This window comes from Panthera leo, chromosome C1, assembly GCF_018350215.1.
Source record: "Panthera leo isolate Ple1 chromosome C1, P.leo_Ple1_pat1.1, whole genome shotgun sequence".
NCBI classification, from domain to species: domain Eukaryota; kingdom Metazoa; phylum Chordata; class Mammalia; order Carnivora; family Felidae; genus Panthera; species Panthera leo.
Window position 1 is genome coordinate 146,102,667 of NC_056686.1, and position 72,089 is coordinate 146,174,755.

The 72,089-nt window shown below is 39.4% G+C and overlaps 2 protein-coding genes across 3 annotated transcripts; one reads left to right on the top strand and one right to left on the bottom strand.

Annotated features, from left to right (window-relative positions):
- The first annotated feature begins 6,198 nt into the window (after positions 1–6,198).
- GALNT5 (polypeptide N-acetylgalactosaminyltransferase 5) lies at positions 6,199–47,337 on the top strand. Its single transcript, XM_042952542.1, has 10 exons — positions 6,199–7,649; positions 20,770–20,936; positions 22,449–22,568; positions 30,585–30,720; positions 31,306–31,425; positions 33,654–33,771; positions 34,774–35,097; positions 40,074–40,154; positions 43,247–43,408; positions 46,597–47,337. Exons 1-10 carry the CDS (start codon positions 6,199–6,201, stop codon positions 46,735–46,737), a joined length of 2,820 nt encoding a protein of 939 aa, XP_042808476.1. The 3' UTR covers positions 46,738–47,337.
- Positions 47,338–53,104: 5,767 nt separating this feature from the next.
- On the bottom strand, positions 53,105–61,158 carry ERMN (ermin). 2 transcript variants are annotated; one of them, XM_042952543.1, is made up of 4 exons: positions 60,734–61,158; positions 59,903–60,224; positions 59,139–59,231; positions 53,105–56,163 (listed from the first exon to the last, which is right to left on the bottom strand). In XM_042952543.1, exons 1-4 carry the CDS (start codon positions 60,785–60,787, stop codon positions 55,646–55,648), a joined length of 987 nt encoding a protein of 328 aa, XP_042808477.1. In that variant the 5' UTR covers positions 60,788–61,158; the 3' UTR covers positions 53,105–55,645. The 2 variants fall into 2 exon arrangements, with proteins under 2 accessions (XP_042808477.1, XP_042808478.1); XM_042952544.1 differs by having other exon boundaries at positions 59,903–60,229.
- Positions 61,159–72,089: the final 10,931 nt, after the last annotated feature.

Here is a 72,089-nt window from a genome sequence, read left to right on the forward strand (position 1 = left end):
GAATATTACAACAGCTCTCCTTCTCTGGGCCTTAGACACTGAGGCCATTTCTTAACCAGCTTTCAAACATTCTAAAGAAGGAGACATATACCAATGCTTAAATGGCTGCCAGAATTTATAGTCAATTGTCTTCTTTGGAGGAACTGGTCCAAATGGAATGAGATTCTGATTTGTATTTTCAGTCTACCCATGGATTTTGCAATAACTCCAGCCTTAAATTATAATTCAATCTACTCTCTTTTTTTGTGTGTGGATTTTGTTCACAGGATGGTGATATCCTGTTAAACGCAATTTCTCTTTATCTCCAAAAAAAAGAAAAAAAAAAAGAATTTTGAAGGAAAAAACATAACCATATTAAAACAAGAAAGCAAAATGATTTGTAACATATACGTGGCATTCTTACTTGAATTTCCCAAATGAATAATAATTTCATCCCATATTGTCTTTAAGTAGAATCCATAAATTTATATATAACTTCAAATTCAGTGATGCATCCATAGATTATCATTATTCTCTGTAAAATATATGTCTAAATATATTTTTTTAAAGCCGTTGTAATTAGAGGTAAGCAGTTGAGTAAAAATCATAAAAGAAAGATGTTAAGTAATTGGAATTTACTTATATAGTCAAGAGCTATTCAAATACCCTGAGAAAGTAATTTTACTGCAAAGCCAGAGAACTAGAACTCTTGCTTCTCAGATTCTATATTTCCACTGGAGAAGTTTAAGGACAGAAATAAAAAACATGTTTATTAATCTCTACCGATTAACAATGAAGATGATTCAAAGATATTTGCCATGGAAGTAGAATAAAGGTTCAGGTCCCACACTATACACAGCGCTGTCCTGCTGAACAGTCCATGAACTCGTCTGGGAGAACCGAGTGGCAGGAACTCAGTAAATTTTCAAATTTGGTTGCTGTTAATGTAATTATTTTGACAGCAACCAAGTAAAGGACAACCCTCTTCCTACCGATATACCCATTTCACAGAAGAAAAAAATTATTATTTTTTTTTACTACACAGGTGGAGTCAGAATGAAAATTAGAACAGTGCCTCCAAAAGCCTCCCAAGGACTACTTGATAACTCAAGGTTTATAGACCGATATCCACTCCAACAAAGTGTGTGCAGATTCTTGAGAAATTTGATCAGTTAAAGCTACCATTTGGGATGACAGCTAGAAGTATCTTACATAGCCAACCCAGCCATATATGTTTTCTGCTGGTAATATGGACATTAATACAGCTAAAACAAGAAACAAAAACAAACGAACAAACAAACAAATAGCACCTTTTACCTATTTGAAAGGTCATCTGTTGGATAGTGTGTGTATTCACTTCTAGTAAGTGTAGAATTTCTTAATTTCTTTATTTTCTATTTCTTTGTCTTTACACTTTTGTCATTCATATGAACATCAGGTGTCCACACAAGAGAGGAAAAAGAGGAGAGATGTATAGCTGTCGGGGGTCACAGAAATTATTGCTAGGTTCCTGAAGATCCATAGTGTTGGGTTTGTAATGTAGTTTAAAACCAACTTCTGTCATCCTAACAGATTCTTATAGACTCACTGGTGGGGGGGGGGGGGGATGGGGAAGAGGCTGAAAGAGGCCTGTAGAGGAGCTTTTTCATGTGTGACGTACCCATAATTATGTCTATTAATAATCAAGTCTGGGGCGCCTGGGTGGCTCGGTCGGTTAAGCGTCCGACTTCGGCTAAGGTCATGATCTCGCGGTCCGTGAGTTCGAGCCCCGCGTCGGGCTCTGTGCTGACAGCTCAGAGCCTGGAGCCTGTTTCAGATTCTGTTGTCTCCCTCTCTCTGACCCTCCCCCATTCATGCTCGCTCTCTCTCTGTCTCAAAAATAAATAAACGTTAAAAAAAATTAAAAAAAAAAATCAAGTCAGTACTTTAAACCAAGTCTATCAATCCACTCCTTCTATTACAGGGGACTGGGTCAATGCTTCCTTCCTTTCTTATGTACTCTTCACATTTTATTCTGTATTTTATATCAGCTGGAACTCAAGACTAAGGCAGAGTTAATACAGAACTTTAAGTAGATAAGCCAACACTCTCCTTTAATTTTCTTAACAATTTTCTCTCCTGTTGCAAGTGCTTTATGTTTTGATTTGTATGGACAAACCAGAGACAGAGAGACAGAGGGAGAAAGAAATCATTGTTCTTTGAGCAAATGAATATCGAAGACTCAGGATATTTTTCGAGCAGTGTTTTACAACTGTCAAGATGAAGTAAGGATGTAATAAGTGTTGACTTTTCTACCATGAGTGTGATTAATTCCAGATGCCGTTTGAGGTGGAGATGTTGTTGGACAAGACTTACATCTTGGATATTAAAATATTTCAAAGACTCCTATTTTCATATTTAAAGCAATATTGTAACATAAACCACATATCCACGATATGAGAAATAATTTCTCACTTTATTTTGGAACTTGGATCCCAATTAGTTACACCATGTTTTATGTTGAAGGTATTCTATTTCAGTGGAGTTTTAAAGCCATTAGGGGCAGAAACAATGTTACCAACTTCAAAGTTTTGGGTCTGTAGTGAGTTCTCGGTGAGCAATGGTTCACTGAACCCAAAATAAAGGAAATAAGAATAGCAAGGAAAAATAAAATACTCAACTATACTTCTTGTCCTATTGCCAAAATCATGTTAGTCATCAGACTTCTTATCTGATTTTCAAGGAGAGGGTGCGTTCAGTCTCCCACATGCACCCCCCCACTGCTATCACACAAAAGATCAGCAACCAGATTAGAGACAGTGACTATCATTCAACAGAAAAAGAATTTTAAATGTTTTCTCTAATCTTTACATTCACCTGCAAGGCAAAACTCGTTTTCTTCTTCTTCTTCTTCTTCTTCTTCTTCTTCTTCTTCTTCTTCTTTAATGGAAGAGTAAACACACAAAATTAACTAACTTACAAGATTATACAGCGAGAGAAGCAGTGCTCTGTGGCATTTAGCCACGTGGACTGTTGTGCCACACAGTCATTTATTCGAGATCCCAATCCTCCTTTTCCACTTCAAGTTCTTTGACCTCTCTAAGCTGTGTTTCTGTGATAAAAAAAAAAAAAAGTGATAGTTCTTTCTTTATTAATGTTTTTAATGTTTGTTCATTTTTGAAAGAGGAGAGACAGAGTGCAATCAGGGGAGGAGCAGAGAGAGGGAGGCACAGAAACCAAAGCAGGCTCCAAGCTCTGAGCTATCAGCACAGAGCCCAATGCAAAGCTCGGACTCACAAACCATGAGATCATGACCTGAGCCAGAGTTGGATGCTTAACGGAATGACTCACCCAGGCACCCCAACAAAGTGATAGTTCTAACTGTATCTTCCCGACTGCGTTGTTTGGAAATTAAGTGAGATGCTCAATGGAAAGAGACTAGTAAAGTGTTTGGAACATATTGGGTACACACGCATGCACTCAGGCATGCTCAAGCCAAAGCCTGTGTTTCCAATCATGCTTGTTCTCAGAAATTTATTTCCCATCAGGTATTATACGTCTCTTCACTTCTGTGATTCTGTTAATTTTTTTAACGTTTTTTTTTAATTATTATTTATTTTTGAGACAAAGAGAGACAAAGCATGAACGGGGGAGGGTCAGAGAGAGGGAGACACAGAATCCGAAACAGGCTCCAGGCTCTGAGCTGTCAGCACGGAGCCCGACGTGGGGCTCGAACCCACAGACCGCGAGATCACGACCTGAGCCGAAGTCGGCCGCTCAACCGACTGAGCCACCCAGGCGCCCCTGTGATTCTGTTAATTTATCTGCCTTTCACCATCCAACTAATATTTCTTTTCTCAGACCACAATATGAGCCAAAATAACTATATTGTCATTCATCTCTCAACGTTAAGGAAAATTTCTTCAAAAATTATCATGCAGCCCCAAACTAAGCGAGGTCCCCATAGAATCCAGTATATTATTCTCTCATATTATTTATTATGTACCATAGATGTGCCTACCTGTCCACGTCCACGTCCAGTGTGAGATCCCAGACAAGCACTATGCCCTTTACTTAATATCCCTCAACACCCAACACAGGCCCTGAGTCATAAAACATAATAAATATTGGAAAGGTGGATGAATCACAGCAGGGAGGAAATGGCTGAGGTACCAAGGCTGTCATCCATGTGGACATCCCAAATCTGAGTGAGCAGCTGCTGAATAAAAAGGAGAGTTGGGGATTCAAGAAACATCTTACTGTAGCTGCACTTATCTAGTTCTCTGCTTCGGGGCAAGGTGCTAATTTAAAGACCAAATGCTACAGCAATGCGTAAGTATGGAGAATTCAGAATTTGTCCTTCTTGGGGTGCCTGGATGACTCAGTGGGTTAAGTGTCCAACTCGATTTCAGATCAGGTCATGATTTCACAGTTCATGAGATTGAGCCCTGTGTTGGGCTCTGTGTTGACAGCACAGAGTCTGCTTGGGATTCTCTCTCCCTCTCTCTCTGCCCCTCCCTCCCAGTCTCTCTCTCCCTCTCTCCCTCTCTCTCTCTCAATAAATAAATTTTTAAAACCTTAAAAAATAATAATTTGTCCTTCTTCCCTTTCCAAGTCTTTGGGAGCCTAAATTTATCTCAAAGCAAAGAGTCTATACCCCTCCTGACACTAGAGTAGTAAGTGGTAACACCAGCCACCGATCACTCAAAGCTCATGGGAGAACAGTGCTTCTGGGAAATTCTTCTCAAACTTTATGGACAATGTTTATAGCAGGTGATGTTAAAACGCAGTTTTACTCTGTTTGGGAGGGAATTTCCCAAAAACTATGAGCAGCTTTCCAGAACCACAAAAATAAGAGGTATTTTATTCTAGACCAGCGTGTCTCAGCTTTGGCTGTACATTATAAAGACCTGGGAAGCTTCTTAAAAACACAAGACCAGACCAGCTGCCATTATTGTCGCCACCCCCATCAGTCCATCAAAATCTGGGGGGACATCTTTAGAATGATTCTTTAAAAAATTTTTTTTAACATTTATTCATTTTTGAGAGAGAGAGAGACAGAACATGAGCGGGGAAGGGGCGGAGAGACAGGGAGACACAGAATCCGAAGCAGGCTCCGGGCTCTGAGATGTCAGCACAGAGCCCAATGTGGGGCTCAAACCCACCAACCGTGAGACCATGACCTGAGCCGAAGTCGGGCGCTCAACCGAATGAGCCACCCAAGCGCCCCTTTAGAATGATTCTTACGCAAAGCCTGGGTGGGGTCTACCAGGGCTATTCCAACTCCGATCCCACCGCTGGTCCAATCTGCAAAGCTCTCGATCCTGATCCGTGACAAGATGAGTACTGAAACCCAGAGTAAGTATGCGTTTAGCAGCTTTTACAGCAATGCGACAAGTCACCTTTATGTCTGGTGAACTTAATAATAAAAATCAATGGAGCCAATTTAAAGATCCGTTGACTTATAAAGAAACATTCTGAGACCCACTTGAGAAAAACTTCTGAATAATTAAACATCCACCTCTGGCACGGAGATTATGGCACCTTCTTTAAGCTGTTAACGTCTCAAAGCTGAACCACTAAGGTCAGTGATTATTTGCTGGGGCAAATCATTCAGAGACCTGGGAACAACAGGGTTAATGAGCAGGCATGGGGTAGGTGGGGTTACAAACCAGGAACACATGCCCTCCAAGTTTTCTTTCCCTTTAATTGCCCTGAAAACACACATACACACACACACACACACACACACACTCACCGAACACGGAAGGTGCGAGCTGAATGAAGTTTTCTGGGTAACGGCTTGAAATGTTTTCCTTATGAGAAGTGGTGTTGAGTTACAGCGTGCAGACGGCGAGCTGGGAGGAGAGAGTGGCCGTCCCAGCCCGGCCCCCACCTTTTCTCGGGCTTATACGAAGGTGGATGTGGGCTCAGGGAGACAAGTGATATGTTGAATTGTCTGGTGGCTGCAGTCAACTGTTCCCAGGGTGACCTGAGGGCAGTGTTTAGCACAGTGTAGCCAGGGGCCAGCCAAGCAGGCAGCGATGCTCTGCTGTGAAATGCCACGCAGGCAGAGACTGACAAGCACTAGGAGCTGAGCTTTCCCCCTTGGACTGCTGTTTCCTGCTGTTTTCAGGGGAGGGAGTGCTTTCTGGCCACGCTGCTGCTACTTGAGCTCTCTCTCCACTCAAGGTAAGCAGGCTCAAAGGGAGGGAAGGCTGCAAGGGGAGCCTTTGCACCATGAACAAGATTCGAAAGTTTTTCCGAGGAAGTGGGCGAGTCCTGGCATTTATATTTGTTGCTTCTGTCATCTGGCTGCTCTTTGACATGGCAGCTCTCCGCCTGTCATTCAGCGAGATCAACACTCGGGTCCTCAAGGAAGACATCGTCAGGAGGGAGAGGATGGGATTCAGAGTTCAGCCAGACCAGATGAAGATCCTTTACAGTAGCATGAAAGAAATGAAGCCCCCACTGAGGGGACATGGGAAGGGCGTGTGGGGCAAAGAGAACTTTAGAAAAACTGAGAAGAGTATGGTCAAGGTTGAGGATGAGTTGGACCAAAACCAGAGGGAAAGAAAAACGCCGAACGCCCTGGGAAGGGGCAAGGTTGGCCCTTTGTGGCATCCTGCATATTTCCAGAGCCTTCCAGTGACTTTCACCAAGCAGAAGACAGAGAAGCAGGACCTCGAGCCTGAAGCCTACTCTCGCCACATGGCAAAGCAAGGGGGCACTCGGGGGGCTCAGAAAACCCCGTTCACAGCAGCAAGAGAAACTCAATTGGTAGAAATATCTGTACATGCACGACCTGTCAGTATAAACCAGGAGACCCTGAAGAGTCATAGTCTCAGCAGTGACACATCAAAACAAGCAGCCGAGAGAAACCCAAATGTGACCATTGGGCCTAATACTGACAGATCAAAGCAGCAATCACAGGCAGTAGCAAATGAGAGGGCACACCCTGCCGGCCCACTCGTGCCAAAACCCAGGGAAGCCGTAGCCTTAAATAAAACTGAGACTCAGAGCAAAGAACTAGACTCAAATAAACACAAAGCCAACAAGAACCTTCCCTTTTCCAAGTTGGTTGCCAATTCAAATCGCTCAAAGAAGCAATATATTAATGAAACACAGTTGGGGGGCTTGCCAAAGGACGATCGAGCCAAAGTGGCTGGTGGGAAGAAATTCAATTTCTCTGAAAGCCACGTTGTGATTATAACCAAGGAGGAGGAGCTAAGGACAGACTCCAAGGAGGCCCCCAATCCTAAAAACAAAACTGTACTCCCCCTTGTATTGGGTGAAAGCCAAGGGAAACACATTTCCAGGAATAGAAGTGAGGCATCTCTCTCTCCACTTGCTCTACAGAGAGCGACAGTATCTCAAACCCATCAAGCCTTAGCTGAGGGGCCAGAGCGAGCAAGAGTCAACTTGACTGCCAAGGCCCAACCTGCAGAAGTCGACCAAAACCATACAAAAGCCTTTTTACCTGAAGAACATGGAATGCACCATGTGTTAAGAATTGACCTGACACTTTCTCCAAGGGACCCGAAAGCTCCAGGCCAATTTGGACGTCCTGTAGTTGTCCCCCGGGGCAAAGAGAAGGAGGCGGAAAGACGATGGAAGGAAGGAAACTTCAATGTCTACCTCAGTGATTTGATTCCAGTGGACAGAGCCATCGAAGACACAAGACCTGCTGGGTAAGATCCGTTTCTCTTCTCTTTCCTCGACCCAAAGTATTTTGGCTCTTATGTAGAGAATATATATTTCTAGACAATTTTGCATGAGTCTCGGTCACCTAGAGAATTAAAGCAACATGAATCATTAGACACAGTCCAAATAGTCTACCATCCACAGAGAGAATAATTCTGATATACCACACCCGCGGTGTCCTCTCTCTACACTTAACTTCTCTGAGACTTTGGCTCCCACCTCTGTTAGCTCATGTTCCATTCCTTCCTGCTACTGAAAACCTATTAGACTTATTAGATGAACTTAATTCCTAATAAGGTATCTATGAATGATAGAGCTTAAAATGCAATTCCATTAAAATAGTGACAACGAAGTGAATTCCCAATTTCAGAACTTATACATGATTAGCGGGTTTGTCAGGAATGTATTTGGGAAATGAGCATAGAGAAGGTGCCTTCCAGGCCTCCCTGGAATTATTTCTTAACCAGGAGAATTCTGCCTAACCGTGACTAATGATCACCAGAATAGCAAGTGAAGAAATGACTTTACTCCCTAAAACTTAATATCCTTTGTAGGTGGGATGATAGACATTTTGGGAGTTCATTTCTACAGGAAAAATAATGTCGGAAAAAGTCAATTGGTCAATAACTTACAACACCTGCAGGGTGTACGAGTGCCTATTCCCAACCACTTAAATGTTTAGAATTTCACCATTTACAAAGAGCCTGCATACCCATCACGTGAACTTCATAAGAGACCTAGAAAGGAGCCGGCAGTTGTTATGGGTTCAAGGTAATAGAGGACACTCAGAAATCATAGCACTTCCCCAGGATAGCACAACTCTGAAGCTTCCCGATGAGGCTTTGCCAACCAATTCTTCAATGAACTAAATTCCTCTAACTACATCAACGGGAGGTGGATCAAATCACAAAATATCTCCTCTGATTCAAACGCATTTTGGTTCCTGGTCCCTTTTGGCCCATTCATAAATGAAAGTACGTTGTAGGCGTATGTTCGCTCTCCATCAATACCGTTAATACAGTTAACTGATACTACAGATCCATGAATGCCTGGATATGCAATCCCTGAGCCACAGAATGTTTGCCTAAAGGTCGGAATTAGGGAACGTCAAGACTCAGACTTAGCACCAGTGGTATGTAAACAGTGGTCTTGTTTATCCTCAGTGGAAAACTCTTGTTTATGACCGAGATAGTCAGCGTTCCTAGGAGGAAGGCAGACAGAGATGTGCCTGTCATGTTAGTAAGAGGAGCCTCTTCAGCTAAGGGAAGCCCTTGTCAGCTCTCTGAGCAACTGGCAAGTAGCTTTCAGCCAAGCACCAACGCCTGCTGAGACCAAGCACTGTGCCCCCCCCCCAACGTCCCTCACCCTGGGGGGCTCACAACCTGGAGGAGAACACAAACATGCCCAACCTAAACATGGTAAAAGTGAAGCCCTGGGAAGTTATATTGTCCGTGGGCAGAGAGCAGTAAATTTAAAGAAGTTATTAAAATCCGTTCCCGAAATTATGCTGTGCTCTTTATCGCTTATCTCTTGCCGATTACCGCCCCCCCAACTCCCCGCCCCCCCCGCCCAAAAGGATCCTAAAAATTATGTTGGACCAGCTCTGATCTGAAATCCTGGATATCACATATCACACATTTATTTTATGTATGCACACATAAATTTGCCAGCTTTGAACACGAAATGCCAGAGAGGGAAGCAATAGGCAAAGCGGCTTCAGTTTTACCTCCCTACCGTGGTCTGGCAGACTGCTATGGAGCATGGGGAAGAGTCAGGCAGCGCCCAGGAGCACGGACCCCAGTTCCCAACCAGAGAAAGGGCAATCGTGTGAGGGCCAACAGCAAGTAATAATGATGTTATCAGCCATGCGGTTTATTGAGGGCTCAGTGGTGCCCAGCACCTCGTAGCTTCTGCAAATTGGTCTGTGGCAGATGAAGTTCGTGGAAACGTCATAGTCAGGCTCTGTCTTCTGAAGGAGGCTGTCCCAACTGGGGAGGAACTGACACGTAGGCTTGACAGGATGAGTCAGGCAGCATGTGGCCAGGCCCCCTCCCTCTTGTCACACAACCCACCTTGGCTAAACATAGGCGCTCTCGGCCAGCTGCCTCCCTCGTGCTCTATGCCAGCAGGGTGGAGGGGACGGTGTAGCCACAAGGGATCCTAGGTATAGGGCCCACCGGACTATTTACAGCCCTTGTGTGCCGCTCTTCCTTGAAAGAGGATACATTATTTTGCTTTTCTTTTACCCAAACACCCTGCCTACAAATATATGCAAATTATGTATTCATATGGATACAGTTGGAAGAAAATACAAATGAAAACCATTTGACTCATCAGGCTGCCGTGATCTGTGGCCTTCTGACTTCGAATTTATTTATTTTCAGCCTTGCCCAAAAAGTTTGTGAAATGGTTTATAAGAATGCACACAAGAAGAGTTTTGGAGCTAATGCATTTTAAAGTCAGTGTGAGGGGGAAATTGTTATAGAATATAGCAAGAAAATATGTGTGTGTGTATGAGAGAGACAGAGACCGACACAGAGAGAGATCTGTTAAGAACACAGGTGGACAGGAGGGCTTGCCTTAAAAGTAGCTACAGTAGCCCCCCACTAAAACCCTTCAATGTTAACAATTCTGGGGGATATCTTCCCCACTGTTCTTGATATTTCCAAAAATCCACTGCTATGGAATGATTAACACAATAATTGGCATATCATAACTGCCTACTGAATGCACACTGAACCAAGAGAAAGGGGTAAAGACCATAGATTTGCTAGTATGTTCATTTGGATTCAATTCCCCTGAGTAAAGATATTAACCAGTTACCAGCTAATAACTTCTTCAGGATGATTTAACTGATATGCTAGGAGGGACGACGTTGGCCCTGACAGAGACAGGAGACAGGCAGGATGCCCAGGACGCTTTCACCTGCTCTAGTTCCAAAATCAAACTCTCTTCTCCAAAACTGCCCTGCCCTCCTTTTCTCCTGAGTCCCAGAGAACCATTTCTAAGCTGTTGAGATGCAGTCGTGGCTTTTTCCAAAAGCCCAAGGGCTCCTGTCTGTCATCAGCATTATTCTCACTCTCCTTTTCAGTGCCAACCAAGTCTCTATCCCTTGCAGTGTGGCTATAGCTTTCTGCATGTGACATTCTCTCTTCTGTGGGCCCTTAGCATTAAGAAAGTATCTCATTACCCTTGCCTGCCTATGATGCTCGTACCATCTACTGATGTTCCTTTTCACTGGCGCCTTCTCCCAGACCCCCACCTTGCAGACCTTAGTCTGACATCACTTTTCTCCTGCACACCTTAGTCTGACATCGCTCAAAATCCAACTGTAGTTTATCTCCTCCTAGACCATAAATCGACTCCGACCTCTAAATTCCAATGACCTTTAATGTGCTCACATTTACTGAACCACTCCTTGTTGTGTGCTCTTTCTTCACTGGAGCCTCGAGAATCTGTTTTGTCTTCTCACTGACAGTGTAAGCTTCTGAAGGAAACTCTGTCTCTTCCTTCATTTTCTACCCCCTTAGCATCGAGCAACATGGTTTTAAAAGGTATGTTTCTCAGAAACGATTTTTGAAAATTGGTCCTATCTTAAAACCGTAAATGAGAGGTAGCTATTCAACTACAGTACGCAAAACGTCTTTTTATAAATTAACAATGACTACCTAATTTTTCATTTTGAATATATAGACTATGTTAGTATCTGGTTTAAGGTAAATACATCCTGTTCTAACACTATGATCTATCCGTTGATCTATTTTATCTATTCATTATTCTTTAGTTCATAGTTTCGTTGTTTGGTTTCTCATTTCAATGTTTTGACTTTCAAGGGAGGAAAAAAAATCTCATTTTATTGACAATGATGCTTTATGTCAGTAAGTAAAGTACAATTTCATTTTTTGCCCAGAAGTTTTGCCTGTAAAATACTCTTCAAATAAAAAATTGTTGATAGTCATTTTAGAGTTCCACATGTAACTTTTTTTTCTTTATAAAAAGCTAATCCTTACTGTTCTTGCTCTTAGTTACTGAAGTTTGTTTCAGTCAGCAACAATCAATACACACAGATTTTGCTAAAACGTGGCTCTGTCCATGGAAAGTGTAGGGCCATGCTACAGAGAGAAGTCTGTCTTCTGGCCTGCAGCTATATAGTTAGGATGAAAGTCCAAAAATGAACTTATTTTCAGAGTGCACTTCCGGAATCTGTTTTAGAGGAAAATGACTCAAGAAGGTTTTTGCTGCCAGCATTTGGTTTTTAAAGTACAATAAGAATTACAGCATGCTGTTCTACGACTGCTGCGTCGTCATGAGGTTACTCGATTGCTTAATTTAATGCTTTGCTTTTCCTACAGAACTCTGGCAAGCCCCTCTATAAAGCAATTAAAACCAGTCTTTACTCTCTTAGCCCAGTCCTGGGATTGTCAACCAATAATTTGATTCCTTCCTACACAGCTACGGAGAGTTTTCTTTTGGCTCATACGAAAAGCAAACGATAGCACCGGGCGTTTGCCACAAACCAGTCTAAATTACTGAGGGGAAAGAAAAACCTTTCTAGAACCCTAATTTCCACCCCTTCCTCCCCTCTCAATCCTACTGAGGTCAAAAACCATAACTAATAAATTACTGGAGGAAGAGGAACGATCGGGAGGGAAAAAAAAATAAAAACTGACCACACATCTTTCCAAGGATTGGGCTCCTACAAGTTCATCAGGCTGGGAAAAAAAGAGAAACTTTAAAGTTAAATAAAGTTCAAATGCTTTATTTTTACATAGGATAGATATTTTAATTGATGAAATGAGACCACTCTTGTGACGAACAGTGATCAGGGAATATTATCTAGAATTGACTGGTGATGCTGTAGGATCTCCCTGGAAAATGAAACAGGAGTGGGAAAGAAAAATCTGACAAGGTGATTTAAAAGGGTTATTTCTGGTGCTTTGGAGTGTGTGTGTGTGTGTGTGTGTGCACGTGTATGCTCATTTGTGTGCCTTTGCGTGTTTGTATGTGCTATTTCATGCAGAGAGCAGGAAATAAAAAGCAAAAATTGCTTAAAAGGTACAGACTAGACCATAGCGTGACAAAGGTTAAATGGGGCCAAAAGATGACACAGGACATTTCCATCCTCTCCTTTATCACACCCTCCCCATCACGCAAGAGTAATAAGGAGAAAGATGATCAGAGGACCTAAAACACATTTCTGCTACTAGCTCAGAGAGAAGGAAACAGCTAAACCATGCCTCATTAATGTAAAACTGAGAAAACTGTTGCAGCAGATCGGGGACTTTTTCTCCCAAACACTGCCAGAGACTTAGAAATATTTCTGGGAGAGAATAATTAGTAAATGCAGGAATCCGAAACTATTTACATGTCTCTTTTACACATCTAATCCATGTGCCTAATATAACCTAATTTTATCAAACTCTTGCTGCTCTTGTCTCAGAAAATAAGTGCCTGTTGGGCTGTTCTGGGAGATCCATTCAGAGCAGAGCCTCTCAAGAATGAAACGTTGTTCACTCGAGGGTCAGAAAGTTGGGGGAAAATGACAGTGTTTAGAAGCTCTATTTTGTTGTTTGCTCTCAAAGTGAAAGAGGCTTTGCAGAGTCCCCTCTATGTTTAAAAAAAATCTCTGTTATTCCAAATGAAAGTATCTTCCAAATGGGCTCCACTTCTAAAATGTTATGTGTGGACACGTGTGAGAAGGAGCAGTATTTACGAGGGCCTTTCTGACTTGCCTCCTCTTATCTGATCCTTAAGACCATTCTCCAAGGCAGGTGCTATCATCGTCCCAGCTCTGCCGATGGAGAAACAGGACCTAGAAGAGGCACCTGAGATCTGAGACGGCAGCAGATAATTCCCCAGGGGCAGTCCCTTTCCTTTATGTTCTGGGCAGTGATGTGCGTGCGTGCGTGTGTGTGTGTGTGTGTGTGTAGATTTTCTAAATGTGTGTGTGTGCATGCTTTTATTCTAACCAATCCTCACAGCAGCGCTATGAAAGATATCCTCCCTCTCGTATGATTTACAGATGAGAAAAATGAGGCTGAGGCTCTAAAGGAACAAATGATATATCTCCTGTCCCTGCAAGCCAACAGCCGAGCTGAGATTCAAAAGAAAATTTCCTGACAGCTAATTCTAGTGGTCTTTCCATAAAGATACAGCTCCTCCTTCTTTTGCTTCCTTATAATCCTATAACTTTGACAGAAATAAAGACATCTCTATTTCTCTTCCTTACACGTGGGTCAGAGGTATAAGAAGGGAATTAGTTTTGCATGTCAGGTACCTCTTCAGAGAGAAAACTTGTAGGAAATTATTTTCTGCACAGCACTAAGCAAAGGTGAGTCCAACACTGCCAACAACCTCAACAGTGAACATCCCTAGGCTCCCGCTATGTGATCTGACATCTGAACATGGCCCCTGCCTCCAAGGTGCATACAGCAAAACGTTATGTGGGAGCACTGGGTAGTCCTGGAGTAAGGAAGAGAGAAGCCAAACCCGGCCTGAGAGAGGACAGAGGTGTTTGAAATGCGACCTGAAGGGGTAGGAAGTTGGAGAAGTGGGGGAAAGATATTTTTAAAAAATGATCCATTAAGAAACTGAGGGAAATCTGACATGGGGTGGGAGAGGGCCGTGGAAATGAGACCACAGAAGATCAGCCAAATCCAGATCACTCAGGATCTTGTTAAGGTTCTTCTAAGGGCCAGCAAGAAAAGGTGGGAGGGGTTAAAGCCATAGTAATAGGAATTTAATTTCCCTTTTCTGAAGGGTCTCATGACCCAGAAGGAATCACTTATGGGTGAATGAGGCTAACGCGGTATAGAGAATCACAGGACGTGAGTACTGGATGAAGCTTCGAAGTCCATCTAATCCAGTCCCTTATGTGACAGAGAAGTCTGAGAAGGGAAGTGACTTGCTCAAGGTCACACACCATAGGAGAGACAGAGATACCTACCCCCAAGGTGCCCTGACCTCCACCCAGAGCTGTTTCTGCCACATTACCCCACCCCCGCTCTTCGCCCTTTCATCCCAGTCTCACTCTGACAGCTGCCTGCTCAAAATAGACTATTGTTAAAGTGGTTCATGTGGATCCTGAGTCCAGTGGCTTTGATGGATATACGGTTACTTCAGGAGCCACAGCCTCAGCTGGCGAAAGCCTTTGGAGTAGAGGTGGTGAGCGTGACTGAAATCTTATAAATTAGTTGGGCAATTCTGACCGAATGCCAAGGTAGTCTACCCTAGAAAGAACAAAACATATAAAAGTAAACTTTTTATGTAACTATGCCCTGTGGTCAGGGAGAGGAAAAGAAGCCCCAATACAGCTAAGTTCTCATAGAAAAGAATAGAATACTGGACAGAGCTCCTCAGCTGAATGCCCGATTCTCCTTCTGATCCTCCCGAAGATAGCAGAGCTTGGGGAGTGAAGGCCCCTGAAGGCTCACCTCCAGGCACTAGTTGAATTGCAAATCAAAGTTGAGAAACATTCTCCTCGACCTTCTGTTCAAACCTGAGAAGACTGAGACTTGACCCACATAGTGCATTTTGATGGTTTTGGAATAAAATGAAAAATTCATAAAAATAAGAGAATGTTATCGTTCCCCCCATCTTATGATTTGAAACCTTCTTTATTGGAGAGACTACATTCAAATCAGGTGAGTGGCTGAGCATTCAGCCTCACAAGCCAAGAAGGCAAAACGCATCACTGTTCTGAGTCTCTTGATAAACGATGAGCCCTTGATAGAGCTGAATTAAAGGTTGGCCTGAGAAAAGGTCAATATACCCAGTCAAAATGGGTGTGTTTGCATTGTAGGTAATCACAGGTCCTCACGCGGGTTTTGACTATGGAACTTACACGGTATTTTTATATCCATTATCACATCAAATCTTCTCAGACATTCTGTGATGCAGGCACTGTGATCTTCACCCTAAAAGTGAAGAAACTGGGGGTCCGCACAGTTACACTACTTACTGATGGTCACGCAGTCAATAAGTGTCAGAAAGGAATCAAAACTCGGTCCCTCGTCATCTTTCCCAAGTCTAGACAAAGTCCAGAAAGCTGTCCCACGACGGTACTCCCCATTTGTACTAAGTACTTAGATTGGCTGCCATAATGTGAGTCTAGGCTTCCCCCAAACAATACAGATTGGGTTCATTTTTAGGTGCAGCATGAAATCTGTGGACTCTAAACACCTAATTTGTGTAACGGATGAGCATACGGAAGAAAGATGTGACTCCCTAACCTCAAAAAACATTACCAACCCAGAAATATCTTGCATTTAAATAAGGCTTGACTTGGGCTTCAGCGCCTCCCTTCAGTACAGCAGAAAGGTTTCCAACAGGCACACTGGAAGAAAGGAAATTTGTTTTAGTTGGGTCAGTTTTGAAATAGTTTTTACAGACTGCAGAAACTAGATGACTGTACATAAGAAAGGGAGCCTGCTGGTTTTTCTGGACACCTGGAAACACGTTTAACCTGCTGAGTTGTGCAGGAAACCAGGTACCTATAAATGCTAGAGTGCCCTGATATCCCAGCCACCTGAAGCAAGGCACGCTCTGCAACTTTGTACTTCAAACCTCTTTCACCTCCTTCTGTGCCCCTTTTCCCCATCCTTTCATGCTCCCCCTTTTTCCAGGCACCAGTATGGCCTGTGCAATATTACCTTCTTTGAATGGATTCCGTCCATGCATCTGGAATATGTATCTGTCAATAATTGGCACAGGTCCTACTTATTTCTTAGGAAACTGGCATCTAGTAGAATCCTTCAGGACCCACCCATGTGGATGCCTAATGGTGAAACTAAGGAACCATGATAGGATAGGGTAAATGGAAGCTCAGATATTTGGCCAGGGGAGACGCTTTCCCTGAATCTTCCAAATCTCTGAGAGCTGTTTCTACCTCCAGTTTCAAACTGTCTAGCATTATGACACATCTTAGAACTTCCTTCTAAAAGAGACATAAAAAAATCTACTGATTTATTATCCAAGAAGATTCATCCGTTAGCCTGCTTGTTTACCTCCCCAATGTATTCTCATTTGTAGCTAGATTTTCTAATGTCACCCAAATTTTAACAATGAAGAAACTCTCAGGACTTCCCAGTGGAGGCTTATTGGTTCAGATGGCCCAGGCAGAACTTGGGCAGCTGACCCTTCCTTTTTAGAATTTTTTTTTTTTCTCAGCACCAAATGTTATAAGGAACGTTTAAGTGTGAAACACATTTTACATCCACTTGTGTTATAAAATTAGAAATGAGGAAGTCACAGGAAGTCACCGACGTCTTCTGTAGGCTTCCTTTCGCTCAGGCTATTACACTCCTCTTAGCTTTACTTCCTCTCTCCCAGCCTAGAGCCCACAATGGCACATCTATCTATTTTATACCAGTATCCTCAAAATCCGCTACCACTTTTCTACCTCATTTTCTCTGATGACCTCTGGATTTGGATTAATTCAGCAATTTGCTTTTATCTTCTCCTACCCCGGGGGCTGACCGACCCTGGTGGAGCAAATCGCACCGGGTATTTTCACTAGAGGTTTGAAATCTCCCAATTCAGGAGTATACTCAACGCTCCTCAAAAATCCTTTTAGGTGTAGTTAGCCAGGACTCCTTCCCTTTATCCATAGTGTCTCAATATTCTCTCTTCTTCTCAACACCCTACCCTATTACATTAACAAATAACCCTTTCTCCAACATGAGCTACAAATTCTTTCAACTTCTCATCCCATGTGCATAAACTCATCTATATACATTACCACGTTTTTTCTTCCTAGCTCAGAGAAAAATACCTCTTCTTCCACCATTAATCTTTTGATTTAAGCTCCATGCCATCTCCGTTTTTTTCCATCCATCCATTTAATGTATATTTATCAAATATTAATTACGTGCAACTATGCTACAAGCTTGTGGCGTTGTAGTAAGCAGGAAATTCTAGATGCAGAAGATATGAAATAAAATCAATAAATTAATGCTGTGGCCTCCAAACCTGTGAAACCACATGTTTCTGTTGTTTTAAGCCAGAAGGTTCATCATGGGCAGTCACAGGAAACTAAGAGTTCGGAATCAAAACGTGGGTTGCTGCTATAATAAATACCTAAAACTGTGAAAGTGTCATCCATTTACTTTGAAGAAAATTGCTGGCAGAAACAGACGTCAGCGATGCTGCAGGTGAGGGCTTAGAAGGAAGTGAGGAGCACAGAAAAGAAAGTTTCTGTCCTCTTTAAGAATACATACATTTGGGGGGCCTGGGTGGCTCAGTTGGTTGCGAGTCCAACTTTGGCTCAGGTCATGATCTCGCGGTTCGTGGGTTCGAGCCCCACGTCAGGCTCTGTGCTGACAGCTCAGAGCCTGGAGCCTGCTTTGAATTCTGTGTCTCCCTCTCTCTCTGCTCCTCCCCTGCTCACGCTCTGTCTCTCTGTCTCTCTCAAAATAAATAAACATTTTAAAAATGCTTTAAGAATACATATATTGTCTTGAACAGAATGTTGGTAAAAAGATGACCTTTCTAAGTGCCTTTTGTGAGGGTTCAGAAGGAAATGCAGAACACATTAGTGTGAACTGGAGGGAAGATGATCTTTGCAAGATAGTGGCAGAAACCTTGGCTAAATTGTGTCCTACAGCTGTGTGGAAAGAAGAATGTGTAAGTCATGAACTTGGATATTTAGCTGAGGAAAATTCCAAGCCAAGCGTTGAAGGTGTGGCCTGGTGTTTCTGTTCATAGTAAAATGTGAGAAGAAAGATAAATTGAGGAAGAAACTGAGAAGCAGATTTTTTTTCTTGTAATTTGTTACAGCAGCCACAGGAAACTAATATAGCCCTTAGTGAAGTCAAGAATATCTCATATTATTCAGAAATGCCAATCTGTGGATCTTTAGTGTAGGATAAGATTAGTTTAGGCTGCCTGTTAATTAATGTTAACATTAAATACCTGATCACTAGATCACGATACCTGATCAAAACGTGTTTGTTTGTTTTATTTTATGTCACTTCAACATTCAGGTCATGCTCCTATCAGCACTCAGTTGATTTTTTTTTAAAGATTATCCACCAAAAATAAGTAAAATAAATCCACTTTCTCTTAGAACTCAAGTTCCCAAACTGGCCTATTAATTAACAACTCGTGAGTTGTCCTTTTGTTTGTAGATTTTTATTTATACTGATTGTTTTTTAAGACATATATTCTCAGAGCCTACCGCTGAATTGATTTTGGGGATATGGAGATTGGGTATTTATGTTTTCATGAGGCTCTTGTAGGTCACTATAATAACCATCCACTTTAGGGAACCATTGGAATTACAGACCAAAGCTGGATTTGCCTACCTTTTCTTAAGTATCTGCTGAGTGTCAGGTATATACTAGGAGAGTTTTATATAATATTTGCAATGAATCCTACAATAAGTGGATTCTTAATCTCTGCTTGGAGGTTCTTAATCTCTGGCAAACTGAGGTTTGAAGAAGTTGTACAATTTATCTAAGCCAGTAATTAGGGGAACTGATATTTGACCACTTATCTATCTGCTGCCAAAACCCATGCTCGTAGTACAGAAAAATCAGCATAACGCAGTGAAATGAAGACCATTCGTTCGCATTTCCTTATATATCTTTTCCAGGTGAATCATGCTGAGTAAGTAATCTAACTTCTCAAGCGTCAGTTTGCTGTATTTAGAGAAGAGGTTAATAATATGGATCACAACCAGTTGTTACAATTATCTGCATAATAGTACTTTATTAAGTATGATGGGTAAATGGTGGATGCATGCAAATATGGTTTTACTATGGTTTTTACTCTTATCTATTTCTTCTTTACAGACTAAGCAAAGTGTAGTTATATTATCTGGCAGAAGTGTCTACTCCCACAAAATGATACATAGACTGCCAGCTTCTTTTATTCTCGAGAACTGAAGGCTTCCTGAATGGCTATTTCTAGAGCCAGACTGCAGCAGAGTTTGAGTCCCAACTGTGTCATTCACTAACAGTCCAATCGTGAACTAGCCTCGCCATGATTTCAATTATTCACCCGTAAAAGGGGGAAGAGATCCTGTTGGTTTAAATTGAAATGATACAGAGTGCCCATAATATTTATTTATGATCATCATAATTTAATTATGACATTACTAACAGTAGCCGTGTTAGAAGGATGGTGAATATTCTTTGTGAGGTTCTGCTGGGCACCCTCCTGAGAAGTGTAGCACAGGCAGGGGATGGAAGAAACCAGCAGTGAGGCAGTGGGCACTGCAGGGCAAGGTAAAAAACCAAGACTAATTACAACCTACCTGAATACCAACTCCCACTGGAGCCTTATCCTCCTCTCTATGCCAGCAAAATTATTTCAACTGTGGTTACTCTGTAGCACAGAGAGTCTCAGCAAGCAACCCCTAAGTAGATAGGGAAGATGAAGAGTTTAATTATATATCTCCATATATCTCCATACATGCATTCACGTGCAGAGTGAGAAAAAGAATATTTCCTTTGGCACTTGGCAGGAGGCCAGTTGGAAGGGCAATCATAAGCTACTTGGTAACATTAATTATGTCGGAGTGTTCTCTTGTGGTATATGGTCTGATTAGCATAGCGGTGGCTACCATTTGGTGAATTCCTGTGCCAGGAACTGTGCTAGAAAATTTATGTGCATTCTTTCTAGACCGTAAAACTCTATTGAATAAGAACTTTCACCTAATTTTAAAGATGAAGGAACTGAGATATAGAGATATTAAGTACGGTATCAAAGGATAAAGATCTGAGAAATATTGGTGCTGAGATTCAAAATAGTGTCTAACCAATACAGCCTATCTCCTGTCCACTACAACGAGATGCCTCCACAGGAACTTCTCATGGCTTGCGTTGCTTTTATAGCAACTACTGTTACTGGTTATTCTTCCTCTGCTTGTTTATTTTATTTATACCCTTCCTCAAGAAAGATACATGAAAAAATTATCACTGATATATGTAGTAGATGACGGATGGATGGATGAACAGATATATAGAAAAACAGATAGACATACCCACAGATAAACAGAGCATGTGAGTCTATGTGTACATACATACAATTGTACTCTGTGACTTTTAAAACCATCTCATGGCTCTTGTTAGCACATCACTGTGCCCTGCTTGTGTCCTGGCCCAGGTGTGCAGAGCAGCTAGTTCACAATAACCTCCCGACCACCAGTGTCATCATGTGCTTTGTGGATGAAGTGTGGTCCACTCTGCTGAGGTCTGTTCATAGTGTACTTAATCGCTCTCCTCCGCACCTCATCAAGGAGATTCTTCTGGTGGATGACTTCAGCACCAAAGGTAAGAAAAACACTCCTGAAAATTAAACTTTCGTATATATGTAACAAGTCAGAGTTAGACTCCGTGGAAAACAAAGATATGGACGGTCTGTGGTTTCTTCCTCAAGAGCAAAGCACATTACATGTTAAGTGTTGAGAAGACAAATTGTCTATAGGACCAAACAGATGAAGCTTCAACAGAGTGCAAAGGCAGAATCCACCATGGTGCAGAAGAAGTGAAGAATCTCTCTATTGGGGTTATCACATGATTTGTGTACGTAAGTGGCCCTTTTCCACCTGAGGTCCCCTTCCCACCACACCACAAATTTCCAAAATGCGACCCACTTCAGAAAACTTTAGCGAATAGCAAAGAGAGGACAACCCTAATAGAACAACGTAGCTTTGATCATGACCACAATGACATGGGCCAGTTTCATCAGCCTCAGAGTGCCTACCAGAATCACACTGAGGTCCAGGAGCAGGGAAAATCCATGAGAAAAAACTGGTTGAAAACTTTGAGAAGGGGCCTTGAGAACATACAAAGAAATAGTATCTAGTCACCAAGCAAATGATAGTCTTCTGTATGAATGGCAGGTCCAGATTTGGAGGGACCTAAAGCTTAGATGGTTTCAGGGTCCTCTTTAAGAAAAAAATCCCATAAGGGTGCCTGGATGGCTCAGTCAGTTAAGAATCCGGCTCAGGTCATGATCTCGTGGTTCATGAATTCGAGCCCTGCGTAAGCTCTGTGCTAACAGCTTACAGCCTGAAGCCTGCTTAGGATTCTGTGTCTCCCTCTCTCTCTGCCCGTCCCCTGCTTGCTCTCTCCCTCTCTCACATAAATAAACATTAAAAAAAAGAAAGAAGAAAAAGTCCCACAAAATTAGTAGGAAAGTGAGCAGCAGAAGTAGTTTTGGAAGCCATTCCTACCTAGGATATCTGTCAATAGCTTAATTACACATAGAAGTGATTGCAAGTCATATAAATATACCCCATAGAACCCCAACAGCATTCTTTTACATGGATTCCTCTTTGGCCACCCAACAAGACAAAAGAGGTATGATGGAGAGGGCATCATAGTCGGGAAGTGACAGTGGACTTAACCAATTGCAGTTGCAATATCTTTCTTTCACAAGTTTTTCAATTTGCATACAATGTTTATTTAGCCTTCTGCCTGGGTCTTGGCTTGGCTTGGTTTGTAAGCTGGGATGTTCGTACAGAAACCTGAGCTTATTTTATTTCAAGGCAAATTTGCCCTGTCCTGACAAATACTCAGAGAAGGTGAGCCCTCCTCTGTAACTTGGCAACCCTGAAAAGGATTTGAGATTTAAGAAACAGATAGCTTAGAGAATTGAATACAGACAAAAACCTATCCAAGAAAATGACATCAGAAAATAAAATCATGGCCCAAGGAATAAAATTTATCGACGATAGTAAATATCAGAGTTTCTAGAATTTGATGTTAAGGAGGCACTGCTAGTATTATCCAGATCTAGTTACTCAAAGTGTTTCCTTATCTATTCTTGCTGTGATATAGACTACCTAAAAGATAATCTGGATAAATACATGTCTCAGTTTCCAAAAGTTCGAATTCTTCGCCTCAAAGAGAGACACGGCTTAATAAGAGCCAGGCTGGCAGGAGCACAGAATGCAACAGGTAAGAAGCTGTTAATTTTGTATTTTGGCTATATTTTTGTTTTAGTTTCTTTCTTTTTTTTTTTTTTTTCAAATATACAGCAAATTTGAAATAATACTGCAGGGAACAACCATAATGCCATCATCATTCCACCAATATTTAGTTTTTTGCAATATGTGCTTTCTCTCTCTCTCTCTCTCTCTCTCTCTCACACACACACACACACACACACACACATACACACGTTTGTTTACACACAATTTTTTTTTCTCAACTTTTGAATTTACAGACATCATGACCCTACAACTCTGTGTACCTTAATAGGCATCTCTGAAAAAATAGAGACATTCTATTAGATAAGCACACTTTCATATCTGAATATCGTCTGGTTTATGCTCTTTTCAGACTCCCTTATTGCTCCTGAAATGTTTTTAATAGTTGCTTTTGTCTTTCGAAATTTGAGATCTAATTAAGTTTCATGCACTGCATTTGGTTATTTACTCTTCTTGGTTTCTCAATCTAGAGTAGAAAACACCCTACTTATCACTGACTTGTGTTTTTTTCAGTGTCCAGGCCATTTGTTCTGAACATCTGACCACATTCCGAAATTTCCTCACTGTTTCCTCATGTTACAATCAGGCTAAACATTTCTGGCGTGCATACTGGATAGAATTCTACTCTGTAGGTGGTAGGACTTGCGTACTGCTTATGGCTTCAAATTAAGAGACACATGATGTCAAGTTGTCCAACTGTTGGTGATGGTAAATTTGAGCACTTAGTTAAAATGTTGACAGTCAGATTTTTCTTTGGGGAGTAAGAAGCAATTTGTGGGGTAATACTTTGATCCACATGAATACTCTGTTTTCCCTACATTTTACCCAATGGTTTTGCACCCATTGATGATCATTGCTTGGATCATTTATTGCACTGAGGGCTGTTCATCTCTTCTGCCTTCCCTCCCTCTTCTTTTTCTCCCACCCTTCCCCTCTCTCCCTCCCTCCTCTTTCCCTCTTATAGGGAAATCCCCACTATTAATTTATGCTTTCAAAAATTCAATTTGTATGTTATCAGCTTCCTTCCTTCCTTCCTTCCTTCCTTCCTTCCTTCCTTCTTTCCTTTATTTATTTGTGGTACTCAAATTGTCCCAAATTTGATCACTAGGAGCCCCCTCAAGCCTAAGCTGTCTTGGCCTGATCCTATCTGTATTTGAGGACTTAGAATTGTTTACTTCTCTCTTCCCTGACCTGTGTCTGCTCTTCTGATAGCAATTTCTACCTTCCCAAGAGCAATATGCTCTTTTCTTCACCTCTTTTTAGTGTGTGGGTGTTGGGGAGTGAAAGGGAGGAGGCAAATCTTTTCTCTCATGAGTACTTTAACATTAATGCCAAACATATAGGTTCATTTTCACATCCTGCTGTGGAAAGACCTGTACACCATGATAATAGCTGAACTTACATACCAGGTTCCATTCTAAACATTTTCTGGACTAATTGATTTGATCTTCACAATAACTCTAGGAGGTAGGTACAAGTACTTTCCTCATTTTACAGATGAAGATATAAAGGCACAGTGAGGTTATGACTTGCCCAAGTTCTCCCAGCTAGTAAGTGATACAGCAGGATTGGAACCCAGAAAACTCCAAATCCTCAGTCTTACCTACTACATTTTGCTGCCTCTAGACATTTAGATATCACTCTCCTCTGTAAGCCATGGCATTGCAAATTTCCACCAGCTTGTATTTAAGCATGTTCTAATGTAAATTATCTACTCACCTGAGTTACACCACCTTGTAACTAGACCACAAATCTGGAACTTTTCATATCCCACTGGTTTGCTAACAAATTTCTTTGGCCTGTAATGGAAATTTTAAACTAACTACAAACACATCACACTAAAATTAACATTGCAGGGACAGATAAGATTCTTAATGATAGGCTGCATTTGAAAAATTAAGTAAAAATGCATGTTTGACTTCTTTTGGGAAGTAATTACCCACAAATGATTCAAAACTAGGAAGTGAGGAAATAGTCCAAACTGACAAGTTTGGGGCTAAGATCTGGATAAGGAACATCCCCAGGCAAGTGGGACAAGAAGTACAATGTCCTGATGTAGAAATATGTTCTGTCTATTTAAGCTAAAGAAGGAAGTTTATTATGGTTGATGGGTGCCGACCATAAAGAGAGTGGTATGAGATTCATTTGGGGGGCAAGGCAAAGGCAGGCTTTTGCAAAGTTTTATGAGTCATCTGAGGAGTGTAGGCATTATTCTTGGTATAATATGAAGCCAATGAAGTACATTAAACAGGTGAATAAAATTGTCTGACTTAATTTAAAGCTCACTTTGGCTGCCTTGTAGAGAACGGGTATTAGGGAAATGTGAGAAGAAGTAGGGAGACCATTTAGGAGGCTATTACAGTTGTCCAGGCACCAGGGAGGTACTAGGACAGAAGAAGGGAGTGGTCAGAGTAAGAATATATTGTGGATAAGGAGCCCACAGGGCTTGTCATCAAGTAAGATATAAAGAGAGTAATAATGAAACGAGTCAAAAAATAAAACAAAACAAAAACAAAAAAACCCTAGGACTGGAATCAGAGCAACTTGGTGGATTTTCCTCATAACCAGAGGAACAGATTTGGGATTGCAGTTGAGTTCCAATTTTGTTCATGTAAATTTGAGATGAAAATGAGATATCCATGTAGAGAAAGCTGACAAGTGCAGAACCAGAAATGCAATGCTTATAAAAACTTCTCTCTGCCTTGCATGGAGCACGACACATGCTGGAGATGATCTCCGCAATAGTCCATACTGTTAGACAACACAGGAAGCCTCTTTAGATGGGGTGCAATGAACTTGGTCAAAACAATTGCCTACTTGGCCTGTTCAAGTACTTATGGTTACAGCCATCAAATCATTCTTTGAATTTAGTAAATCCAAATGTAATAATGTAAATTTGGCTCTTTGTCCCTAATACTCTCAAGTACATTAGCTCAATTCTAGTCTGGTAACTCTTAAAACTATTTTGACCATAACCCATGTTAAGAAATAAATTTTGCATCAGAACCTACTGCATACCTATGTTACACATATAACTACAATAGACATTTCATGAAATAACATGTGCAACAAATTCTAGTATCTTCTCTTTTTGTTTTATTTGTTTTTTAGATTCTGGCCAATCCCACTATGTTGTGGTAGTGACTTGTTAAGGGGTCCCAAATTTACTTTGGAAAGGCCAGCTAGGTGCATCTTAATTGCTTGTCACTGTCTAATGAAGAGTTGCTTCTAAACTATCTTAGAAGAAGTAGAAAGGTATGTTTCAATGGGATTAGTAATGGCTTTGTCCAAGGATATATCCAAGGGCCCTGAAGTGTACTTGAGTCCTGTGAAAAATTCAAGGGGATTCAGAATCCTGTACCAGCTTTAGATGAGGAAATAATTCAAGGACTATTCAGGGTCTGGACTGAGCAAGGCTGGTCAACCTGGTGAGTTCTCCCAGACTCCCCTCTGGGCATTCCCTAGCCATCACAAATAGAGCATTAGTAGGAGACACCCTGGACCTGAACAGTCTTTGTAATCAGAGATCAGCAAAGATATCAGGGCAGAAAATGTTTCTAGACTGCCTCAGCCAAACAAAGAGATGAAGGACCAGAATCTGAATCCAAAATCTGACAGACCTTAATAGCTATGATTTCCTAAAGATTTACCCTTTAGGATTCAGAGAAAAGGAAGGGGAAACCACAGGCAAGGAAGGATGAGATCAAAGATCCAAGGACCTTCAAAAATTGGTCAAGTGGCCCTGTTTTGGTCCCAGGGTATTATTAGACTCTCTGAAAGTACATAGTACAAAATATTAAGGGAAAAACAGTAACTCTCTGACAACTGGCAATGTTCACTACATATTCGGTTTTCAGGGCACGATACGTCCTTCATCTGGATCTGATTCAGGCAAAAAGATCAGGTCCAGGTCCAATCAGTTATTTCCTGAGAATGAGGAGTTAGAGAGGCCAAACAGGATTTAAAAACTTGAAGGGTATGCCACGGTCAATGGATCTCTAGGGAAAATGTTCTATATGAAGCCGCAGAAGTAAAAAGAGACACAGTGATTGAGGTGCAAGTGTATAAGCCAACCTCCAGGATCTCATGCTAGTATTGAACGAAAGAGCAAGTTACTGCCCTGCCAAGAAGAGTCTGCAGTCAAGAAGGTTCAGTAGTACACTCCAGAGAGTCAGAATAGAGATCAGATTCTCATTTCCTTTATAACAATGGCATTTAGGAAATATTTGACATTGCTATGAGCATTCCAAAGAATCAGTTGGCTAACTTTAAGTATGTGGACTAAAGTGGCATCTAATTCCTGGACAACCCTGAGGTCTCCTGAAAAGCAACAGTCCTTCCGTAAATTTCAACAACTTGTTTTTTGCTGCAGGTAAAACAGATGGTTTCCTTAGCATCATTTATAAATTATTATGAAAATTTAAACAGCCAGACAGGTTCACATTCCTCAAGGAACCCTACACACAGCAAACCAACACTAACTGGTGCTGGCACCAATATCCCAAGCTCGTTAGCTAAACATATATGGGAGCCCATACTCAACAAGAAGCCAAAGCTTTAGGCACATTAAGCATCTCTGGGCTGGTCAAAAAGTAAATAAATAAGTAAGTTACAATCAAATCCATCTGCAAACAATCCAGCATTGCTGGGACCTACTCTTAGGAAACAGAAAAACCTGCCAGTTGGCCATCAAGATAAGATTATTTTGAGCTCTTGCTTAAATACTCATTGACAAACAGTAACAATACTAGCCATTTATAAGGAATTTAGGTATTAAGTAGATCTTAGAAGTAGCTCTATTAGGTAAAGCTCAGAAAGGTTAAGTGACTTACCCAGTGTGGCTAAGGAAAGCAGAGCTGTGTGACCTCAGTCCTACGTCTATTTCACCGTGACTCTCCAGGATAGGAATAGTGTGTGAAATGTCCCCAGACCATATCCACCACAAGTGGAAATCCTAACCAGAGTCAGCAACATAGACAGATCCCTGGTCTAGTTCCTGAGATCTTATTTTAAGTTAAAAAGTGTCTGAAAATGGAGCAATGACATTCACGCATAGGAGGATCCTCTTCTTGCCCAAAATAAAACAGTATAAAATTCCAGTCTATGTTTTGGGCAGAGGCTGCTTCCTTTGGGTCCTGGCAACAAGTGAATGAAAATCTGTATGGGGATCTGGGCCAGGTGGGAAGTGAATGTAGGGTTGGGGACCCATCTAGCTACCACCAAGGACTGAGAAAGTCAATCCAGACTTTTTGACCCTATAAGCGTATCCTGAGGATAGGAACAGGCAGTCTAGTAGAGACTGCTCTTTGGTTTAAATGGACCAGCAGTAGCAGTGATAAGAGGTAAAAACAGAGAAAGAGGCAAACCATAAGAGACTCTTAAGTACAGAGAACAAAGGGTTTGCTGGAGGAGAGATGGGAGGGGGGGATGGGCTAAATGGGTGATGGGCATTAAGGAGGGCAGCTGTTGGGATAAGCACTGGGGTGTTATATGTAAGTAATGAACCACTGGGTTCTATTCCCAAAACCAATACTGCATTGTTTGTTAACTACCTTGACTTTAAATTAAAAAAAATAATAAGTAGTAAGAGAAAGGGACTGTCTTCTGCACCTGTTATATATACCAACCAAGTAGGACCTTAGCAGACCATGCTTACATACCTTACACACTAGATGGCCCCTGTGAACCTTCACACACAGGGAGCGGGCTGTGCAAGGGGACACCCTTAGGAGATAATGATCTTTCATTATCCAACGAGCCATAATCTCTGAAAATAAGACTCCCCCAGCATGATCAGGAGTTATAACCTTTGTGTCCCAACAATTGAAGATGAGCAGGGACGGAGACTTTGGTCTAGCACAACCCACTTCTGCCTAAAGAGACTTCTCAAGAACATTCCTCACCAACATTTTGGCTAAGTTCGGTTTCTTCACCCTCTTTCAAAAATTCCATTGTTGATCAGTTAATTGATAAAATATTGAACCATTAATTAAGAGGTTGGTTACAGTTTTTAGTGGATCATGATCTATCATCCAGGTATCTAATTTCACCTTGTTCTTTGCCTGCTATTGTCTTCTGCCTTTACTTCAAGCCTTCAAGGTCTAATAGCTTTTCCTCTCTCTGGCCATTTTTTCTTTCTTTTTTTAGGCACACGGGCAATGGAATAAACTATTTTCTAATATCAGGCTGCCACTTGGCTGTGCAAACTTGGAAAAGTTTAAGTTCTTTGTTTCTCTTCAAAAGGAATAAAACTTAGACCTCCATCTCATTTCCGAAGTGGGAATAAAAATTAGACTTATACTTCAGGGTTGTTGCATGAATTAAACAAGACGCCATGTAGAATGCTTAGAACCATTGTCTGGGATAGAAAAAAACACTTAATTGAAAATAACTGATGTTATTACTGGTTAGTAAAGAGCTAAGGGGTGGGGGGAGGGGGGGAGCAGCCAGGTATTAGAGTGGTCAGTTCAAACAAGACAAAATGAAAGTAACGCTCAAGTCTTTAATCATTTCCTCCAATAATGTAAGTAAGAAGTGTAAGTAAGAATTGAAACAGAAGAAAAGTGCTGACTCCCTCAATGTTCCATTCTTCCCTGTAGAGAAATGGACTGATGGATTGAGCAGATGTGAGGATCGTCTTACTGCCTAAAGGAGCCCAGAACAAAAGACTCCTCCTGTTTTATAGCCCTGGGGGCTAGGGTGAGAGAAAAGAGAGGGGTAGGAGTGGGAAAGTACCGAATGCTGGCTGAATCAGAGTGGAGGCAAATGTGCTGGAGATCTACCCATCTCCCACATGGTGAAGCCGGGTTCCTGGCCTGAAGTGGTCCTCAGAGTGGAGGAAAATGCAAGAATGTGGACTGGAAACACAGCTTTGCTGAGGGCATGTCCACTGAGTGGGAGGGAGGGCCTGAGCTCTTGACTGCAATTCCCTTCAGAGGCTGGGGTGCGCTGGCTGCAGACCATGTCTGGTGTGAGAGGGCGGCCTCCCGCCACGAGGCCTGCCAGAGAAGCTTCTGTGATTGCCTCTGGTCAGGCCTGAAAGGATACATAGGATTTCGGTCATAGTTCAGATTCCTCAGGTTATTATTAATCTTAGACGCACACACACATACACACACACACACATAATCCACCTGCATAAATCATTTGGAACAATGTAGATGCTACTTAGAATTTTATTGAGATGAAAGTATTGCTGCACACAACGAATAGGAGAACAAGGATTTTTAATGAGTATTTTTTAGCCTCCAAGTTTCTCTTTCTTTTCTCTTTCTCCTGCCACGCTCGTATTTTTTATTGTGGTAAAATACGGGTGACATAAAATTTACCGTCTCAGTTGTATTTCTTCAGTGCACAGTCCAGTGCTCTGAAGTATATTCACACGGTTGTACAACCCATCTCTAGAATGCTTTTCAGCTTATAAAACTAAAACTCTCTACCCATTAACCTATTCCCTATTCTTCCTCCCACCCCTGTAGCCCTTCCACACTGCCTTCTAGCCTTGCTGATTCCTCCCCTTTTGCCTGGTTGCACCCCTATTATGCAAAATGGTATTTCCCCTTTCTGATGCCAACCTTGGATTATCAAACTCTGCCTGGTCTTCTGAAAAACAAAGCTCAGTTTTCCACAGACCCCCCCCCCACCCCCACCCCAGGGTAATGGGACCCACCCTCCTTAGAAGAGACAAAGCAGCCACCTTTTTAATACTAAGGATTCCCTTCAAAGTCTTGGCTACCCATTCAAAGTGGCTTATCAATTTTTTTTTTTTTTGCAAACAAAAATGATGCTTCCAGAAACAAAATTTCTTTTATTTCATGATAGAATGAAAATATAGGGACCAGGAATTCGGTGATAATTCCAGCCTTTACAATGTACTGCCTTTGCAATCACCTTTCTGGAGCAATCTCCAAGACCTTTGAACACAACAAACACACACTCAGTATATTGCTTTTTTCAAATGAACTTTCTTTTTCTGGCTCTCTAGGTGATGTGTTGACATTCTTAGATTCTCACGTGGAATGTAACGTCGGTTGGTTGGAACCTCTTCTGGAAAGAGTTTATTTAAGTAGAAAGAAGGTAGCCTGTCCAGTAATCGAAGTCATCAATGATAAAGATATGAGGTAATATTGTCATATTCCACAAGATACTTCTAAGTGACTCATTAACTAACAGCAGCAGAAAGTACTGGTCATATTCCTAGGCTGCACACTTTTACAAATCTGAGAAATACACAGTTAACCCAATTACATAAATGGAAACACATAATAGATATATCGAGATCAGAGAACGTCAATCCAATTGTTTACTTGATCATCAAAATGATTAACCCTTAATACCAAGAATTCCTAATACCCATTGTCCAGTTCTTTCCTCTTTCTATTCAGCTGTGCCCCAAAATATTTATCTCCCTTAAGATTCATTCATCTTTTTTGTGGGAAATATACATATGCTCCTAATTTTTTCCCTCAACAATATCCAGAACATTATTAAAAGAAAAGTAGAAGTTAAAAACAAGCAATCTGGCCAATTAGTCACTAATGCAAGTTGTACTCATAAATTCTCTTGAAATGTTATAAAAAGTTTGTGATAATCTCGAGTCATTTGTGTAAGCACTTGCTTCATTCATTTTAACAAGACATGGTGTCAGGTTGATCAAGTATATGTGTATGATCTCAAGCAGCATTTGTGTTCTTTTCCTGGATTAGTTACATGACAGTGGACAACTTTCAAAGAGGCATCTTCGTATGGCCCATGAACTTTGGTTGGAAAACAATTCCTCCAGATGTTGTTGCAAAAAACAGAATTAAAGAAACTGATATAATACGGTAAGCATGTGAGATTTAAGATTAGGAGGCAATCGTGTATCTTTTTGCAAAGGCATGGGAACCAATCCCAGGAAACAAGTATTTCCTGTCGTTCTATAGACCATCAAGAATTATGGTTTTAACCAATAGATGATCAAAAGCAAGCAAAGTTTCCCTAAGAAATTAGTTTCCCACTACCAAAACTCATTTTTTAAATGGTCAATTACACCCTATTCAGCCCTGAATCCAGAGAAATTTGCTAACACTATTCCTTCTTCCTGGGATTTACAACCTAAGAAGTATAAACTAGTTGAATATGCTGCATAAATGCTATATAAGCACACATAACATTAAAGGCAACATGAGTAAAAATTAGAAGAGTAAATAATAGTAATAAAAGTATTATTGTAATAATAACTATTGTTAGGATTTTCTTTTGGTGTCTAACCCTACCCCTTCCATGGGAGGGGTGCCATATTCTGTAAGTGAATTGAGAAATATACACAGAAGCAAATATGAACTGAAAGTGGGGTTTTATTACTAGAGAAGCTGGATTGAAGAACACAGCTTAGACCTGAAGTCAAAGTGAAGACTTCTGAACACTTCCCCAGGAGTCTAGACCTGCATGAAGCCAGCCTCAGGCAGAGTGGCAGGAGTCCCAAAGACTCCCCAGTTGGAGAGAGAACTTGAACTGACAAGTGTAAAGAGAAAGCCCAGCCCAGACTGTGCATTGTGGCATTATCTCTCAGAACTTACCCCCTATCCTTTGCTAGGTGCCATGCTTTCAGAATTGATATTCCTAGCAAGTCAAGTAGGCTTATTATCATTTATTAAGCAGTCTGCATTTAGCCCTCTCTATAACCCTAGAAAAGGTGGTAGGTAGGATTGCCATTACAGAGATGAGGACACTGAGCCTTAAAATAATTAATTTTCCCAGGGATATATAGCTTGTAAAAGAACAAATTGGGATTCAAATCCATATCTGCCTGAATGTAACACTCTTGCTCTGATCCCACACCTAAACAACATCTTTGCCTTTTTCAGACTCCCATTTGGAGGGTCAATGTACTGATTGAGCTCAGATTATATCCAACATAACGTTGGGAAGAGAATGCATTCCAGATAGATGGGAAAGGACGTTTGTCATTCAGACAGAATATGTGCCTAAGGGGAAGGGAAGTAGGTGTGGGGTAGGAATTATTTTACCCTTGAGATTGTTGTATACCCTAAACACAAGGCAAGCTCTCCACACAAACCCCTTTCAGCTGGCTCAATCTTAACACCATGGGAAGTGATTACTGCTGATTCAAGTGTAGTTTCTATCCCCCATGATCTATAACAGTAATGAAGGCTCAGGAGTCAGACTCTTTGGATTCAAATCTCAACTGTACTATTGACTGATGGCGTGAGCTTTAAAAGGTTACTTAACCTCTTTGAATCTCTGTTTCCTCAGTTCTGCGTTAAGACTAATAGAAGTAGCTACCTGCATTATCTGAAAATTAAATCTGATTATATAACATGCTTTAAAAAGTGTTTGCCACATAACATGCTGTCAGTAAAGTCTGTCTACAGTTGAGGCAGTGTGGTGGAGTGAGAGATCATAACATCAAACCAGACCACCTAAATTGAACCCCAGATGTACATCATACTAATCTGTGGCGTTGGGAACATTTCTAACCTTTTCTGTGTTGTCCTTTCTTAATGGTATATAGTTTCAGGGTTTTTGTAAAGTCTGAGGTTACATATATATATATATATATATATATATATATATACACACACACATACATATATATACACACATACATACACATATATATATACACATATATATACACACATATATATATATACATTCACATATATATATACATACATATATACACATACATACATACGTATATGTATGTGTGTATATATATAATACTTAGAGCAGTACCTGGTACTCCCTTAGCACTAAATAAGCATTTTTAAAAATAACATATTCGGAGAGTTTGGGTCAGAGAGTAAAGACAATAAGAATCGTACTTCCAAACCCCATCTTTGTTGACCCCAGTCAATCTCTGCCACCATGAACCACGGAACTGATCTCTTCAGTGCTATTTGTGACTCCTTTCCAAGACCTCCCCACCCTCGATAGCTATTTTGAAATATCTCTTAACTCCACCACAACTGCACAGGGGACCCACTCTAAAAAGTTGAATTCGCATGACATGCAAGTTTAAAAAAACAAACATTTCTTTTTGTAGGTGTCCCGTCATGGCGGGTGGACTATTTTCCATTGATAAAAATTACTTTTTTGAACTTGGAACATACGACCCTGGGCTTGATGTCTGGGGTGGAGAAAATATGGAGCTCTCATTCAAGGTATTACCAAGCGGTCCTCAAATTCTTTCTACAATTAAGAGTTTATCATTTGGTTTCATTTTACTAACATAATCAGCTATGGGACTGTCTCTGGGAAGAAATTTCACAGAAACTTTAGGGTCTCTAGATGAATGTTTTTCTATCCCAGATTGAATTTGGAAGAATCAATAGCTCCCATGAAATTTATCAGAGTTCCCTAGTATTTTATAACACTGTTTCTACATCTGAATATAGGGGGAATATTGTCTGCCATTTGACCTAAATGATGTGAGATTCATACTTCATACAAAATATCTCCAGGAACATTTTTCTGATATATCAGAAGTAATGAAAGCATTCAGTAATGGGTCATCTTAGTGCAAGTGACAGAGGTACAAAAAGTGCCTTTAGAGCAGGCCATCAACAGGTGATGTTGCAGCAACTTTGGACATCTCAGACAGCTCTGGGTATTTATGGTCATTGATCAACACCTAAAAAATCCTTGGCAGTAGCCAGAGTGAAGAGAATCCAAAAGGCAACTGTTTTCTTAGGGAATGGGTTGGTATATAGTAAAAGGGGTATTACTTTGAGCTCATTTTCAAGTTGTGTTCCATTAAGTTATATGGATCACCCCAAGATGTAAGGAGGGAAAATTGAAAAAAAAAAAAAAAAAGGAAATATATACTCCTTACCCTGATCCAACCAAAGCAAGACTTCATACGATATATTTTATACACTGGGATTCTGTGAGAATTTATTAAAAAAAAGATGTACACTGCAGGGTAGGGAAGAAAACAATATATAGTTTACAAATCCTAAAACGCTCCACAGCAATGTACAAAGCTAAATAAACCTGTTGAGCTTAATTTGAAACCATTGAAAAAGATTTTAGACGTTGACAGTAGTACTTCAAGCTGGGGGTGGGGGGAGGGGGTAGTCACCAGGTGGTTCCTGTCATTGTTAATTGCCCATGAATTGTGGGCAGTCATGTGATAATTGATGCTTCCTATCAAACTGTTACAGGTATGGATGTGTGGTGGTGAAATTGAGATCATTCCCTGTTCCCGAGTAGGCCACATATTCAGAAATGACAATCCATATACCTTCCCCAAGGACCGGATGAAGACAGTAGAGCGGAACTTGGTGCGGGTTGCTGAGGTCTGGCTTGATGAGTACAAGGAGCTATTCTATGGCCACGGGGACCACCTCATAGACCAAGGGTTAGATGTTGGAAACCTCACCGAACAACGGAAACTTCGAAAGAAACTAAAATGCAAAAGTTTCAAATGGTATTTGGAGAATGTTTTTCCTGATTTGAAAGCTCCCATTGTGAGGGCTAATGGTGTGGTAAGTTCAAGGAGCAAGTTAAATTGTGAGTCCATAAATATTAAATTTAAAAACTCTTGAAAAAGTGTGGAAAAGAATGAAGGATTACACTATAAATAAATATCCAATATGAGGGCAGATGAGACAGAGCATGGTTAAGGATTAAATATAGGTGAACTTAAGGGAGGCTTTTAGGCAGCTACATTCATTGATTAATTCGGCAAGTACCTACTGGATATCAATAAACCACACAGTATTTCAGAACTGGATTATAGGGTAAATATGTATAAAGTAGACTTGATGCCTATTTGTGGAGCTTAAAGGTGAGTAAGGGAAACCATGTACAAATATGTAACGCTTAAATAAAAAGTAAAATGACTCTAATTTAGGGAACTGGTCCCTAGTGACCAGTCCTTCTAAGCTAGAATATTCAACTCTGAGGAGATATTGAATGCTAGCCCTCAAAGACAAGGGTCAGCCAAACTTCAAAAAAGAGAGCCCTAGGCAGAGGACGCCCCTTGTACAAAAACTCTAAGTTAGATGACTGTCTAGGCATTCAAGAACCGGAAAGAAGATGAATGTTGTCAGGGTGTGAAGGAGAAAAGAATGGCAACAGATGAAGAGGGAGAGGAAGGAAGAGTGGTCCCATGGGTCCTTATAGGCAGACTAAGGATTCTCCTTTCCCTTTCCCTTTCTTTTTCTTGTTTCTTACTTCCTTTCTTTTTTCTCCCTCCCTCCCTCCCTCTCTCTCTCCTGCTCTTTCTTCCCTTCCTTCTCTTTCTTCCCCTTCCTTCTCTTTCTTCCTTCCTTCCTTCCTTCCTTCCTTCCTTCCTCTCTCCTTCCCACCCTCCCTCCCGTCTATCTTTTCTTTCTTTTCCTTTCTTTCCTTTCCTTTCCTTTCCTTTCCTTTCCTTTCCTTTCCTTTCCTTTCCTTTCCTTTCCTTTTCTTTCTTTCTTTCTTTCTTTCTTTCTTTCTTTCTTTCTCACTCTCTCTCTCTCTCTCTCTTTCTTCTCTCTCCTGAATGTAATAGGGAGCTATTGAGTAGGGTTAAGATTGGGATGACATGATTTAATTAGATTTTCACAGATTTCAAACAGGAACTGAAAATAAAAGACAATGACAAAGAAAATTCCAGGGCACAACATAATGGACCAAAAAGGAAGAAACTGAGCTAGACAGGTTGGACACAGTACAAAATCTATGAAGTAAAGCAAGAAAGTAGAGAAACTGGATGAAGGCCATTTCAAACCCATTCTAGGAGTGGGGCTTAATTCGAAGAGGATGGCAAGACGTGAGGATACTTATCATAAAATGGGTTTAGAGGTGATTAGTCAAGACTTGACCTAGAGCTTTTCCCAGTCATGCATATTTTTAATCCGTGTTACTGCTTTCTCATTTAATTTTTATTTATAAATATTCCCAGCATTATTTTATTTTCTTTCAGAGTTTTCTTTTTCTTCATGCAAGAGGTTCTCAGACTTGACCATCAGTAAGCCTGCTATTTTAGGCCACGTTTTTTTCAATTCTCCCTAGAAAGTGAATTACACAAACCAATCACTCTCTGTCTAGGAAAATTCCTGATGGCAAGGACGTAGTAGAGCCATTCTCCCAGTGTAGGGAAGATCCTGGAAGAGCATAAAAAAGAGGAAACTTGAAAATTCAATTGACAAATAGTAAAAGTGATCTGTTTGTAACATAATGTAGTATAAAATGATCATTTTTATAGGTCTAAATAGAATAGCAGCTATTTCAGGTGGTTTATCCTGATATTTTTTTTCTAGGTAACTCATTAGGGAGAACACCGTGGATTTATACACTATTCAAATTATTTGTCTGTAAAATAAACTGACACTTTTTTTTTTTTTTAATTCCAACTCCTGAGTAAGGAAAAAAGAAATTCTCACCATATTCTGTCCTAACACAGAATCTCAGCAAGAGCATTACTGAACTTTAACCACCAGAGGGAACTAAAAAACTACCTTTTGCCTCCTCTGTGAGGCTAATGTGTATAAGAGTTCCCATGAAATTTTTGAAGAGCTCTTCTATAAACAGCCTGCTGATGCCTGAGCTATAATATATTAAAATGCACAAAGTATTTTTAAATTATTTTTTTGAATTCTATTTGTTGCCTTCCTCAGACAAATTACAATCAAGATGCCATTGGCTTCTCTTTGAAGCAACTAGTAGGGAGCATTATTACCACTTAAAAAAAAAAAAAGAATAAGAAGAAGAAGAAGAAGAAGATCTTTCACTAGGCATTTCAGACTTAAGATTAACTGAACCATTATTTTAGGTGGAGAGTCTTGAAAAATCCCAAGAAAATATTTTACAATTTAAATCCAGTGAAAGGGTTTTTGTTTGTCTTCTTTTCTTTTTTATAAGAACCGATCATTTATTGTTGAACCAAAAATGTTTGATGAATAAAAGAACCTCACTAACAATGTGTCTTTATACACATTGGATTAAATGGTTAGTAAGCAGCCTATAGCCTAATGTTTAGCAAATGCCGTGATAAACTGTGGGAAACTCCACCTCCTAAATTGGAAAACGGAAGAATTCAAAATGGATAAATTTTGAAAAACAATTGAAAAATTTACATACTTCCTGGTGAAAAAAAAAAGATTGAAATTGTTTACATTAAAAACACAAATATAATTTTTTAAGTTTATTTATTTATTTTGAGAGAGACAAAGAAAGAGCATAAGCAGGAGAGAGACACAGGGGGAGAGAGTGAGAATCTCAAGCAGGGATCCATGCTCAGCATGGAGCCTGAGGCAGAACTCAATCCTACGACCCTGGGATCATGACCCCGAGCCAAAATCAAGAGTCAGAGGCTCAACCTACTGAGCCACCCAGGCGCCCCTGAATACAAGTCAATGTTTAAAACCATTCGCAAGTCAATAAAGAATAACAACCCCTTAGCACTTCATAAATCGTTTATACTTGAAGAAAAGCAGTTTCTCCAGAAACCTCTGATCAGGAGGAAGGGAAACAAATCTTCAGAGAACTGGGGGGAGTGGTAAGTAAGGGAAAGAAAAATCTTCTCCTTCCATCCAATGCCTTTCCATGTTTGGCAGAAGGGACTGTACAAAATAAATACAAAGTAATCAGTTAAACCAGGGGTTCCCATATACTGCTCTGGGCAAGGTTAGTTGTGCTGCCAGAAATAGGATCCCAGGGCCAAATATATTTGGCAAACACACTGCACTCCCTCGTGTAGCAGACAACTAAACATTACCATCCTAGGGGTTCTGCCAGGTTCTGGAGCAGTCCAACCTGTTCAGCTGTAGTGAAGCCAGAGTTTTCCAAACACGTGGGAAGATATTTTCTGAGTAATCCACAAATACAGAAGTTTATATTTATCTCAGAGAAAATCCAGACAACAACTGGATCGCATTTCCCTTCTTTAATCTCTAGGATTATCCTCCTTCAGTGCATTTCTATTAAATCTCTTCTCTGAAGTTGATTCCTTCTGTGTGTCCTGACCGCTCCATTAACTAGTGGTGGATTGTCTCTTCCCATATTTGTCACGTTAAATTGTGAATAGAGCTTTCTTTGAAGATTTCTGATGGAAATTCTGTCCTTCTAGAGTTCTTTTCCATGCCAGCCACCCTAGAAGTAACCACCCTGGCACTATTTTTATGCCTGTCAAAGTTCCTATCCAATGCAAGTAGTTCACCTTGCATCTCAAACCCAAATGAAGGTCAATGCAAGGTTCAGATTCCCAAGGGAGAATCTAGCTTCCCTGTTGTCTCCCTGTGCCACTGGGTAAATTGTTTTCCCCGGGACACCATTCTAGTGAGGGTCTACAGTTGTCCACCTTTATGTGAAAGACTGCAATCCCAACTCTCTGGCTTGTCCATGCCCAAGTTTTTTCTCCTGTCCTTACAATATCAGTCCATTGCTTACCAGCATTTGCGATTTTTCCACTTGCTAAAAGGTTTTGTTTTGTTTTGTTTTCTGCATTTGGTGGTCCCTGAATATTTGCCTTACTTTCTTGCAACCTAAGCTATGCATGTAAAAGTGAGGACCAACCAGTGAGCATGCTGTTATGAAGGCTCACAACTCTGTGAGCTGGACAGTTGCATCATAAAGCACCCCGGATTTAGAGCTCTGTGTTAGGCACGATAGAACAGGAAAGGGCACAAATAGTGTCCCTGCCAACAAAGACTTTCCCCCCTCTCCCAGCTCATAAGGCTTTTCTGAGTGTAGATTTGACTCTACACAGCTCTTCTAGAAATCTAAGAAGTCTAAATCGCCCTATTAACTCACCATCTCATTAGCCTTCCCCAAGATGTCAAAGAGGGCAAGAGAATCAACATTTTTCTGCATTAAATGGTGACTTATAGAAAGCTGCCTCCATATTTGACCCTGTAAATCCACTAAAAACCTGGGGGGCCTGCCAGATAGTGTCTTTAAGCTTGGCTCTGTACTAGCTTTCATGACTTTCCTATAATGAATTGTAGCTTGCCTGAGTCATTAGGAAGATTCTGACAGGGAATCAGCTGGACTCTGCTGTTCTTTGAAGGACTCCATTTATCTATGATTCAGTGCCTAAGCAGTGAAATAGCTTGGAGGGGTCAGCCAGGGAACAGAGCCCATAACTGTTGGTTTGATTAAATTGCAAGTATGTGCGTTGACTTTTAATGTATGCATCAGAAAAACTTGAGACAAGAAAATAACTACTTCTCATGCTACCTTTTGCTCATTCCCTATTCAGCATTCCAGGCAAGGGTTAATTAAAAGCTTCTGTTTGTTGGCTCTGTGGCTGAATCATAGGCCTAAATTGACAGATTGAAGCTGTACTTTAGCAAGATTACATTATGTCTCTGTTAGAGATAGCAACCAATAAAATCGTATAGTGCTAAGTAATGCTAAGCTATCAACTTAACTATCTTTTAACCTTATTATAGTTTTATGGCCTGTGTTTTCTGAATGTCTTGTTCTACTTCAAAATATTTTTTTCTTAATGCATATTTTATATTTTGCTTCCTAGCTTATTAATGTGGCCTTGGGCAAATGCATTTCCATTGAAAACACCACAGCCACTTTGGAAGACTGTGACGGAAGCAGCAAGGTACCTGGGCTGGGTTTTCTCTCTCATAGGTGCAGTGGATAGATGGCCCAGGTGTAGGTGATAAGTGCAGGGTATGGCACATTTACTGCTCACTTGAGAAATTTATTTTCGCTTTTACAAACAATAATTAATTTATAAATTTCTACATAATCATACGCTTGGCGATAAGAGAGCCCACAACTAAACGTACAGACAGCGAGCAAGGGAGTAAAAGTGTGGGTACTGAAGTCAACCCACCAGGGACCCAATGCTGGCTCCACTGCTTTCGAAAGTGTGTTAACTTTGCAAACCCTTTAACCTTTAGGTAAATAGTCGTGATAACAGTCCCTCCCCCTAAAACAGGTTTGAAGATGAAATTATGTGATACCGATGAAGCATGTAGAACGATATTTAACACTTAGTGCTCCACAAATGTTCACTGTTATAATGATAAAGACACAAAATGTGAAAAATTTAAAAAAAGTTATGTATAAAGATAAAATAATAAAGGAAATGAAGGAAGAACATATTTTTAAATAATCTAAGGGAGAAATTTTGTTTTGATTCAGTCCCCTCCTCCCCATTCTCATACATATAAAGGAGCATAATGCAAATTACATAATCCATGATCCATGATCGAAAACCCTTCAACAAATCTCTGACAAACTCAGAACACAACAGATAGGGGAGGAAGGAGGGGAGGAAGGAGGGCCCAGGAGCACAGGGCAAGGACTCTGCAGTGCTGGAGGTGAGCTCTGAGTGATGGGACCTCCCTCTTCAACATGCGTTCCCTACCCATTCTCATTCTGTGGGGATATTATTGGTTTGGGTGCCAAATAAAACTCATAGGAACATCAGTACATGAGTACAATGCAGCTTCCTAAAATTGTAGATCACACTTTGGTGGAGAAATCATTTTGTGATGACAATCTAGGCTTGCCCAGACTTTGACTTAGAGACATTGCCTATATATATATATATATATATATATATATATATATATATATATATATATTTAGTTTTGACAGAGAGAGAGACAGAACATGAGCGGGGGAGAGGCAGAGAGAGAGGGAGACACAGAATCCAAAGCAGGCTCCAGGCTCTGAGCTGTCAGCACAGAGCCCGATGCAGGGCTCAAACTCACAGACTGCAAGATCATGACCTGAGCCGAAGTCAGACGCTCAACCGACTGAGCCACCCAGGCACCCCAAGACATTGCTTATATTTTTGAGCACATTTCCTCTCCACTCTTAATTTAAAGCTGCTACTAGAAGAAAGGCATCTTTGTCATCTGTGTTGCTATAATTCAGCTAAGGATTATAAACTTGAAGCTAAGGGAACTCTCTTTTAATTAGGAAAGAAGGGAGGTAGAGGGAAGAGAAATGTGTCAAAAATCATTTGAAATACACAACTTGCATATTAACCATTCAGAGAGGAAATAAAGTCATAAATTATAAAACCACAAGTAGTCCGAATCATATGAAAGCAAAATATTATTTAAGTCAGTCCTTCAAGACTCATCATTTTAGTGATTTTCCATGCCTGATTAAACCAGTATTTTATCTGAAGACCCAAATTGTAGTCTGGATAACCACTGAGCCTCTCAAGGACATACTAGGAGGTGAAAATATGAATATGCAGCCCCCTGCTTTCAAAAAAAAAAAAAAAACACCCATCTCCCTTTTTGTCTTGTTACTCATTTTTAGCTTCTGCTTCTTATAGTTTGTTTGAGTAATAAGAAGTAAGGGAAAGTTGGAGGAAGTTAACTTATCTGGGGCCGAATTAACTAAACTTTATACCAAGCCAGTTAATAACATTCATCCAAAAAAAGCACAAAAGGAATAAATTTCTAGGATTAACCACCAAGCTCTATCCTTCACCTTACCTAAAAAGTCCCCTATTAGCTTTTCATTAACTATTAACTTTTCAACCAGTTGAGATGTCCCTTCTAAAGGTAATATCTAGTTTCTCTTTGTAGCCACCTCACTTCCTTGGCATAAGACCATGCATCTCAAATTTTAATGTGCACACAAATCACCTGGAAAGTTTGTTACAATACAGATTCCGATTCAATAGTTCATGATGGGGCTGAGAGTCAGGCGTTTCAACTACCTCCCCGGTGATACTGATGTTGGTCCAGGGAGTACCCTTTGAGTGGTGAGGTCTAACCCAATGACAAGTGTGATAATCTAACTTACATCTCAGTTACATTACAAATGATTCACTAGATAAAAACATTTAGATAGATTTTACCAGAAGTCTATTTTTTACGTTTATATTGGTGCAAAACAACAGACGTCCCCCAGACCAAGAGCCATAAAGTAATTGACCAGACAGATAGTACTAGGTTGTAAATAACTGGAGAAAGGACTTATAAAAATCTAAAACCTGGTTTCAATACCTGAATCAGTATTTACTTTAGACTTCAGCAACTCTCCCAAACTGGGCTTCTCCAAGAGTAATTCTTGGGAACTAGGGGATGCTAACAGAGCAGAGCCCAATGAGTCTTTCTGCTATCAGCAAAGAAAGATTTTTGACATTGCTTACATTAGAAACATTTTTTACCCTTAAGAAAGATTGTGGACCTTTCCTACAAAGCCTCTAGGAGTCCAGTAATCTGGATACTCTTAAAGAAGCATAATCATTTCCACCAAAGTAATTTCGGGCTGTGACTTAGACCTCCTTGTAGCCCTAATGGCTCCAGGTGGTTTGAATGTTTCACTGCCTCAAAACACCAGGCTTATCTGGGGTTCCGAGTTACCTGAAATGACCTCTGTTTGCGCCTATGTACTAACTGCACTAAATAATTTTTATTATTGCAACTCACATTTATTGAGGGCTTACTGTGTGGTAAATAAACACCTAGCAGTCATTACCTCAACTCTCTGAGATACACGCTGTTGCTATCCAACTTAAAAATGACAAGAATGAAATGCGATATGGTAATAGTATGCCCGTACTGTCCGAACTGAAAGTGGCAATACCAGGATTTGGGTACAAAACATTTGATCAGAGTGCCCATCTCCTTAACCATTGCTAACAAAACTGTGAAGCAAAGACCCTACCTGTGTTTGTTGCTGAAAGTGACCTTTTCTTTATTCATTTCCCGACAGCTTCAGCAATTTAATTATACCTGGCTAAGACTTATTAAACATGGAGAGTGGTGCTTAGCTCCAGTCCCTGATACCGGGGCCCTGAGGCTGCACCCTTGTGATAACAGAAACAAAGGGCTAAAATGGCTGCATAAATCAACATCAGTCTTTCATCCGGAACTGGTAAGCAAAATATTTGTACCTCTTCTTTATCACAAATCCAACTTCCAATTAAAGGGGACATAAAACTCTCATTGTCGGCTTCCTCACTCAGAACCTTTAAATGTGTTTGTGATGATCGAAGCAATATAAAAGTTCATACAGAGAGATAAACAGATTTTTTTTTTTTATAAATTGGCAAGTCCTTTTTCTTTTACAAAATTTATTTCAGGTAGGTTGTTTTAAATATAAGTCACCGGGTTCCTTGGTTACATTACTATCAGCATCTTTGTTTCTGTAAGTCATTTGCCTCAGTCAACTAACAGCGGCAAAAATAATGCTTATGGGCTAGAACTGGTTCTCAATGGTCACCAGAAAAGCCTATAAGGAGAGTATATGGGGAAAACAAGAACCAGCGTGCTTTCTACAAGGCCTGCAATTTAGGATGAATCCGGTTTTTTTGACATTCTGCCTCCTTTCCACAAGGGGTGACTTTTCCTCATCCCCCACCCTGGTTACCAGAGACCTGGCTCTCAACAGGTGTTGGAACCAGCTCCCACCAGCTTGTAGGAGCTAATTGTGCACTAACTTCACATTCAATGACATCACACTGGTAGCTTGAAACAAGCCATGATGGGAGTATTACATAAACCCATGCTACAGATCTGGGAGTGTTTGTCCAGAGGTCCAGCTGTTAATATTTCCTAGACCACCCCTGCTATAACTTCTTCATTCTCAAAGTCCTGACAGTTTTCCTCAATGGTATTTTTTAAAGTTTATTTATTTCTTTTGAGAGAGAGAGAGAGAGTGTCTGTGTGTGTGTGTGTGTGTGTGTGAGTGATGGAGGGACAGAGAGAGAGGAAGAGAGAGAACCCCAAGCAGCCTCCCTGCTGTCCGCACAGAGCCTGACACGGTGCTCGATCTCATGAACTATGAGATGATGACCTGAGCCAAAACCAAGAGTCAGATGCCTAACTGCCTGAGCCACCCAGGCACCCCTTCCCCAATTCTATTTTAACAAGATATCAAATCGTAAGCTTTGGTGTAAGATCTTGGGGTGGCAAGAATAGTTTCAGGAGGGCCTTCCTAAAGTCTCTACTATCTCACTAGCAAGTAGCCATCAAATCCACAAAATGTACTGGGTGCATGAAGACCATCATTTTGCTCAGGCCTGTCCCCAAAGTCAGCACGCTTCTTTTTCTCCTTAGAGTGCCTCCATTCCTTTTGATGTCACAGCCAGTGACCACTCCCTTCATGACAGTTTTCTTCCCGCTCAGGATCAAAACCAGGGTCTGAGCAACATGCTTCCCAATCTTCCTCCCTTTTAATTTTCTCTGTTATATTTCAGTTCCTTCTGGACATTTTTTTTTCCTTGTTAGTGATAATGGCTCTTGTTGACTTATTCAGAAAAATGAAATATTACTAGTGTACAAGTTACTAATTTTATATTTCATGGTGTTGGGAAAATGCATAAACATCTATTGAATATTCCCTTTGGCTTCCTTAACCTTATGCCAAACAAAGCAGGAGGTGTTGGGGGAGGTGGTGGGTGCAGGGGAGAGAAAGGATGAGAATGAGAACACATTTTTCATCTCCAGAAGTGAATCTGTTACCAGGGAGAAAAATTCAGGCTGGTGAGAAAATATTTAGGAGTAAGCAGCCCTTAAATCACATAGGTCTTATTTACAAACTGGCTTGACCCCATTGAGAACTTAAGCTTTCATTAGCTGATTTTTATACAGGCTTAATTTTGGTCCCTCTAAATGGTAAACCAGTTTGTAAAGAGAGTAATTTAATTAAGATAGCAAAAATTGGATAGCTGTTTCCCGACATTGGTTGTGCCTGTGACTTTGTATCATGCCACATAGCTGCCTTCTGCCTTTGGTTCCCCATTTCCATGCTGCTAGATGTTATGGAGATGAATATCTTAATAATAGTCTTCCTTATTTTTTCAGTATTTTGGTAGTTTTTATACTAAACCTCCTGAATCCTCCAAAGCATGTTAAGAGAAATGGAGAATACGACTATGAGTATCAAGAACATATCTTTTCTTTTAGCATTAGGAGTTGAGAGCTTCATGGAAGGAAGTAGGGTAATAGTGAGTTTGACCCTGAATACCAATGCATTGTTCAAATGATACATTTCCAACCTGCATTTCAAAGATGTTCTCTAAGCCCACCCACCCAAATGCTCTGGATTATGGACACCTACAAGGAAATCATTTCATAGGTAGCTTCTAAATACTGGGGCATGGAATGACCCTCCACTACTGGTTCCCTCATCAAGTGTCTTTAGGTTGGGGACAAGTTGTTCAGTTACCACTTTATAATCCACTGGCAGAACATTGTAGATAATCCAGGATGATTTTGCTCAAGGCCAACTCCTTTACAAAACCTTGAGCATACTCAAACATCATCTTACCAGAGTCCTACAGGATGACAATGTTTTTGTAGGAACACCTTTAAAACAAACTATTATGAAGCCACCCCTGTTTGATATATTCTTTTGAATAATTCAAAACAATGTACGTATGATTAAGACTACCTTTGTCATAGTCATGGAAAATTGAGAGAATTAAAAGGTGAAAAAATATATAAAGCCATAAGCATGTTCTCAATTGGTTATCCATTATTTCTAGGATATTCAATAAATATTAACCAATAATAGAACTTCTCTGAAATACCTTTGACTTTTTTCTAACTACCTCTGGATTTTCTGAACATCAGGAATCATGTACTATCAGAGATTATGGTGGAAAGCTTATAAATATATACATCATTTCTAGCACTTTGTATTCCAAGTTCGCATTATAAGGTATGAACTCAATTAAGACATTAACTAACTCACTTTTTGCAATGGGTATTTTTTCATGATCACCATCAATTAGAGAACCATCATCTATCAAATATAGTAAATGCTGTATGGAATTATTTTCTTTAAATAATAGAGTTATCAAACCTGTTGTCAGAAAATAAATCTTTTGCCTCCTCCCTGAGGAAGTCGTAAAAGTCTTAACAGCCTTGTAGCTTGGCAAAGTGAGATAGAGACAAATTTAATACAGTCTAAAGACTGTGTGCATGTTGTTAATTTAGGCAAGAAGAATTCCTGAGGAATCAAAAATATAATTATCTTTTTTTTATTAGTTTGTATTTCTTTATATGGCAGTTGTCAAATTCATTCTGTGGCTCATTCCAGATTCTCTTTCTTTCTAGGTGAATCACATTGTTTTTGGAAACTATCATCAGTTGTTATGCTTAGAAGGAAATGTTTCTCAGAAGACCCTGAAAGTTGGTGCTTGTGACCCAGTGAAGCAGTATCAGAAGTGGAAATTTGAAAAATATTATGAAGACTAAAGAGCAACTAATATTTTTTTATCCAGTAAACCCATTAGACACTGTGAAAATTACAGTGGAGGTGGGGACTGTGTTTCTCCGTGGTAGTTTACATTCTCAAAATTAATAGCCTTTGAATAGGAGATTAAAACACCCACAATAGTTAAGAAACCAAGAGTGAGCTCAGGGAAACAGTCTAACATTGGATTGGAGTCCTTCTTCAACTCTAGGTGGCCTTTTGAATTGCCTGCTTCCTGTCCTGTGCTGGACCTCAGCCTGCAAGCTTCCCTATGTGATCAAACAGGTAACTGGAAATGAAGCCAAAAGTACTGGAGGAAGCACAGTGATATTCACGATGACTGAGTCTGATAATAACCAGCTCCTTGGGCGTCACAAGTTGGTATAATCAATGAGAACCTAGACCTTTATTTACTGTTTTTAATAAAACAATGACTTGAGTTCCTATGGTGAAAAGACCTTAGAAACACACACAGATGCCATCTTGATGAAGTCCCTTCCAATTACACTCATGTTCGCCTACCAGTGTGAAGAGTATCAATATCATACTCCCCAATGGTAGAGCTTTAATCTAGATGACTACATAATGTTATTTTGTTTTGTTTTTTCCCCATATGAGTCAATGGAAAAAAATTTTCAGTGAGGAAGTCAAATGCTGATTCAATTCTAGACATACACATTGTTTTAATTCATTTTGTGCTTTTAAAGCTACACTTAAAAAAAAAAAGTCTTATTAGCAACCTCCTAGACCTATGTGGATGTTAAAAAGGAAAGAAAAAAGGCAAAGAAAAAGACTGGGTGGGTCACAGTACACAGTAGTCACGAAAAATACACTTAATCGTTGAACACGCTCTAATGCAAGATCAGATAAGAGGAGCTGAAATAAATAAAGCAGAAATAGAGCAATGAGGGGCACCTGGGTGGCTCTGTCAGTTAAGCCTCTGACTCTTGATTTAGGCTCAGGTCATGATCCCATGATGGAATAGAGCCCTGCATCCTGCTTGGGATTCTCTCTCCCTCTCTCTCTGCATTTCCCCTGCTTGTGCTGTCTCTCTCTCTCTCAAAATAAATAAATAAATAAACAAACATATTTTTTTTTTAAAAAAGAAATAAAGCACTGAAAAATATTAAAGATTTATATAAAATAGTATTTTAGATTTAACAGCATTCACAGGGTTGAAATATGTTTAAAAAGCTCTAAAAGATTCCAAAGTAGAAATAAAATGAAGTAAACATAATGAAAGGGGAAGAGAATAAGAATATACAACCCTTAGGAAGAGAGTTAAGAAAAAAATTGATCTAGACTTGGCCAAAAAAGAAAGGGAATATAGCACCTCTATGGGGTGGGGTGGGAGTGGGGAATAAGGCCATAGATGTGGACCTAGTGATAACACCGATAAATTGGGGACAAAGTCCAATTTTTCTTTGGTCCAAACTGAGCTCCTAATCTTAGGGATGCCAATACTTAGGCATACTAGAAAAGGTTTTAGAAATCCTAGTATCTTTTATACTGGTTTTTTAGTAAGAAAATTGATACCCAAAAGATGAATTATGTGTCTAAAAATCCCACACCAGTTAGTGAGAGATGATGATTAGAATTTGGATCTCTAAAGAGAGGGCTCATTCCACTGCCCCAAGCCACTGGCCCAAACAAATCTGACCTAGAGCATTCTTAAGATAGAGATACATAAAGCTTTTCGCTGGAGTTGGGTCTCTGGAGGATAACCATGCTATACACTTGTTAATATAAAAACAAATGAAACTTTGTTCAGTCGAGCTGATGGTAAAACTGGGCATCTTCATTCTGACTTCCTATTTAAAATTTAATTTTATCTCCCAATTAATTACACAAAAGCGGAACTATAACTATGACTCAGAAGGGAAAATAGGTTTGCCTATTTGCATCGTATTTAAGATGTTTTGTTCTGATAATTGACATTGCAGATGAGATAAGAGAATGACTAGAAAATGAGATAATTCTTTTCAAAACGGATAAAACACAAGCCAGTTGCCAAAGGACTAACTGAATTGCTGACCCAAACTGAATCTGCTGAGTGCCTCATGCAATTATTTGTGTGACTGCAAAAATGTTGAAAGGTTTTATTTTATTTTTTTCCCCCAGTGTAAAAACTCTCTTTTTATTCAAAAAACGTTTCCATGAAAAACATCAACTCTGTTCAGAAAAAGACGAATTATGGCTTGGATTCACTTATCTTTGGGCATACCAATGAAAGAAATTGGAATGTTTTTCACAAAAAAACCAAAACAAAACAAAACTTCTATAGTCTGTTTAGTGCACACTCTCCCTGACTTCACCATGACATGCTCATAATATGAAGCTATATTTGAATCCATACTGTCAATATCGCAGAGGATTATTTTCATATGTGACACGTTTATTCTTAGAAAGAATTTTAAAAACAGCTTTTACCATGTATTTTTCTATTACTCTGAGATTCAAGCAATGAATCACTCGTTAGAAATCTTATAGACCTAAATTTAAGAGTATTGACTAATTGTGAAATCTCCTACCAACATTTTTTAAGCATTATCCTCTAAATTCTATTTTTAGAAGACTATAGTAAAGGAGTAAATGCTACTAGGTCTCTAGTACTTCTAGTGAGAAACCTTGAATGAGACACATTAGGGTCCTCTTCAGCCCTAAATCCATCAGTAGGAGGCAGTGTTACAGGGACTTCAGAGTTTTCCCTGAATTGGTTTGAGTCATTGCCTTTTCTTAGAAAAGCGTCTATACATTTTGTTACTTTAAACACAAGCATAGTTTTGGTAATATTTCACAGGACTTGTTTGATCAAAAGCTAACTTACCAGACCATCGAAGTACTTCTGAACCTTTCAGTGTGCCCAGTTTCTTTCTCTTTTTCAACAGTTACCCAGAACTTCTCCCTAAAAGATGACAGAGCTGTTGTTGGTACAGCCATGTTTCATTACTAGCATCGGATTTGCTCATTTCTGTCTGCTGACGTTCAATCAGCTGTCATTCACAGGGCCCCAAAACCACCATATGCCATAATCACAATGTATTGTTAGCTTCTCCACAACTAATCTGGAAATATTCTCGATATGAAAAACCTTGCTTATAGTATCGCCTTAGGGATTGTAGAGGAGTAAAAAGATACCAGCTATTGTACGTAGGAATTCAATCTCTCCAGTCCACCTTGATTTTATGAATGGCTTACAATGGTTTTCAAGGGGCTCTCATGTAAGAGAGTAGGGTGGAGGCCGGCCAGCCAGTACCATTTTATTTGTTTTAACAACTTTAACTTCCCATTCAAACACAGAAAAGAAATATGCCGCAGGTGAGGGTCCCAATATCTTCCATAAAAAACAAGGAATTTACAGGGAATAAAGGGAAAAGAGATGAGAACTAATTATCTTTGAATATCTTTGATGTGCTAGGCACTATTTATGCCCCATCTCACTGTTGTGCACAACTCCATGAGTTAGGTCTTTTTCTCCCCAATATGCAGACAAGGAGGATGGCTGAGAGGGATTGTCTAAGATCATCCCACGAGTAAGAGATTAAAATTTAGTTTCCATTCTGTCTGAAGAAGAAGAAGAAGAAGAAGAAGAAGAAGAAGAAGAAGAAGAAGAAGAGGAAGAGGAAGAAGAAGGAAAAGGAGAAGGAGAAGAAGATGGAAGAAAAAGAAGATAGAAGAAGGAGGAGGAGGAGGAGGAGGGGAAGCAAAGAATCTCTTTGACTACAGCATGCTGCTATGATTTGTTTTTTAAGTAGAGAGGTCAACTCAGGTGGACTCAGTTAAAATCCCTTCACTGTGATGTCAAGCTTCTTAGGTCTTTCTTGGCTGTTGTATAGATAGGATAAAAGGCTACATCCTTTCTGTTAATCAACCGAAATGTAGGCTTAAGGTTAGCTACCCCCACATGCTTTGCAATAGTCCATCTCCTTGACTTCGTGGAGGACATACTCTTTTCCATTTCCTATAACATATATGAGAAGGAGAAGCAGACATAGAGAAATTGCTTCTCTGTAAATAATACTGCCAACCCTTTCTTCTACCAACCATTAATCAAAGCTGAAAGATTGTCCAGTTTGAACAGAGGTGGGAAGTAAAAAATTGAAGGGTCCTTTAATTTAAAATACAAACCAAGTCTTGTAACTTTTACTACATTGTGCAGATTGTCACCATAGTGCTTCTACAACTTTTGTGTAGGTTATTCAAACATTGCTACAAGCTGCATGCCTTGAAATGAGAAAAGGAACAGTAACCAAAGCTGATGTATACAAAATATTTATTTCTGGCAAACAGCCATTCCATGGACAGGTTTGAGTAAGCCAATGTAAAGCATTATCTACTCCTGCTGAGGTTTAATGGATATTTCAGGTGTTGGTGGTCCTAAAAGAAAGGACCTAAAAGAAAGGGGGGGAACCCCATCACAACAAGCAGATTTAATGCCTCTGTTTTAAACCTAATGGGGCAGCTAATAGTTACCATCCCAGTTAGGGTCTGTTTGCAAGCTTATGTGAATCATCACTTTGCAAAAACATACAGGAAAGTTCTCATTTTTCAGTAGATAGAGCAAGTTTCTAATATGTTGCATTTCTAATGATGATAGTTGCCATCAAATAAGTAACAAATAATTTTTTTGATAACAAAGGATTTCTATTTTATTATTGATTGGTATTTGCCAGTTCAAGGATATTAGTCATAAATATCTATATAAAATATAACTTATATATAAGATATTAACACTAATTTTTGAGAGCACAGATTACTTGACCAAAAAAAATCAATCTTTGTAAATATATTTGTAAATAAACGTATATTTATATAGATGAATATGTGTATATATTTATATATATGTGTATATATAAATATACGAGGCTCTATCTCTTATGTTTTGAAGTGAGAGAAAATAAAACCAAGAGTTTCTACTCACAAATAAAGAAAACTATGAAATGTGTTTAGATATTTTGAATTATTTTAGGTGCACAGCCTTGTCTGAATCTGGCCTTCTGGACAAAAACGTCTCCAGTAGACTTTCACTCTGGGTATTGTTTTCTATACTTGAAGGGAGTAACCAAACTTTAAATTATCAAGATGCTTGTTATTCACTCAGGAATATGCACATGCCTTAATTCTCTTCCTTCAGACAACTGCCTAAATGTTGCAAGTTTTATACATATTATCTAGAAGTGGGCAGAGAAACAAGAGAAGGCAAAGGTAGAGTTAGTGAAAACATCTGTTCATTCTGTTAACAGAATGAGATTAAAACTATGGAGCATAAAGGAATTTAGAGTAATTTGAACATTTTGAAGTATCCGTTTTTTCCTGCCTCTGCCCAACTGAAGTCATTATAAAGAAGGAATCAAATATGTAATATTACGTTTCGAACTGAAACCGCAAATTACTTTCCAAATTCCTGTCCAAAACTCTCCCACACTGGCAGTTAATTACTAGATATCATCCTTTGATTTTGTAACTTGCCACGTATCTATCTGTTCGGTGACCGCTGCCGTTGATTACTGCCCACGTCATTGTGTTTACATTGATTGTATGGCTTAGTCGCCTCGTGTTCTTCATGAGCTATATACGCATTTTGGTATTCATATTTATTATGTTACTGTCTGATATTTTAATATTGGCAAATGTTTGCTGTAACTTTTGACATTACTTTTTATAACCCTCTTGTTTTTATAGAGCAATGAAAGTTAAGGCTTTAAAAGTAGTTGCCTTTCTCATATGGTCAAACATATTTCTTCTTTATGATACCCCAGTGCTTCATCTTTTTCCATAATTCTCTATTATTATGTATTTTAAATATTTTTTCCTATCACTTTGAAAAACTTCAATGTCCGTTCTTCATTAGAAAATGTGCCAAAAGTACTACCCCATGTGAATATGCAGAAACAATTACTATAAAAGTGTCATCATGGTTTAAATGTATTACCTTGATGACTATAAAGATATATATATATATATATATATATATATATATATATACACATATGTTTTTCAAGTTATTGGAATTAAGATGTATCTAAAACAAGGGCTCAGTTCCTTTAAAAATAATAAAGCTTTTTTTTATGAACATTACATATATATCCACCAGAAATTTTTTTTTTGCAATTTTCTACACAACCATTTTAAGACCTTTTTGAAATAAATAATGCTGTTTTGATTTTAAATAAGGTGTTCTGTTGATTTCTAAACAGCATTTATGAATAATCTTTAGTAGCTGTTGATATGCAAGGGCTCTTTCTACATTTTAAAAAGCAGCTAAATAAAATAAATTCTAGACACCAAAAACAAGGACACAAACTTTTATTGAGAGCAAGTCAGACACAGCAATTTTTTTATTTAAGTTGTAGACAGATGATAGACAGATTCGGACATATTCCATGTCTTTAAATGTAGCATTATATGAAAGGTGAATTTTATATTGACTATGAAACAGAGCTTTTTATTAATTCCTGTTCACCCAAAAACTAAGAAAAATTAAAACTCGTGTAAGGAGTATCAACATTCTCACAATAAACCAATTTCCCTCCTACCAGGTACCAGAGTCCTTCTTTCACCCTCAAAGCTTGAATCACAAAAGCAGTAAATCTTCCAGTATAATTACCAATTTATGTTCTAATTTATCCCATAGGAGTGTCTAATATGTCAAATATCCCTCGTGCAATCTGAATCATACCCTTGCCTTTCCTAGGTTATAAAGAATCAAACAGTCATCTAACCCCATCATGTTACTTATAATCACTCAAGTCTGTGGCCTTCGTGTAAGATGGCAGCACAGGGCAGTGGGCATTAATGTCAAAGAATAGTTTCAGTGCTCTTTTGCAACTACACTGCCTCATCCATGAGCACTAAGCATTTACTCATTGAGCTTACCCTGAAAAAGTCTTTGTTGACAAAATATTTTGTGGTTGGTTAATTTTTGGTAAGAGCACAAAGCTAAAAAGGCCACGGTTACTAGGCGTTGGATCCCCATAAGAGCTAGGTGCTTGGCCGTGTCACACTATAGATGGTGGCCGTAGACCACCCACCTCACTCAGATTCCACAGGGATTCAACACTTCTGCTGGAACAGTTCATAATATAGGCTCTGCTGATGGTAGGTTAACAAAATGCTCCTATTCCATGATGGATAACACAATACTGTGTTCTGAAGTTAAGTGGAAAATTGTAGGGGTCATCAGTAATCCAGAAAAGAAAATAGGTTGTCCAGGTGGAATGATTTAGAGGATCTAAATAAATAGGAAATTGTCCTAGTGCACTAATCTTCTACCTAAATTTATCAAGAAAGACCTGATTTCCCTGGCTTTATTCTGAGAACTTGCATTGTCAAGAATGAAATCTTTAAGTTCCACAGATGAAGAGTGACAGAACTTTTACGTGATCAGGTTGCAAAATATCTGTTTGAAAGAATAAAAGGAGCACTTCAATCTTGAATTCAAAATTGAGTCTTGTAAACAGTAAATAATAGTACATGATACCCTGGAAATATATGCCCAGGAAGAATTAAAGAAATTTCCATTAGAATGTGCAGGATTTGTTACACATAAATAAGCAATAATCTAAGAAGGGCTAACCCAGGGTTTTTCACAAAATGAAAAAGAAATAAACAAAGGGTTGAATAGTACAATGAAGACTGTATTACATTCAGACAATAAGGAATTGTCTTTTTATTTGCAGGGCCAAAAATATCTTTAACGGTGGTGACAGAAAGTTCAGAGTGATATATATGGAAGCATGAAATGAAAAATTATGAAACTATCTAAGAATATAAATATAGACTCTCCCTTTTCATAAATATTCAATACATTATTTGACACACCGGCTTGAGTGAAGCTCCATAAGTACAATTTTAAGCATCTTGATTTGGGCTGAGGTCCAGTAAATTATATATTCCCAACTATCAGAGCTTTCTCACTAAAAATACAGGCTCACGCTCTACTTTGAAAATACCCTAAGATAATTATTTCCATTTTCATAGTAACTAGTACAGTTATGACGAGACTTCTCTTGGGTTTCTAAGGAAAGAAAATTCTTCTGAGATACTGTTATTAAGAGCAAGTATAGTAATAGAGAAGGATATCCTCTTAAAATTTCACCGAAGCTGTCATTTTCATTTTTAATGAATTTAACTATGCCAGATGAGATTTTATTTTCCATCACAGAAATAAACTATCTGACTCTTTAATCTATTGCCCACCCATCTTCTAGCCCCTCCTTGTACCAACCTTACAATGAATTTCATTCATCCTGAGAACATAAAGCCAACATTTAGTCAACACAATTGTCCTGACTGACAATTGCTCAGCCCCTCTAGTGAGAAAATTTAGTGAATGATAACACCTACGAAGGAGGCCTATACAGAGTTTTCACTCTGTAGATGCCAAGGAAAACCACTTAAAATCTTTTCTGAAGATAATAGGAAAGCAAAGTATTTTGGAAAGCTTATTGCCAGAGTCTATAAAAGCATATTTAAAAGAAAGAGAACGGAACCAGTCTTTCCAGCACCCTCAATGTACAGGAAGAAAGATACCAAAAGAAATACAGGTCATTTCTAAGAGTCCTCTTTCATTTGAAGACTGTGTTTTCCAGTGTTGCTACTTTTAAAGCCGAATCATGCCACAGTCTCCAAGAGTACTTGCTATTTGCTATCTAGTGCTTACCACACGAGGCTATATTAGTAAAGTTTTAAAAAGCAAATGCCCAAGAATGAATCTAAAGCATTTTGATTTGAGGTTACCAGACTGAATTTTGTCTAGGGTTATTTCCATATTATTCTACAGTGAAGCAGGGGTTAACCTCTCACATCTTTAAAGGGGATGACTCAAATAAGGCAGGCAAAGACGCATCTCAGGAAAATAGAATTAGCTTTTGCTTTAGTGGGCACAAGAACTTCTCAGTTCCATTTAGTTTATAAATGCATCATTGACTCGAATTCATCAATTCTTTGTTTGGTGTTCCCCTTCCTGATTTTCCGATAAGATATTGTATTGTATCTTGAATAAGCATTTCTGGAGATATCACTCTTCTTCTCAAAGGTTGGCTGCTCATCAGGTGTCACAGGTTGGGAACTAGGGCTGCTCAGTGGGGAGTCCTCATTTGCATTTCCTTCCTCTTTTAATTGGGAATCTTCAACATTTTTTTTCTGAAATTCTATCACTCGAACTTCATCTTCGTCATCATTGCAACCATCATCATCATCGTTATTAATTTCTTCATCCCAAACCTCTTGCTCCTCCTCATGTTTAGAATGCAACACATCGACTTGGCTAGGTTTCCGATATCCCAACCATTCAATTTCAGTTGCTTGATGAGCTTTGTTCTTCCCGTCCTCCTCTCCTTTCTCTTCTAGAGATTGTTCAGCAATCCTTTCCTGTCTACTTATTTCCTGGTTACCGACGCTCAGAGGAATCTTCTTCCATTGATACCCTGTAGCAAAATCAATTCGTAATTGAAATACCCAGCTGTTATTCTTTAAATTACCTTTCTGGGCAATCATTTCCCCACAATATTCTTTATAGGATATTATTCTGTGGGCTATGGGTATGTTTTACACAATAAAATGGGTTGCACCATCTAATTAGTTTGGGCCATGGGTGGTCAGGAGTCAAATGCTAGGCTAACCATAACATCAAGCCCCCCAAAGCACACACAATGTAGTCTAAGATCTGCCTCTGATTTCTGGAGAGCCTAGATTTAAAAATCATGCTGAGATCATCTCTATATAGCTAGATTGGCCTATCATTTTAGACACGTCCCTAAAGACAACTGAATCAAGTGGTTTGGTATCATGGAGTGACTTTTACATGGCTTAATTCATCACAAATTTCACTTTTCAAGCAGATCACATCAGCATATCTGCACAATTACTACAGCATATCAGCACAATATTTATTTTACATGCTAAAGAGAACTAATTATAAGAGAATGGAGAGTGGAAGTTGTTCTCTAGGCTTTCACCACTAAAGGAACTTCTTTTATATATATATTTTCTAAATTTGTTCTTAATGTTTATTTATCATCGACAGAGAGACAGAGCGTGAGTGGGGGAGGAGCAGAGAGAGAGGGAGACAGAATCTGAAGCAGATTCCAGGCTCTGAGCTGTCAGCCCAGAGCCCGATAGAGGGCTCGAACTCAGGAACCATGAGATCATGGTCAAAGTCAGATGCTTAACCCACTGAGCCACCCAGGTGCCCCTCTAAAGGGACTTCTGTGGGAAGTTTCAGTCTATCGTATGCATGACTCCAAGATATTGTCTGGATTCTGTCCCTTGTTGGGCCTTGGTTCACTATTCCCTTTCAACACCATAAGAGTCTTTAAAATAAAATGAGAGACAATGTTCCTCTTTGCCTTTCCCCTCCACGATTTTCTACTTTTACTGAAAGATGTTCACAAATCCATGTCCAGTTAAGAATTTTCATTTTTTTTTTCATTGTTTTGTTTTCCCAACTACAGGAACCAGATTGTAAACTCGTAAAAAGAGACAGAAGTAAAGATGGATTATCATTCCTAACTAGTTATACACGGTTCCTATCAGCATGTTGGTGCCTAGTCAATGTTCTTTACATTATAAATAAATATATGTTAGAATGTTTGCTATAATATTAAGCTTTCTTTTATTCACTTTTTTTCCCCCACAGAAACAAAGAAGCTGATCTTTAAAGAAGAAGAAGAAGAAGAAGAAGAAGAAGAAGAAGAAGCTGATCTTTTTGCTCATATCATGACTCAGGCCTGGAGTTGTCACGCACGAAATTACTTCTTGAATTTAAATTACAGTTTTTCCTCAGTTTTTTTAGCATCTTGCTATTTTCAACCCAGGAGTATTCTCTTTGGAGACTTTATAGCTGTTTGTCATTGTGAAAACAGGAGACACCAACATGTGTCTTACAGGAAAAACATATGTTCCACCAAACACAAAAGGATTTATTCTGGGAAAAATTCACCCTGAGACCATCTACTTGAAAATCCAGATTGCATTCATTCTCTGTTTGATAAAAATGAAAGATTCCAGCAAACTGTTGTCTCCAGCAGACTTCCTGATCAGAAATTTGAAAGGGTCTCCTCATGGACCTTGACATCCCTGCCTCTGAGAACTTGCTACATTGGGAACAGAAAGATTAGGGCAAAGAAGTTATTTAATTCACTTCACGGGGCATAAGTTTTATAAATGACGTGTGATAATGTAAAAGCTTAAAAATGGTTGTTCCTTACTACATTACTACAATAATGGAGGTTCCACCACTACATATGGACAGCAGATAGTCTGAGAGGCATCCAGGCAAAGTGGACAAACCCAAGAAACTGCCAGTCACATCCCTGTCTTTTTTGGTATCTATTATTTTATGTGATGTTCTAATATTTTTTTTTTAAAAATGTATCTCTTCCACATTTTTTCCTGTTAAGGTCTTAACTAAGCTAAATCGCTCAGGTCTAATGAACTGACTTCAATTTTGAGACAAGATGTTTATAGCGGCAAAAGAGGAAATGAGTGCTTCATTAATAGGTGTTTATCCTGTATTTGATTTGGAAATTGCTTCAACATAGATATCTTCTCAGAAGTAAAGTCTGAAAGATTTTGTGTCTCTTAGTCTCTTGAGTTTATTTGAAATATAAGTCTCTTAAAAATCAATATTCTCTTGGGGCGCCTGGGTGGCTCAGTCAGTTAAGCGTCTGACTTTGGCTCAGGTCATGATCTCGCGGTCTGTGAGTTCAAGCCCTGCGTCGGGCTCTGTGCTGACTGCTTAGAGCCTGGAGCCTGTTTCAGATTCTGTGTCTCCCTCCCTCTCTGACCCTCCCCCGTTCATGCTCTGTCTCTCTCTGTCTCAAAAATAAATAAACGTTAAAAAAAAAAATTTAAAAATCAATATTCTCTCATTTTGTGAAAGAACACAATTAAAATTAACTTCATCACCTGGGAGATTTCATTAACAAGAATTAGATAACCATCTTCTGCTTGCATCAGAGGCCTGGAATTTTTCTACAGATCAAATAAATTTATAGTGTTATTTTAGGTAAAACTTTAGGACAAACCCCTTTATGAAACATTCATATTTTGCTAGGTACCTGACGCAGATTTGGAGACACTAAATAAACCTGTTGTTGTTGATGTTGTTGATTTAGTGGACTAACTTACTGAGAAACTGATATCATATGGTTAGGTCAAGGCATGTCAATCAGTTATGCCAATCCAGTCAGTATTAGTCTTGATCTTCCTAGAATACTCCTTAAGGTGAAACCCGCAGATAATCAGGACTACTCCCTTATCTGTCTCTAGCAGCTCTGAGTTTTTGAAGGCATTGCCTGGATTGCTTTTTCAACACCACACTCACGCAATATCCCATGCAAAACCTGCCATCCATATTCAGTCAAACAATTTCGGTGTACAAAATGGAAGTTCGTCTTACCTCCTCTGAATGTCATTTCATCGCTACTCGTTTCCTGGAGAGAAAGATCTGCCACAGCCTTATGAACAATAAAAAGATTCTCTTCTGGTTTTTCTGAGGGGAAAAACAAAAAACAACCGACACCCACAAGATTAATCCCATAATACTTAAAGCCATTCAGGATTAAATAAATTATCAATTTAGACTCGAGCTAGGTAGATCTATTTGATTTGCAATTGTGATCCCTAAAAGTAACCATTTCACTTCTTCCAATTCATTTCTTCATTGGTTCCTACTTATAAACATAAGGATAACCTCTCACTTTACATCTATATAAAGGTATTGAACCATGAACTGGGATACGTTCAGGTATATTTCAGAAGAAAAACTTGAAATACTGAATTTCCTTTGCTTAAGTAATATGTGGGCTGTAGACAATAATGATAAATAACGGCAGCAAACGTTTAAGCAACACTGAGTAATCCTTGCAACAACCGTACAAATGTCAGTACTGTCATTTCTGCCTTCTGCTAACAGAGAAAGTTAAGGCTTCAGGAGGCTAGGGGAGTTGTCTAGGGTCCCAGAGCTATCAAAGAAAGAAGCCTGAATTTGACCTGAGGCAGAAGTTTTGTCCTTCTGCTATCCAGCTCCAGTAGAACAATTGCTCAGGTCTGGGACACGGGTGGGAAGAAGGACAGCACATTCCTGTCATAATGGTTTATCAAAAGAGAATCCTGAGTTTATAAGCCAAATCAAGCAAATCGAAGACAAGGAAAATGCTTTACCTTTGAGAAGCTCCCCATCGGTGGACCAGCTGACAAGCCTATTCCCTTGTAATTTTTCATTTTTCTCCTGATTTCCTTCTGTGGGTAAGTCTTCAAGACGGCGTTCGACCCGGTAGTATGGTGGGGTGCCATCCACATCACTGGCTCCCTCATTTGTTTTAGGGATTGGTTGTTGACCATTTTCAGGTGGTGTATCCCCGTTGCACTCAGCCTGACCGAATGTCCCGGGAACGTCTGTCATGATGTGCAGTTGAGCTAGACGATGTGGAGACAGCTTTGGGGAAACTGAGTGAACAGGTCCTTGATAGAAGCGTTCCAACCCCTACTCTAAGAATACAGAGTATTTACTTTAGTACATAATAAATGCTGCTTTTCTTAAAGGTATCCAGATAGAGCTTAGAACCAAAGCAATAGGATTTGTTAGATTTGCCACCAGCCCACGAGCAAGCATCCGGCCAATCACCACCTTCTTTGTCACTGAGCAGCCCCACTTGCTGAATTAATGGCAGCCTTTTGATTTACATAAACAAACAATCTGAGGCAATCAGGCTTTTGTGTTGGCATGTAGATGGGGACTTACAGCTTGTCAGTCCCCCCTCTGGGAACAGAGATTTTTGTCCCTTTTCATAATGGCCCTTTGTCATTTTCCTTGTAACAGGAGCCACAATTGTTCCACAGTTTTAATCCAGAGAGAATGACCACCTTGAGGCATATTAGTTCTGTGTCACCAGCTTAACATTTCCAAACGGATATTGTTCAAGTAAAACCTCAGCTATGTTGTAGGGGATAATGGCATCATTTCTCATTTATTAAAGAATAAAAACAGCTTACCGAACCTGTAAACAGGACGACCTTATTGTAAGTGGTTCTGGCAGCAGATTCCATGGTGTACTTTCAGGAGCTCAGAAAAAAGACCGAAGTAGAAGCAAAACAACACAAAACAAAAACAAAAACAAATCTTGCTGTATCTTGCTAATACCAAAAATTTTACATTTCAGAATAATCCACTTGGTCTGTAGCTTCTTTTCCTTTAGTTTATTTATGTCTACTGAAGCCCAAACCCATCCTTTATAGCCCTAGTAGAATTTCCTCCGTGAAATTTTCCCTTTCCCCAGTCAGATTTATTCTTGATATTCCCTATTGATATTACCTGATGCTGGTAAAATTATAGAGCACCAACACAGTCTGCCCTTGAGGGAAACTGGTACTTATGGAAAACACCTGCTACTTACCAACCTTTCCTTTCTAAAGGAAGATGTTAATTCTTTTTCTTTTTTCTTTCTTTCTTTCTTTTCTTTTCTTTCTTTTTTTTTTTTTTTTTTTTTTTTTTGGATCTCATATAGTGCAAATGATTCCAGAAACTTTTGCCCATGCTGCTCCCTCTGCTTAGAATGCCCTTCTCTTCCTCAAGGCCAAATCCCTGGCCTAACCAGTTCCTTTAAATCTCAATTCTTCAGCTGAAATATTGTCTCTTCCGTGACACTTTCCCTGACCCACAGGGGTAAGATGGGACTCCTGTTTCACATTATTTTGTCCTTCAGAGTGTTCTTCACAGTTATGATTAAACACGTAAGTGCACAATTATCTGCGTGACATCTCTTTCACCAACCAGAATCTAAGATTTTTCTAAGCAGGGACCATGGTTCGCTTGTATACATAGGTCTCCAGCATGTAGTATCTGCTTCGAACTAGGTAAGTAAGAGATACAGATAGACAGATAGATAGATAGACAGATAATAGATAGATAAAATTGAATAACTGAGTAAATTTGACTCCCTATTAGGTCATTTCTAAAGGGAATAATAATAGAGGTTGGCAAATAATTAAAAATTGTCACCTTTAAAATTGTGTTTAGGGCTGAGCCCATTAGGATCTATAGCAGAGATGACAAATATCTGACACTCTGGCCTCATCATCTTGTCACATGTCCTTGGAAGACATGTCTAACAGACTCTAGAATGCTTTCCCTTATCACCACTGGCTCTTCCCTACCCAACACACTGATTGTTTGTGTAGGAGAGGAAAAATAATGGTCCCTCTACCTTTTTAAGTCCTTGGCTGAGACCCCTGCAATAAAAGATTAACGAAAAAAGGAACAAAAGTTTATTAACATGTGTACCTGATATATACAAGGGAGATACCCAGGATAACTGAGTAACTCCCTGAAGGCCCAAGCTACCAACTTAAATAGCATCTTCAGTTAAAGACAAGAGGAAATAAAAAGTTGTATAATGAGGGTTGGTGTGGGGGCAGTTATGACGAGTTACCAGGAAAAGCATAGTAAACAAGGGTGAGGTTTGTTATCCACATTTGAGTGGGTGCCTTTTCCATTAGTAAGATTCTCTCGTGATTTAGAGTCATTTTTCTTTTCCTGATACAGAGAGAAAGACAGATAACAGGAAATTTTCTTTATAAATGTCAGTTTCCCCTATGAAAGAGTAACTTCTCGTTTGTTTTCAGAGCTTCTTCAGTGTCTGCTGCTTCTCAAAAATAATCGGCTCAACATAATCCTGATGCCAAAGAGACGCATTTTGAGGTGGCATAATCTGGTACCCTTCACTTAGTTTTCAAAGATTTCTTTAATATTTATATAGCACTTATTATATGCCAGGCACTGTTCAAATTGCTTCACAAATAGCAACACATTTGATTTTCATAACAGTGCTATAAGGTAGGTGCTATTATCATGCCCATTTTGCACACTAATGAAATGAAGCACAGAGAAATAAAGGAACTTGCTCAAGGTCACAGAGCTAGTAAACTCACTGATGAGGTTGCAGCATAAATGAAACCTAGTGCCATCCTTGGCCTAGCTACTAATGTTTCCTTGGGCCAGAGGTCTCAGTGGGCTCCATCCAGCCTGATGCATGAATCTCCTTGGCAGAGAAGTAGTGGTAGCCAGGAGAGGGCAGCAGAGGGCCTGAGGCCATATCAAGGCCTTCCCAAGACAGACAGCCCAGCTGCTGTGGACAGGGTTGGGAGGCCAGGAAATTTCCTCCCACCAGGAATAACAGGGTTATCCACTTAATTCCAAGATCAGAATCTGAAGCTTCAAAGGCAGGTCAGACGGCCTCACAACTTAGAGCTGGAATAGCCCTTGATCTGGAGAAAGAAGAAAATATTGAATGGAATCAGGGGAAATGAAGACACTAAGACCAAAGCTAGAAATATGTGGGGATATACTAAATTGTGAGGCCCTTAAGGGCAGGAAGGGGCACAAGTTCAACTGAATGCCCAGCAGTAAACATAGACATAGAGAAATGCTCGCATTGGCTTTAAAGACCTGATTCCAATTCCCGTTCTCCATTCCCTCAAGACTGCCATACACTTCAATTCAAGGATATGGCAGAGCACAGAGAGTTTAATTTGTCTCTCTCCTACTCCTATATTTCCGTGACTCTGTAACAACATGCAACTTATACTTTAGTTTTTATGGAAGTTTTATTTTTCTTCTTTGGATTATCTTCTTTCTGAATGCCCTGCTTTGACAGTTGTTTTCTGGCATTAGAATTAGTTCAGCTTTGAAACATAAAAGAATAATCCAGAGTTCTGTCTATGCAGCATGTTCACCTCTATAAAAAGCAGAGTCTTTATGCTGTCCTACAGAATAGGAGGTCAGGTAGACGTTTGTAACATACATTATTTTTCCTACAAGCACATGGCGACACAAGATACATTTAGCACCAAGATGAGTCTATCCAACTACCAAATAAAACATAGGGTGTTTTATCCATAAAGATATAATAGTAATAAACTGTCACCGATTGTCTGTAATGTTGGGGAGAAAATCGTTTTCTATACCTTTCACAATTCTTTTGGTTGGTCTAGGAATTAAATTGACATGAAAAAAATTAACAGGAGAAAAACAAAAGTTTAATAACACATATACCTCCCGTATACACAAGACAGACCCAGGAAAACTGAGTCATTCCCCAAAATAGCTGAAGTCACACCTTAAATGCAATCTTTAGCTCAAGACAAAAGATATTGGGGATGGGGAGTTACTAATGGGAATTTATCAGGAAAAGCACAGTAAATAAGGGCAAGTTTGTTATGCAGATTTAAGTCATAGGCTTCTCCATTGATAAGAGTTTCTAGAGATTGTCATTCCCTTCTTTCTGGTAGAGCAGACACCCTTAAAAATGGAAATTTCCTCTATAAAGGTGAATATCTCTTAAAAGAGGGTAATTTCTACTTGTTTTTCAAAACGTCTCTATTTTTTCTGCAGTTTCTTAAAAGTAACCAGCTTAAAATAATCAATATTCCAGAAGCATATATTGGGATAACAATATTTTCTCCTCTTCAGTAAAAACTTATGACTTGTACAGTTTTAGAATTTGCACTAATAGTCTTTAATTCAAATACTATTGCATAATCTCCACTGCATGAAATATGACCTTTTTAGATGACTTAGTGGAGTGTTTGTCTTTTTTTCCTGGTGATTATGCTGAATGGTATAGGACATTGTATAAATGTAACCATCATCACATCTATAGTAAAATATGATAATAATGAAAGGATAATCGTTTGGGAATATAAAGTATCAAAATAAAATTATGTAAATACCCATATTCCATTTGTCAAATACCAAATGATAAATGTTAAGGCTATATTAGGTCCAGAAATAAGATTTGGGGGAAAGTCATAAAATCCTAACTTTTAATAATATGTAAAAAGCCAAGCCACAAGTCAGTGTTATATCTAAAAGATGGCCAATGATCACTGGAGAAAAACAAGAAATAAATTTGAAACATCAGCTTTTGATCCTGACAGCTTGGAGTCAATTCTTATACAAATTGATTTGTATGGCTGGAAAAGGGGTATTCCAACAATCAGGGGTGAAACAGAAAAGTAGAAGCACTAAGGGATCTATAGCTTGATCTATTGTGATCTCTCTATCTATCTGAAGGGTTTTGACCTTACACAATGTTGAGTGTTGCTTAAGGGGTCTCTGTAGGTTTGTGGTTGAGTCTGGTACTGGGGCTTAAAGTCTACAAAGGCAGGAAGTTGGGAAAGAAAGATGGATGTGAAAAACAAGAACAAGCTGGAACACACAAGGACAAATTGAAACCTCAGTTCTCGCTGCCTCTGACCTCAGTGGTAGGAGTGTCCTGTAGGAGAAGGTGGTCCTCTTGTCAAGGCCGAGAAATCAGAGAAGCTGAAGGAAGATCCAGGGGAAGGTGGGACACTTGCAGGCTGAGTACCGCCATGCAACAGGTAAGCCAACAGGTCAATAAGAGTGTATGCGTTACAGAATAGCGAAACAATCAGGAAAGAGAATTTGGGGAAATGTAGTTTAGACTGGCCAGGTTGATACATAACATCAGCAGGATGGACTTTCATCACCTCTCTGAGCCGGGGTGGTACTACAGGCAAACTTTCGGCTCAAAATCCTACCAAAAACCCATAGAACCTTCTATAGGGAATAGGTAATGCCTCAAGGGAATGTGCAGTCCTGAAGGAGACAGGATAATCCGAATCGCTTCATTTAAGGGATTAACATTCCAAATTGGAGGGACAACCCAGCTAAAGGAAACAGCAGTATAAAACATAACATAATAAAATCTATCAGTATCCATATATCCGTAAAAAGTAATTGCCTGCCACTTAGTACAAATTAGATTAAGTTGATTATCTGATGTCATCTTAATACTTTGTGTTTATATTTATGCCTGGTATAAAACCACACTTTCATTTGGCAATATAAGATTTCAAAGTATAAAGGATGGGGTTTTTCCCTCAAAAAGCTAAGACTGAAGTTTATGAGTAGCATGTAAGATTTTAAAATTTATTAGAATAGGGACACCTGGGTGGCTCAGTCAGTTGAGCATCTGACTTTGGCTCAGGTCATGATCTCACAGTTCGTGAGTTCGAGCCCCACATTGAGCTCACCGCTATCAGTGCAGAGCCCATTTCAGATCCTGTATCACCCTCTCTCTCTCTCTCTGCCCCTCCCCCACTCATGCTCACTCACTCTCTCTCTCTCTCTCAAAAATAAAAAAAACATTTAAAAAATTTAATGTAATAGAATTTGACAATTCAACCACATCTTACAAAAACATGCTTTCCAATCTTGGAGGCAAGTCGGGGTTGGGAGCAGGTGTTGTCCATCATCTCTACAAAGATACAGACTTTCTTATACCCCAGTAAAGGTAGATCTCTTTGTGGTCCTAGAGTCTGAGGCCTGGCATCCCAGTGAGTCCCCAGTACACCTTTTTTTTTTTTTTTTAAATGGTACCTTGGTGAGTTTTTCTTTTTTTTTTTTTTCAACTTTTTATTTATTTATTTATTTATTTATTTATTTATTTATTTTATTTTTTATGTTTTTATTTTTGGGACAGAGAGAGACAGAGCATGAACGGGGGAGGGGCAGAGAGAGGGAGACACAGAATCAGAAACAGGCTCCAGGCTCCGAGCCATCAGCCCAGAGCCTGACGCGGGGCTCGAACTCACGGACCGCGAGATCGTGACCTGGCTGAAGTCGGACGCTTAACCGACTGCGCCACCCAGGCGCCCCGGTGAGTTTTTCTTTAAGTTTGTTTATTTATTTTGAGAGAGAGAAAGAGAGAGGTCATGAGCAGGGAAGGGACAGAGAGAGCAGAGAGACAGGGCGAGAGAGAATCCCAAGCAGGCTCTGCACTCTCAGTGCTAAGCCTGATGCGGAGCTTGAACTCACAAACCATGAGATCCTGACCTGAACCAAAACCCAGAACTGGACACTTAACCAACTGAGCCACCCGGTGACCCTTCCCCAGTACAGCTTTTAAAGAAAAGTACTGGTAGAAACAAGCTAGGTATTTCTTGAGGACGAAAAAAGAAGAAGCCACAGCATAAGCTCCTGTGGCCAAGGCAGGGAGGTGTGTGGGATTAGAATTTGTCCCCTCAGAGGACAAATGAACATTATCATCACTGATCCCTATAGTGGTCAAGAGGAGGGACTCAGGCATCAGATGACCTGACATGAAATCCTAGCTTTGCTGCTTTGTAATCCTTGGCAAGTGTACAAATCAGGCCTCTTTGGGTTGTAGATTAAAGAAACACAATTTAAAGGATCTTAAACTCTGTGAACATAACAGATCATTTAACTAGAAAGTCCAGAGTTGGTTTCCTACTTATTTGGATCCAAGCATTTAAGCAATGTCACAGGTAACCTTTCTCTCTCGGCCACAAGCTGGTGAGTATTAGGAGATTAGGAGGTATTTAGGTGAACCTGAGGGTTCAATCTTTTTCCATGTCTCATAATATCTCTAGCTGAGTGTAGTGGGTATTCAAAGGTGTCCAAGTTCTAATTCCTATAACTTTTGAATTGTTACCTTACATGATAAAAGGGACTTTGCAGATGTATTAAATTAAGGATTTTGAAATGGGGAGATTGTCTTGGAATATCAGATCAAACCCAATGTAATAATCATAAGGGCCCTGATAGAGGAGAAGCTACAAGGTGAAAGGGAGTACTAGATGTGACAAGATAGCCCATAAAAGCTGGAAAGGCAAGGTAACAGATTCTCCCCTGAAGCCTCTAAATGAAACACAGGCCTGTCAACATCTTGATTTTAGACGTCTAACCTCCAGGACTGAAAGAGAGTAAATCTGTACCGTTTTGAGCCACTAAATTTGTGATAATTTGTTACAGCAATAATAGGAAACTAATACACTGAATTTCTTGCTTCTCTGCCTTGGTTTTCATTGACTGGCTAGGGGAAGAAAATTTAGCTTTCCAAACCATTTGCAGGATATGTATTTTTGAATCTCAACTATCATGGACTGCTTGCTACAGGCCAAAAAGACTTCCCATAATAAGGTTGTATTTTCTTCTCTTTTCATCTTTTTGACAGTACAGGCTTGATTGAAACTTGTAGTTTGGGTGGAGTTAGATCACCAAAAGGCTGTTTTTTACTCAGTAGATGGCAAACTGGAGGCTGTGATATGCTGGCTCCTGAGACTTCTGCACATACATGAAGTTTGAATCTAATATGGCTTCAGTCCTGTCCCTTCCTGCTGTCTCCAGGAAAATTTCAGTCACTGGAACCGTTTAAAATGGCTTGTTGTAGAAGATCGTTGCAGACAATGGTGGCATCTGTTCCATCTAATAACACCCACTGGAATGAGTACCATGACTTCATCCTTCTCATCTTGGATTGGAATGAGTGTGTGAGTCCCAGCCTATGGCCGCTACAAACACCCCCCAGTGCACTGCCTTGCTAGAAACTGATCCTAAAAGTGTATGAAATAATAGGGTGACTCTCTAAACCCTGACCCATAGATCTATCTCTCGTACAAATCCATGCAGTAGAGAATGAATCGTGTTTGAGATTATTGGAGAGCAATCACACAAGGAAGGAAAAGGGAAGCCCCATGAAATAAGCTTCAGAGTATACTATCTTACATACATAAGGAAATGTTCTCCAGAGCTTTGGGCCAGAAAATTATAATCTTGTCCTACAGTGGGATTTCCCTTGATGCATTTTAATGGAAAACATGGCTTCACCATTCATGAAGAGTCCCTAAGTGTTCAGTGGATAGAAATGGAATGTGTACAGATGTTTATAAAACCACAAAAAGGGAATTTTAACTGTATATGCATATACACTGTTTGGCAGTTTAAAAGCATTTTATAATCCTCCTGGGGAAGCAGAGCTATATGAAAGTAGTATCACCATTGGCAGAATCTTTCCTGAACTATGTTGAATGTTACTATGAGTTTAGGGCAACATGTTTTTCAGAGGAGAAAGGCAACAAAATAATTAAACACATTTTCCTTAAAGAAAAAAAAAGAAGTAAGTCATCTATACATTTGAAAGAAGGTGATAGTGACATGACCATGAACAAATAAAATTTCTCTCCTAAGATGACTGTGACATTTTAGTTGCATAAACTTTGTCTCAAGGTGAGCAGGAAAAATTTGCATACTCCCAATGAGTGAAATAAATCTGTAGGTGTATTAGCATCTCTTGTAACGCCTTTGTGTTGAGTCCAAGAAAAGAACATTGGATAGCTGTGTAGATTCTCCTGACCTTTAGATGAGGGGGGCAATGATTTTAAAGCTCTATTGATTCGCTTACTCATCCCCAAGCATTTGAAGACAGAAAATGCACTATAGGAGCTGAACAACTCAAGAGAAATGTGGGGAGAACAACACACTCAATCAGTGGGGTCGACACAGTAAAGTAAATTTGGGCTCTCAGATTTGTCCACATGGACCTTTGTAAGAGTCTTCTGCCTTGTTCCGCACCTCCAGTCTCCAGTCCTTTGTCCCCCACCTCCCAATTGAAATATTTTGAATAACCCCTTAGTACATTATAATAGACGTCCAATAGAAAAGGAAAATTTTAAAAGATTCTCTATTTGCCATAATCTCCTACATGTGGGTGCACACACACACACACACACACTTAGCTTTTGCCCATTGCCCCACTGATTATTATTTTGAGTACAAACTCATAACATGATACAGCTACTTTTCAGGCTTATCACTAAAAAATTCCCAGCACTCTTTTTCTAGACTAGTAATAGACAACTATTCTACACTATTAAACATGATGCCCCATTTCCATGTCTTGGTTTATTCTTTCCCACACATGGAACACCTTCCTCCTCACATCCCCTAGCATCGTCTTCACTCAATACCAAAGTCAGAGTCATGTTTCAAGGTACATCACACACATTATATCTTCTTTTTTTTTTTTAATGTTTATTTCTTTATTTTGAGAGAGAGAAAAAGAGCACAAGCTGGGAGGGGCAGAAAGAAAGAATCCCAAGTAGGCTCCATGCTGTTAGCACAGAACCCAATGTGGGGTTTGATCTCACGAACTGTGAGATCATAACCTGAGCCAAAATCAAGAGTTGGAAGCTTAACCAACTAAGCTACCCAGGAGCTCCAACATTACATCTTGTACCAAATGTTTTATGACATTTTTAGCCACAGTTTCTACTTGGACTTTTCTTTGAGCCTCCTTCACAATTTATCTTTATATTGTTTTATGGATACCTCATTATTTTGCCTCGCATTATTATTTGTGCAATTGTTTTATCTCACTACCAAAAAACCTTGTTCTAATTGAAAGACCTCCATTTAAATCTCAGTTCTCCTACTGAAATGCTATGTGAACTTAGGAAAATTATGTAATTTTCAGGACCTCAAAGCATCCAAAGAATGCCTTATGGAATTTTTGGAAAGATTAAATTTTGTGACAAAATAAATGTAGATAACCTGTTACAGTACCTGACACATGATGAGAGCTGAATTATGATAGCTATGCTATTTATTAATATATTATCAGGTCCTTGCAAGTTTTGTGTGATTCACTTTTGTATTTCTGCAGGGGCAAGCATTGCATCCAGTCATGGTCTACATTATATACGTATGCTTTGAATAGGCCATAGAAGATTCTGGCATTGGAATGTGACAGGAAAATTCATTTGAACATATCCCTGACCCAGTTTTCCATCCTTAATTAATTAATTATTTTAATTATTTTTTTTAATTTGCATCCAAGTTAGTTAGCATATAGTGCAATAATGATTTCAGGAATATAATCCAGCAATTCATCCCCTACGTATAAAACTCAGTGCTCATCCCAACAAGTGCCTCTTTCATGCCCCTTGCCCATTTAGCCATCCCCAACCCGCAACTTTTCCAGCAACCCTATTTGTTCTCTATATTTCAGAGTCTCTTATGTTTTGTCCCCCTCCTTGTTTTTATATTATTTTTGCTTACCTTCCCCTATGTTCATCTGTTATATATCTTATATTTCACATGTGAGTGAAGTCATATGATATTTGTCTTTCTCTGACTAATTTCACTTAGCATAATACCCTCTAGTTCCATCCATGTTGTTGCAAATGGCAAGATTTCATTCTTTTTGATTGCTGAGTGATACTCCATGGTATTTACATACCACGTATTCTTTATCCATTCATCTGTCCATGGACATTTGGGCTCTTTCTGTAATTTGAATATTGTTGATAGTGCTGCTATAAACATTGGGGGCTCATGTCTCCTTTCGAAAAAGCACACCTGTATCTTTGGATAAATACCTAGTAATGCAATTATTGGGTCATAGGGTAGTTCCATTTTTAATTTTTTGAGTAACCTCCATACTGTTTTCCAGAGTGGCTATACCAGTTTGCATTCCCACCAACAGTGCAAAATAATTTCCCTTTCTCCACATCCTCGCCAACATCTGTTGTTGACAGAGTTGTTAATGTTAGCCATTCTGACAGGTGTAAGGTGGTATCTCATTGTGGTTTTGATTTGTATTTTGATTTGTATTTCCCTGATGTTGAGCATTTTTTCATGTGTCAGTTGGCCAGCTGGCTGTCTTCTTAGAAGTGTCTATTCATGTCTTTTGTCCATTTCTTCACTGGATTATTTGTTTTTTCGGTGTTGAGTTTGGTAAGTTCTTTATAGATTTTGAATACTACCCCTTTATCCAATATGTCATTTGCAAATATCCTCTCCCATTCCATAAATAGCCTTTTAGTTTGTTGATTGTTCCCTTCAGAATCTAAGGAGAGACAAACGGTTTCTAAGACAAGCAAAAACTAAAGGACTTCATGAACATTAAACCATCTCTGAAGGAAATATTAAAAGGGGACACTTTGAGCGGGAAAAAGACCAAAAGCAACAAAGACTAGAAAGGAACAAAGGCAATCTCCAGGAACAGCAACTTTATAGGTAACACAGTGGATGCTCTTTAATCTCCAAGTATTCTTTGTCTTTCTAAATTTTTTCTTGTGGTTGATTCCGAGTTTCATAGTGTTGTGGTCTGAAAATATGCACGATATGATCTCGATCTTTTTGTGCTTGTCAAGGGCTGATTTGTCTCCCAGTATGTGATCTATTCTGGAGAATGTTTCATGTGCTGCACTCGAGAAGAATGTGTATTCCACTGCTTTAGGATGAAATGTTCTGAATATATCTGCTAAGTCCATCTGGTCCAGTGTGTCATTCAAAGCCATTGTTTCTTTGTTGATTTTCTGCTTAGATTATCTGTCCATTGTTGTAAGTGGGGTGTTGAAGTCCCCTACTATTTTATCATTGTCAATGTGTTTCTTTACGTTTTTGATTAATTGATTTATATATTTGGGTGTTCTAAGTTGGGGAAATAAATGTTTACAATTGTTAGATCTTCTTGGTGGACAGACTCCTTAATTATGATATAATTACCTTCTTCATCTCTTGATA

Excerpts from the sequence above, each read along its gene's own strand:
- ERMN (XM_042952543.1), bottom strand. The coding sequence starts at position 60,787 with ATGGAATCTGCTGCCAGAACCACTTACAATAAGGTCGTCCTGTTTACA. Across the intron at positions 60,225-60,733 it reads TCGTCCTGTTTACAGGTTCG|GGGTTGGAACGCTTCTATCA; the intron begins GTAAGCTGTTTT and ends TTCTTAGAGTAG. Across the intron at positions 59,232-59,902 it reads CGATGGGGAGCTTCTCAAAG|AAAAACCAGAAGAGAATCTT; the intron begins GTAAAGCATTTT and ends TTTTCCCCTCAG.
- GALNT5 (XM_042952542.1), top strand. The coding sequence starts at position 6,199 with ATGAACAAGATTCGAAAGTTTTTCCGAGGAAGTGGGCGAGTCCTGGCA. Across the intron at positions 20,937-22,448 it reads GGATGACTTCAGCACCAAAG|ACTACCTAAAAGATAATCTG; the intron begins GTAAGAAAAACA and ends GCTGTGATATAG. Across the intron at positions 30,721-31,305 it reads ATCAATGATAAAGATATGAG|TTACATGACAGTGGACAACT; the intron begins GTAATATTGTCA and ends TTCCTGGATTAG.